At 43.1% G+C, this 72,089-nt stretch overlaps 2 protein-coding genes across 2 annotated transcripts; both read right to left on the reverse strand.

Moving 5' to 3' along the window:
• Positions 1-12,881: 12,881 nt before the first annotated feature.
• LOC113009435 (GATA zinc finger domain-containing protein 14-like) lies at positions 12,882-16,693 on the reverse strand. Its single transcript, XM_026147713.1, has 9 exons — positions 15,591-16,693; positions 15,100-15,432; positions 14,884-15,018; positions 14,320-14,499; positions 14,131-14,277; positions 13,879-14,046; positions 13,663-13,797; positions 13,042-13,278; positions 12,882-12,999 (listed from the first exon to the last, which is right to left on the reverse strand). Exons 1-9 carry the CDS (start codon positions 16,595-16,597, stop codon positions 12,882-12,884), a joined length of 2,460 nt encoding a protein of 819 aa, XP_026003498.1. The 5' UTR covers positions 16,598-16,693.
• Positions 16,694-16,754: 61 nt separating this feature from the next.
• On the reverse strand, positions 16,755-32,376 carry LOC113009436 (mucin-2-like). Its single transcript, XM_026147714.1, is given in 9 exon segments — positions 16,755-16,942; positions 17,098-19,729; positions 19,804-19,917; positions 20,540-23,331; positions 24,041-24,151; positions 24,274-24,441; positions 24,547-24,648; positions 24,988-25,197; positions 32,226-32,376. Coding segments are annotated over 9 exon segments (6,447 nt in total). The 5' UTR covers positions 32,356-32,376.
• Positions 32,377-72,089: the final 39,713 nt, after the last annotated feature.

Raw genomic sequence — 72,089 nt, forward strand, 5'->3', positions numbered from 1 at the left:
CTAGAGATTTCAGACCTACCATTTATTAGCTCAAACATCAAAAGACATGAATGCTTTAAAAGTATCAACATCAGCTTTTCTCTGACAGCATGGTGGGAGTTTCTAAAAATAACGGAGTCTTCATTAATCCCATGCAAACGTACACCTATCTGGAATAACCCTGACATATTACAAAACAATAATATGATTAATTTCCCAGAATGGAGTTGTAAAGGAATTAAATACTTAGAACATATATTAGAGGGAACAGAATTTATTCCATTTGACAGACTAGTTGCACAATATGGGATTAACAAGACAAGATTTTTAGAATATCAACAAATTAAATCCATAGTAAAAAAGAAATTTAACCTCAGTCAAGTTGAATTACAAACACCACTAAGTGCGGCACATTTTCTTACTCTTAAATCCCCCAAATTATTATCTAAAATATACAGAACACTTTCTAAATTAGATGAATCAATATCCCTTCCTATTGCAAAGTGGGAAGCAGATTTATCAGTCAGCTTAGACCAAAACTTCTGGTCTCAGATTTGCTTAAAAACCTTTAAATTAATTAAAAATCCCAGTCTGCAATTAATACAATACAAAATACTACATAGAGTGCACTATACAGGTCATCGGATGTTCAAGATGGGCTTTACATCTTCCAACAACTGCTCACACTGTCAAGGCAATACACCAGACAATTACATCCACGCTCTTTGGTTCTGTCCACCAGTGCAAAAGTTTTGGCGCGAGATATGTGAAGACTTATCAAAGTGTCTGAAATGTAACATTCCAACTTCCCCCTTAGTGTGTTTGTTGGGCAGCTTAGATAATGTCACTTCAGAAAAGAACATAGCCCATATGATTTTCACTGCCCTATGCATAGACAAGAAAACAGTCCTCATGAACTGGAAAAATAAAAATAATCTTAATTCTAACCAATATAGAAATTATCTATTAGATTACATTAGTCTTGATACAGCCTCTGCCACCACATCAGATCAATTGCTCTGGGCTCCTTTTATCAGCTCCATCACCTAGTGGGGGTGGGGGGTCATAGTTTGGTCCCCCCTTCACTGTTGTGATTGGTGTGGGGGTAGGGAAAGGCTTAGGGCGTCGGGGGGTTCCCCGGAGGCATCTTCCTTGGGGGGCTCAACCCGGGGTAGTGGTCATGTCCGGTTGGGGGCTCTGTTGGCTCTCAGGTGACTGTTTCCTCGCGGCTGCGTGCAGCGGGGCTAGGGGAGGGTCTGTGCTGACGGACGTGGGTTACTGACCTGGTAGCCTGGCTGCCCCTGGGTGGGTCCGGGATGGGCGTGAGGTTGTGGGGGCGCTCCGTCTCCGGGCTGGGGCCCGGGCCGGGCCTCGGGGGCTTGGATCCTGGTTGGTGTGTTGCCGGGGTTGTGGGCGGGTGGGTGCATGGGGGCCCAGCCCTGGAGCAGGGTGCCGCCGGTGCGTCGAGCCGCCTGGGGGGCTCTTCAACTGGTGGGGGAGATGGTCACATCTGCAGGAGCTTTCCTCTCTTCAGGGACTCTCTCTGCAGGAGGGGGAGACACAGGAGAGGTGGAGGAAGATCTCAGCCTGGGCGTTTACTGTCTTATGTAGTCTGGAAGATGAGTGGATGGTGGGGTGGGTGCAGTTTTCTCTGTGGTGGGGTTGGGTGAACTGTCCCGGGCTCTGTGGGGCCGGGAGGCGCTGCTGCACTGGGCCCCGGTCTGGATGGGCCTGGGCCCTCTTTCCCTGGCGGGTCGCGGAGTGTGGGAGTGCCTACTGGGGTCAGCGGGGGAGCTGGCCCCAGGGAGGGGTTACCTGCCCCTCCCTTCCTTCCCTCCCCATCTCCAGCTTCCTCCCTCTTCCCGCTCCACCACAACCACCCACACATGCAGGACCTTGGAGTAGGGGTATGTCACCAGGGTGCAGAGGAGGCTACCCCCCCCTCTGTCCCCTTCCGGCTGCCTCTGCCTCAATTTTATCCCACAACTTAGACATTCACATTATTCACACTCTCATTACACATACATATAGGATCTTGGGGGTGGGCACAATCACGGAGTCCATATTACCATCAGGGTGTACACCTCACCCCTGGCGTTGTTGCCCACCTCTCAATTTTAAATACACTTAGACATTGAGGGCTATCAGGAGGGACTATGCGTTTACCTGCTGCTTCTTGGCAGGTAGCTCCATGCCCTCCTGGGTTTTAATTGCACCTTAGAACACACATGAATCAACACTACAATGAGCGGGTGGAGGGAGGTTTGGAGTCTTCTCCCACCCCCATTCTCTGCGGCCTGCTGGAGCGGGAGGGCTAGGAGGAGTTGGCCGTCCGACTGCGGTCTGGAGTGTGGGGCCTCCCTGCTGCTACGGAGTCGGGGCGGTCTGCCTCTCCCCACCGCAGGGAAAAGGGTAACACCACCTGGGTCTGGGTGCAGTTCCCCCCTCCAGGGGCAAGGGTACCTAGACCCGGTTTATAGAGTACGCTTGGGGAGTGTGATCGTGTGTACAGCGTCTCTTTATGTCTGTCTCCACGTTGGTTGAGTGTGGAGTGAGTGCATATGAGAGCATGAGGGGGGGGAATGGATGTTTGTGTCTGTGTGTGCCTGTATGTCTGTGTCTATATGTCAGGTTGGGTATCAGACACCACCTCTCTGGGGACACCTCAGGCCCTCCAAGGTTTGGAGGCCTATCTCCACCCCTCCACCACTTCCCCTGCCGGTGGCGGACTCCCTCAGGTGTCGGTGCGTTGGTGGTTCTTTGTGTCTGGGGGTGGGCGTCCAGGTACACACCGGCTCACTCCTTGGCGGCCGCTTATCGAGGCCTGGAACCTGGGGCTTGATCGGGCCACTTCGGAGGTGGGGTGCCCCCGGCCTCTCGGCCTGGGGCTCGGTCACTCAGGCTGCCGGCGGAGCTCACGGGCGCGTCACTGCAACTCCCCCTGGCTTCTGCTCCGCGGCAGCTGAGTGAGCCCTCATCTGGGACTCTCCTCAGCTCTTGCTGGGACAGTGGCGCGGCTGCCCCTCTGTTGGTCTTCTATGGTCTCTTGTGTTCTGGGGGCCTCTGGATGTCTGGAGTTTTGATCTCCTCCATACCTGCTTCATACCCTGGAGGACGGGGCTGTGGCTCCCCCCCCCCCCCACACTCCCTAGCAGATCGTTACATGGAGAAACCTTTGGAATACAAGCACGCTGATCCACACAGGTATGCACACGGGTGTTCACTGCTCATAGACTTAAATTACACCTTTCTTGGCTACTACTTCGAAGCACATCTGTCCTGCGTACTGCACAACAACATTGAATATTTAGTATTTACTGCTGTTTACACTTAGCTAGATTAATGCGATGGTGTTGTGTTTAGTATGTTGCTTTGTTTTTTTTTTGTTTTTTTGCTTGTTTTCTATTCTTCTCTCAACAGGTGATCCAGGAGATTCTTATTTTTTTTCTCCCCCCCTTTCTCACTGTCCCTCTCCCCTTCTGTTTTTCCTTTCCTTCCTCTTTCTTTCTCCCTTTCCTATCCCTCACTCATGTCTGTCCCATCTGTAACATCTGAAAATAAAATATAATAAATAATAAAAACAAAGATCGACCAAATGGACCAATACGGCAATGCCACGAAGATCCATTTGGCAAAGTAAATCCATTGGGTATCCTTGTTGGTCTTCAGACAACAATTCTGATGGCTAAAGAACCAAATGGGACAGGCAAAAAAAAACAAAAAAAAAACTTTATTGTCATCTCCGCTACATACAGTCCAGAGAGACGAGACGACGAGGCTCCAGTTACAGCAGTGCAAGTAAACAAACAATAAATATAAGAAGAGTAAGAAAATAAATATACACTTTCGGACTCGGGGTAAAGGGATCAATAACAATTTAAAATTTACAGTTTGATGATTTAAAGTCTCACACACAACCTGTCGAAAGGGGAGGGGGCCCTGCTGCTTCCAAAGAGAGCACATTTCATTTATAATGTTGTAAATCCAAGCCCATTATGTATTCATGATTTTAATTCTGGGTTGTCCGAAATCCCAGAAATAAACCCTACACAAAGTGAATCTGTGAGCTAAGGTGTAGGTTTTTTAGGTTATGTTGTGGTTTGGCGCATAGGTGTTCATACTGGAGTGCAACATTAAAATCAAATGGAAGATGGACAAGAAAAGTTTAAAGCCAGGTGCTCAGTTTAGAAAAAAGAGAAAAGAAGAGGAGGAGAAACGAGCAAAAGATACAGGTAAGCAGATGTGTCATTGGATAATGGCATGTCATGTATTCTGAAACAATCACAATCATAATCAGAATACTTTATTAATCCCTCAGGACATTATGTGGGTCACAGTTGCTCCAAGAAGAAATGGTAAAAATAGTAACAGTAACAGACTAAACTCCAAACAATACATCATGTTACAGATTTTACACATTTAAGAAATAGCACTAATATATCCAGATCACTCAATTATAAATATCAAGGATTAACAGAGGGGATTATAAATAAATATCAAGAAAATTGACAAGAATATTACAGAGTAGAAAAGAACGTGTGTAAAAAGGGTGTAACTATTGTAGTGTTTACAGTGTGTTAGATGGAGGAGTTGTACAGGGAGATGGCTGTTAGGTTTATGTTGGCACAAAGCTATTGCTGGAACAGCCGAGGCAATTTACTGCAGCTAGCAAAAGCAGGGAGAACTCTCTGTGTGATCTCGTGCATGAGGGAGACGACTGAGACAAGCGCTGTTCCTGCCACTCGAACCCCAGTCACTCTCGGTCAGCTTCCCTGTAGCACTGCCTTTTATTGTGGTTACATGAATATGCATAGGTTCATTAACATATGACATCTTACACAGGCATACATGTGAACAACGAGTATCAGTCTCTGTGTGTGTATGTATGTGTGTGTGTGTGTGTGTGAATGTGGGTCAAGATGTGACCCTGTGAACGACTCCCCAAAGCTAGTGCTAGGAGTCCAGCGGTCCACCTAAGCAAAGGGCTCTTATACTTAAACAGTGACATAATTCTTAATAGATATATCAGTTTCTTCTTCTTTGTATTATTGGGGCATATGCTCAATATATAACGTAACCATAGCGTTAGTTCACACCATGTGTTTAATCACAAATAGTGTGATACTAACACATAACATCATTATAAAATAAGATGTAATGCTGTAGATCAACTTTAAAACTTTAAAATATATAAAACATATAAAATCTACAGCAATAATACAAACACACATGCTATTAAACCAAAATACACAATGTATTGTATGTCATGAAACTGAAGAAAGAAAACGGACATTTATTTTCAGGTACATTCCGGTGTTGATCTTTCAGGTTTTACATGAATAACTTTTTACTGCCCTTTATACTTTTTATTTGAAGGAAATCTCTCAGCACAGTAGAAATACACAATATAATTGTCTGTAAATTGTGCTAAATTTGTATAGTGTAAGGTTCTTTCTTATTTTATATGAGCTAATTTGGAAAAAAGTTAGATACACCAAATATAATTTAATCATTTCAACCACTATCTGTATTCCAAAGATTGCACAGGTACTTTTTTCAACATTTTAACACTAACTTGACTTTTTCCTCCTTACATTTAAAAAACAGGCTCTTTCAGCACAACAAATAAAAGACAAACTTATTGGTGTACTCATCATCAGTGCTTACCTCACATGACTGACATGGATGAATGACAATAAATAATTCAATAAATAAAAATGAAATGGGCTTTTTTTTTCTTTTTGAAGACAAAGTCACTCAACTTTCTGAGTTTTATTAATTATTTAATAATAATAACAATCATAATGGTTAATTAGAGTAATTAATATAAATTGAAATAAGATCCCTTGTGTTAATATTAATTTAGGTTTACTTGCAAGCAAATAGAGAACATGTGCTGCTGTAAAATGTTATTGTACCACACCATTCTAATCTTACATCCATTTAAGGCTCAGTTGACCTGCCAAATGTACAAATATATACGATTTAGATTTTTTATAAAATATTTGTACATGCCTTATTGATGTAGGCACTTACAGTTCTCTATTCATCGCTTATGCAAGGAGAGCGGATGGAGAGCGGACTTTTCCAAGCAAAAAAACATCCAGCAGGTCGCTTACAAAAATCATATACCTACATTGCTTGTTCTTAGTGGGTCATTGGTCCTACACTATTATTGCCATAAGAAGATAGTATTTGTAATACTTGTATTAACTAAACGTTTTTGCTAGTTTATGATTAAAAATAACAGTTAGTGTTATGAGAATATATATTTAGATATAATAATAAAATTAGGTGGAAAGTTACAAAATATAGCAAATGTATTCATATATTTTGTGAAAGATACATGAGTAGTGCAAACAAAAATACCTTGCTTTTTCTGCATTAAGTGATATGATTATAGTTTTACTTTTTTGACATTGCGAAAGCTTCATTAAGTTGAATAATTCACGAATGTTGATAGCTGTATGTCTGCCTTTAAGAAAACCTGGTCAGGGTGGATGAGTGCTGACATAGGTGGGATGCAGCATGTTGCTTATAATTTTATTGTCTGTATTTATGAGAGAAAGCAGTCTGTAATTAGCTGTTAGTGGGATCTGTATTTTGTTTTAATAGTAGGGTGATCATTGGAGTATTCACAAGAGGAGGAAATCTGGAGCTAGTCATAAATTCTTCGACCTTTCTTATAAATAAGGGGGAAATAGTTGTTTATAAATGTTTGTAGAACTCAGCAGGGAGGCCATCTGGCCCAGGTGCTCTGTTATTTGAGATTTGATAAAGAGCGCAAAATAGATCTTCTGGAGATATCGGCTTATCAAACATCCTAGTTTGTTCTTGCAGTAAATGAGGTGGATCTATACTACTGATGAATTTGTGAATATCTTCTGTATTTGGGACATGGTCAGATTTGTATCAGCTCACATAAAACTTTCTGAAAACATTATTTATACCGTTTATGGAAACGCTTCCCTGATGAGTCCTTTATTACTATGGTTGTTCCTTTTTTCATTTTGTTGAAGTGTGTAAGTACCAGATTTATTATTGCATTCAAACGTAATGCTTTTCCTGTATTTTTGCTACTTTCTACATTGTAGATAAATACTGAAGACATCAAATATTTGACTCAAGATAGATGCAATTGTGTAGAAAAGAAGAAATGGATAAATAACTCTAAATATGTCTTATATTTTAGATTCCTCAAAGTAGCCACCCTTTGTTTGATTGACAGCACTGTAAACCTTTGGCCTTTTCTCAGTGAGCATCATGGCATAGTCACCTGAAATGGTTTTCACTTCACAGGTGTTCCTTGTCAGGGTCCATTTGTTGAATTTCTTGCCTTCTTAATGGTAAATGGTAAATGGCCTGCATTTGTATAGCGCTTTTCTAGTCCGTAAGGACCCCAAAGCGCTTCACACTACATTCAGTCATTCACCCATTCACACACACATTCACACACTGGCGATGGCAAGCTACATTGTAGCCACAGCTGCCCTGGGGCGCACTGACAGAGGCACTAATGGGGTTGGGACCATCAGTTGGGTTGTGCAAAAGTCAGGTTGGTACACAGCTGACAGCCCTATTTGACAACTGTTAGAATTCATATTATGGCAAGAACCAGTAAGCTAAGTAAAGAGAAATAACTGTCCATCATTACCTTAACAACTGGAAAATTGCTAAAACTTTAATGTGTCTCCACAGTTTGAGTAGCACACACATCTCTTTGCTGGTGTTTCTTTGGGGGATTTGTTCAACAGTGAAAGCACACAGAACCAAGAAGGAGAGTGATGGAGTGTTGCACCAGATGGTCTGGCCTCCTTGACTGCCCGCTCAAACCAGCATGCTTCTCTGTCCAGGATGTGTACATCCTCATCATTGAAAGAGTGTCCACTGGCCTGTAGGTGTGAATAGACTTCCGAGTCCTAAGCTCACGAGGTAGCTCTTCAATGTTGTGCCATCCCCTTCACCAGAGGTTGTTTGGTTTTCCCGATGTATAAATCCTGGCAATCCTCCTGACACTTAACAGCGTACGCTATAGTACTCTGTTTATGTTGGGGGACCCGATCCTTGGGGTGGACCAATTTTCGGCGCAGTGTGTTTTGGGGTTTAAAAGCCACAGAGATGCTGTGTTTAGAAAAAATATGTTTCAACTGTTCTGACAGCTGGTCTGAGCGGGGAGACAAGGAGGCCATTTTCGTGAAACGGGAAAGACCATCTTTGAATCGAGGAAGGGGCCTAAGGATACATCTTTCACCATCTTATATTGCTGTGATTGCAGCCATTCCCCAACTCTATGTGAATGGTACTCATGGCCATTGATCAGTGGTTGCTGATCAATGAGCTCTGATCAGTGGATGTTGATCAATAGTCATGATAATTTGCATACTAATGATCAAGGAACTGACCTCCCAGCCCGTTGTTCATTCAGTGGTCCTAGTTTCCTAGTTTCAGTCAGTATGCAAATGAACTAAGGTTGGGGAAACCGGCAGTCATCTGAGACTGAGGGTACATCCACACTAGCCCGGATAGATTTGAAAACGGCGTTTTCATTGGAAAACGCTCCGCGTCCACACTAGCTGTTAGATTTGTATTGTTTATTGTCATTTATGCTTAGAAATATTTACTCACATATGCTTAGAAGTAGATAATCAGTTGTAGATTGAAAGAATGTCTCATCCTAGGAGGTCTGTAACAACTCTGTGTAGCATGAAGAGGGGGGTGCTTTCACTGCTCTATAGACTGTTCTGGCATAGATCACACACCTCCTAGGAGAGGTCGTATCTTCTCTTGTTGATATATGGTATAGCAAACACACGTATATCTGTTTGAGTGTAAGAGCCTTTTGTTTAGATGGACTGACTCCTGGCACCAGCTTTGGGGAGTCTTCATGGGGTCACACTCTGCGTTCTGGGGTCGACCACTCTGGGGTCGTTTCAGCGAATAGGTTTAAGCTACAAACCTATCACTAGTGTTTTAAGTCATTTTCACAGAGTTGCGCGTCCACATTGAAACAGCCGAAAATGCTTACGTTCCAGTATTGCGCATGCGTGAAATGCAAGAAGATTCGACCTGCCTCATTTCTGACTGCTTCTTATTTACTTTCCGGCTCTTTGAAATGTCGCTGAAAAATGTTGAGGAAAGCACCGAGTTTTTTAAATGGACTAACAATGAGGTGGAGTTGTTGCTGCGAGTAACACAAAAGTACAAAGTTGAAAAAGCGAGTGAGAGTTAAAGAATTTGAAGAATAGCTATCTGGAGCATGTACAGACTGATATTAATCTTTAATAGGGCTGTCAAAATTGAGAGCAAACAAAAAACTGCTGTATAATGCCCTCTGGTATCTTAGTTAATTGGTCACATGTCTGCATCATATGACTAACATGCGTCATTGTTTTAGAAAGACTCAGTTTTCACTGTCACTGCGACGCGAAAGCACCGTTTTCAAATGTATGCGTTTTCAAAATGCTGCATTTTCCATGAGCGAAAACGTCGTCTCAGTGTGGACGGGAGGCCAAAAAGGAGTGAAAACAATGCATTTTCAAACGAAAACGCATTAGTGTGGACGTAGCCTGAAGAAGTCACTTGGATGGTAAATGGTCTGTATTTGTATAGCGCTTTACTTGGTCCTAAGGACCCCAAAGTGCTTTACACTATACACAATCATCCACCCATTCACACACACACATTCACACACTGGTGATGGCAAGCTACATTGCAGCCACAGCCACTCTGGGGCGCATTGACAGAGGTGAGGCTGCCGGACACTGGCGCCACCCTCTGACCACCACCAGTAGGCTATGGGTAAAGTGTCTTGCCCAAGGACACAACGACCGAGACTGCCGGAGCCGGGGCTCGAACCGGCAACCTTCCGATTACAAGACGAACGCCCAACTCTTGAGCCACGATCACCCCCAATGAGTGACAAAATGTTTCTCCCACTGAAAACACTACATCCAGATGAGCAGAATCAACTTTTTGTGATTTACTTACCTGGATGATTGAGCATGCATCAAGACCTCACAGCCCATTGTTTATTCAGTGGGCTGGTTTCAGTTATTGTGCAAATGTATTGTTTATAAGATTGGGGAAAGCTGCAGTCAGGTTAGACTGAAGAAGTCACTTGGATGAGTGATGAAATGTTTATCCCATTGAAAACGCTAACTTCAGATGAACAGAATCAACCTTTTGGTAAAATCCTTAGAAAGGACAATTAATTGTGTCCATCATGGAATTTAGTGAGATGAAATCAAGATTCTGGAATAATATTTAATATTCATGTTCCTCCAGTCCTCCTGTGCATCTGTGTCAGTTCTCTTTGTCTCTCTTTATTCTGGGCCTTTCTATTTCTCTCTGTCTTTCATGGTATGTGTGTGTCTGTTTGAGTAATCACCCTTACGTTACAGGGATGGGATCTGTCTGGGATCTGGGGAATTGGGTTCATTAATAGAATACTGTCAGGGTCCCTGTGCCTACCCGGTCGGCTCAGTATGGCTACATATGGTTTTATATTCTTTTTTTGTTCCTGCTCTCTCCCTTCCCTTCTTTCCCTCCTCCCTCTGCCTGGGCGGAGCTCACCTGTGGGCTCCTGCCTTTTGCCCACGCACCTGGTCGCAATCACACACTTGTGGCTCATCACGAGTGTTCCAGCTCCTTTATAAGATGGAAGCTCTGTGTTTCTCGTCGTTGGACCGTTGCCGACCCTCGTCAGTGTAACCCCAGCCCAGTTACTTCTAGAGTGTTTTCACAGTGATTTGCCTTATAATCCCTTCGTGTCTCTGTGTACAGATTCCCTGGACCAACCCCTGTGTTACCTAAGTGATTGGAGTGTGAAGAGGAGCGTGAGGAGTGGACGGAGTGTGTGTGTGACTTTTGGCATCTTTCCCGTTCGTGTGTGGACCCCCGAGCCCGGCTTTCCCCTCACCTTTGTAAATAATCACTTGGTGTATCGTAATAAAGACTCTTGTGCTTTCAAGACCTAGAGCCTGCGTGTGAGTCCGTTCAGTCCCGCTGTGACAAATACAGGGAGGGTTTGCAAGACGGTAGTGAGACCTGCTATGATGTTTGGTTTGGTGACAGTGGCACTGATTAAAAGACAGATGAAGGTGGCTGAGCTGGATACTAAGTTTTGTTGAGAGTGATCGGTAGGGGGCAGGTTGCTCAGGTTAACCAACCAAGCAGGTGCCCCAAATCAGCTGACAGGAGAGTAGAGGGCTATGGGGCACCAGACACTTTGTCAGAGCTTGAAATGAATTTTCCTTCTCCACCTCCAGAAGAGCTCCATCTCCTTTGCCGCCTGCTCTAAAGAATTTCCATCTCTGCTGCAAAATACCTTTCCTATGTCGAAGCTAGCTGTCTGCGTCATTCCAACTCAGCTGCCGATCTACACCTGAATCTACTTTTTGGCTCTGTACTTGATTTAAAAAAAAGGGAAAGCCATTAAAATTATTTATGAGAAAAAAAAGCTGAATGAATATTCTCTAATTTGATTTCATAATTATTATCAGGGATGTTGGATGACTTTTCTGCTTGGTCACAAAACAAAATTCATATCAGTTATTACTTCCATTACATTCATTCATTTTGGTTCTTATGACATGATATATTGTGTACTACTATGTAATGTACGAGCATTAATGAAACTTTTGTATCAAAAAAGTTTCAATAATGCTCTCTGGTCTTATGAACCACTCAAAGCCCTTTAGGCTTTTTAGAACCACTAAAGACCAAAGAACTTCATTATTATTATTATTATTATTATTATTATTATTATTATTATTGAAATCTGAGTAATAGAAATAGAGATGTATTAGTTTGAAAAGAACAAATACTTCAAAAGATCCACGTACCTTTTCAATTATCCAAATTTGTATTTCCATTAGGAAAATAGAAAAGCCCAAAAAAGACCTGACATTTCTTAACAAAAAAATCTGTTGATTATTATAAAACATTTTATTGAAGAAACGTATTATAATATTTCCAAGGTAGTGCAAAGTAGTGTAGTGTAGAAAAACAATTGATTGCATTATTTGGTCTTATAAAGTGTGAAGAGAGTACAAGTCTACATTCTGGGGAGATCAGAGTATCTCTTCTTAAATAAGATATGGATAATTTGGTAATTTGCTCTGTAATTTTAGATATGCTAAAAGTGCAGCCTCGTGTAATAATCAATATGACAGAGAATAATCAAGCGAATAATTGACATATGAGAGTAATCATAACATTTTACAAAACAAACATATTGTCATAGCTCATTTTTTGTCCACCATACTTCCCATCAATGGGATATCTCCAATGCAAAAAAAAAAAAGAAGTTCCCACCGTAATGTCTGTTGAAAACTTTATCATGGTCACAGTTGTTATCCTTTGGCTTTTTTGGTGTAATTACTGAACTAGTGTTAAAAATGCTGTCACTGAATGGGTAATTCATTTGAATGAATGATGCATTCAGTGGATAATTGAATAATTGTTGTAATATAAAACTGACAATATATATGCATAACAAAAATCCCCAAATAACTAGTTATGGATATATGGATATATATTTCTGTTCATATTATTGCACACTATTACATTTATTCAAGACATTTGCATGATAAGTTTAATGAATAGATAAATACGTTTCGAAGTAAATGTATATTACACTTTATAACTCACTTGGAAAAAGGTAATTGTGTGTTAAATAGTTATCTATTACCCAAGCTGTTTTAATCACATCTGAATTTTATGAAATTTAAATCCCAACTAAACAAGAAGAACAGAAGTAAACATTGACAATAAAAATGTGCCTTCACAGTTTTATGGGTTATTATGCAATTTCCATCTGTGATTTTCCTGTTTAATAATAGATGATGAAGACAAAGAGTCCCAGTACAAGAGGGAAAACATTCAAATTGGCAGAAGATGCGTTACTTGTTGTCGTTGTGGATTTTGTTGTTGAAGACATAGTGGTTGGGATTGAAGCTGTTGTTGTGGTTGGAGATTTTGTTATTGGGTTTGGAGGAACAGTTGATGTGATTGATCCCACTGTGGTTGTAGCGGGAGACTTAGATGTCAGAGTTGTAACACCTGTTGTTGCTATTGGTGACACAGTTGTGGTTTGTGCTGTTGCAGTTGTGCTTGGTGATGTAAGTAGTGCAGCTGTTGTCATTGTTGGAGTAACTGTTGTTGTGGTTGGTGCTGCTGCGGTTGTAGTAGGTGCCGCTGCGGTCGTGGTTGCAGCACCTGTTGTTGTTGAAGGTGACACAGTTGTTGTGGTGTGTGCTGTCGTTGTAGTTGAAGCAGCTATTGTTGTGGTTGATGCAGCTGTGGTTGTAGTTGGTGTCTTAGATGTTGTAGTTGCAGCAACTGTTGTTGTAGCTGTTGACACACTTGTTGTGGTTTGTGCTACAACAGTTGTAGTTGGTGTTGTTTTGGTTGTGGTAGGAGCAGCTGTTGTTGTTGTTTGAGCAGTTGTTATAGTGGTTGGAGCACCTGTTGTTGTGGTTGATGTTACAGCAGTTGTACTTGGTGCCTTAAATGTTGTAGTTGCAGGACCTGTTGTTGTTGGTGACACAGTTGTTGTGGTTTGTGCCACTGCAGTTGTGGTAGGAGTAGCTGTTGTTGTTTGAGCAGTTGTTATTGTGGTTGGAGCAATGTTTGTTGTGGTTGATGCGACCAACGTTGTTGCTGGTGTCTTAGATGTCGTACTTGCAGCACCTGTTGTTGTGGTTGGTAACACAGTTGTTGTGGTTGGTGGTGCTGCGGTCGTGGTTGGTGGTGCTGCGGTCGTGGTTGGTGCTGCTGCGGTCGTGGTTGGTGCTGCTGCGGTCGTGGTTGCAGTACCTGTTGTTGTTGGAGCAGCTGCTGTTGTGATTGATGCCACCGCGGTTGTAGTTGGTGCCTTAGATGTCATAGTTGCAGCACCTGTATTTGTTGTTGGGGACACAGTTGTTGTGGTTTGTGCTGTTGCAATTGTGCTTGGTAGTGTAATAGTTGTAAGTAGTGCAGCTGTTGTCGTTGTCGGAGTAACTGTTGTAGTGGTCAGTGCTGCTGTGGTTGTTGTTGGTGCCACTGCGGTCGTGGTTGCAGCACCTGTTTTCGTTGTTGGTGACACAGTTGTTGTGGTTGGTGCTGTTGCAGTTGTAGTTGGTGCCTTAGATGTCATAGTTGCAGCACCTGTTGTCGTTGTTGGTGAGACAGTTGTTGTGGTTTGTACTGTTGCAGTTGTGGTTGGTGCCAGTGCGGTTGTGGTTGAAACAGCCTTTGTTGTTGTTTGAGCAGTTGTTATAGTCGTTGGTGCAGCTGTTGTTGTGGTTGATGCCACTGCGGTTGTAGTTGGTACCTTAGATGTCGTACTTGCAGCACCTGTTGTCGTTGTTGCTGATGACACAGTTGTTGTGGTTTGTCCTGTTGCAGTTGTGGTTGGTGCTGCTGCGGTCGTGGTTGCAGTACCTGTTGTTGTTGCAGTTATTGTTGGTGGTGACACAGTTGTTGTGGTGTGTGCTGGGGTTGTAGTTGAAGCAGCTGTTGTTGTGGTTGATGCAGCTGTGGTTGTAGTTGGTGCCTTAGATGTTGTAGTTACAGCAACTGTTGTCGTCGCAGTTGACACACTTGTTGTGGTTTGTGCTACAACAGTTGTAGTTGGTGTCACTACGGTTGTGGTTGAAGCAACTGTTGTTGTTGTTTGAGCAGTTGTTATAGTGGTTGGAGCACCTGTTGTTGTGGTTGATGTTACGGCAGTTGTACTTGGTGCCTTAGATGTTGTAGTTGCAGGACCTGTTGTTGTTAGTGACACAGTTGTTGTGGTTTGTGCCACTGCAGTTGTAGTAGGAGCAGCTGTTGTTGTTTGAGCAGTTGTTATTGTGGTTGGAGCAACGTTTGATGTGGTTGATGCGACCAACGTTGTTGCTGGTGTCTTAGATATCGTACTTGCAGCACCTGTTGTTGTGGTTGGTGACACAGTTGTTGTGGTTGGTGGTGCTGCGGTTGTGGTTGGTGGTGCTGCGGTCGTGGTTGGTGCTGCTGCGGTCGTGGTTGGTGCTGCTGTGGTCGTGGTTGCAGTACCTGTTGTTGTTGGAGCAGCTGCTGTTGTGATTGATGCCACCGCGGTTGTAGTTGGTGCCTTAGATGTCATAGTTGCAGCACCTGTATTTGTTGTTGGGGACACAGTTGTTGTGGTTTGTGTTGTTGCAGTTGTGCTTGGTGGTGTAATAGTTGTAAGTAGTGCAGCTGTTGTCGTTGTCGGAGTAACTGTTGTAGTGGTCAGTGCTGCTGTGGTTGTTGTTGGTGCCACTGTGGTCGTGGTTGCAGCACTTGTTTTCGTTGTTGGTGACACAGTTGTTGTGGTTTGTGCTGCTGCAGTTGTGGCTGGTTCCACTGCGGTTGTGGTTGAAACAGCCTTTGTTGTTGGTTGAGCAGTTGTTATAGTGGTTGGCGCAGCTGTTGTTGTGGTTGATGCCACAGCGGTTGTAGTTGGTGCTTTAGATGTCAGAGTTGTAACACCTGTTGTTGCTATTGGTGACACAGTTGTGGTTTGTGCTGTTGCAGTTGTGCTTGGTGATGTAAGTAGTGCAGGTGTTGTCATTGTTGGAGTAACTGTTGTTGTGGTTGGTGCTGCTGCGGTTGTAGTAGGTGACGCTGCAGTCGTGGTTGCAGCACCTGTTGTTGTTGGAGGTGACACAGTTGTTGTGGTGTGTGCTGTCGTTGTAGTTGGTGCCTTAGATGTTGTAGTTGCAGCAACTGTTGTCGTTGTTGATGACACAGTTGTTGTGGTTTGTGCTGTTGCAGTTGTGCTTGGTGGTGTAATAGTTGTAAGTAGTGCAGCTGTTGTCATTGTCGGAGTAACTGTTGTAGTGGTTAGTGCTGCTGTGGTTGTTGTTGGTGCCACTGTGGTCGTGGTTGCAGCACCTGTTTTTGTTGTTGGTGACACAGTTGTTGTGGTTGGTGCCTTAGATGTCATAGTTGCAGCACCTGTTGTCGTTGTTGGTGAGACAGTTGTTGTGGTTTGTACTGCTACAGTTGTGGTTGGTTCCACTGCGTTTGTGGTTGCAACAGCCTTTGTTGTTGTTTGAGCAGTTGTTACAGTGGTTGGCGCAGCTGTTGTTGTTGTTTGAGCAGTAGTTTGAGTGGTTGGAGCACCTGTCGTTGTGGTTGATGTCACGGCAGTTGTACTTGGTGCCTTAGATGTTGTAGTTGCAGGACCTGTTGTTGTTGGTGACACAGTTGTTGTGGCTTGTGCAACTGCAGTTGTGGTAGGAGTAGCTGTTGTTGTTTGAGCAGTTGTTATTGTGGTTGGAGCAACGTTTGATGTGGTTGATGCGACCAACGTTGTTGCTGGTGTCTTAGATGTCGTACTTGCAGCACTTGTTGTTGTTGTTGGTGACACAGTTGTTGTGGTTTGTGCTGCTGCAGTTGTGGTTGGTGCCACTACGGTTGTGGTTGAAACAGCTGTTGTTGTTGTTTGAGCAGTTGTTATAGTGGTTGGAGCACCTGTCGTTGTGGCTGATGTTACGGCAGTTGTAGTTGGTGACTTAGATGTCGTAGTTGCAGCAGTTGTTGTTGTTGGTGACACAGTTTTTGTGGTTTGTGCTGTTGTAGTTGTGCTTGGTGTTGTAATAGTTGTAAGTGGTGCAGCTGTTGTCATTGTCGGACTAACTTTTGTTGTGTTTGGTGCCGCTGAGGACGTGGTTGCAGGACCTGTTGTTGTTGTTGGTGACACAGTTGTTGTGGTTTGTGCTGTTGCAATTGTAGCTGGAGCAGCTGCAGTTGTGGTTGGTGCCACTGCGGTTGTAGTTTGTGCCTTAGATGTTGTAGTTGCAGCACCTGTTGTCGTTGTTAGTGACACAGTTGTTGTGGTTTGTGCTGCTGCAGTTGTGGTTGGTGCCACTGCGGTTGTGGTTGAAACAGCCTTTGTCGTTGTTTGAGCAGTTGTTATAGTGGTTGGAGCACCTGTTGTTGTGGTTGATGTCACGGCAGTTGTACTTGGTGCCTTAGATGTTGTAGTTGCAGGACCTGTTGTTGTTGATGACACAGTTGTTGTGGTTTGTGCCACTGCAGTTGTGGTAGGAGCAGCTGTTGTTGTTTGAGCAGTTGTTATAGTGGTTGGAGCACCTGTCGTTGTGGTTGATGTCCCGGCAGTTGTACTTGGTGCCTTAGATGTTGTAGTTGCAGGACCTGTTGTTGTTGATGGTGACACAATTGTTGTTGTTTGTGCCACTGCAGTTGTGGTAGGAGTAGCTGTTGTTGTTTGAGCAGTTGTTATTGTGGTTGGAGCAACGTTTGATGTGGTTGATGCGACCAACGTTGTTGCTGGTACCTTAGATGTCGTACTTGCAGCACCTGTTGTCGTTGTTGTTGGTGACACAGTTGTTGTGGTTTGTCCTGTTGCAGTTGTGGTTGGTGCTGCTGCGGTCGTGGTTGGTGCCGCTGCGGTCGTGGTTGGAGTACCTGTTGTTGTTGGAGCAGTTGTTGTTGTGGTTGGAGCAGCTGCTGTTGTGATTGATGCCATCACGGTTGTAGTTGGTGCCTTAGATGTCATAGTTGCAGCACCTGTTGTCGTTGTTGATGACACAGTTGTTGTGGTTTGTGCTGCTGCAGTTGTGCTTGGTGGTGTAATAGTTGTAAGTAGTGCAGCTGTTGTCGTTGTCGGAGTAACTGTTGTAGTGGTTAGTGCTGCTGTGGTTGTTGTTGGTGCCACTGTGGTCGTGGTTGCAGCACCTGTTTTTGTTGTTGGTGACACAGTTGTTGTGGTTGGTGCCTTAGATGTCATAGTTGCAGCACCTGTTGTCGTTGTTGGTGAGACAGTTGTTGTGGTTTGTACTGCTACAGTTGTGGTTGGTTCCACTGCGTTTGTGGTTGCAACAGCCTTTGTTGTTGTTTGAGCAGTTGTTACAGTGGTTGGCGCAGCTGTTGTTGTGGTTGATGCCACTGCGGTTGTAGTTGGTGCCTTAGATGTCGTAGCTGCAGCACCTGTTGTTGTTGGTGTCACAGTTGTTGTGTTTTGTGCTGTTGCAGTTGTACTTGGTGGCGTAATAGTTGTAAGTGGTGCAGCTGTTGTCGCTGTTGGAGTAACTGTTGTAGTGGTTGGTGCTGCTGCAGTCGTGGTTTGTGCTGCTGTGGTCATGGTTGCAGCACCTGTTATTGTTGGTGGTGACACAGTTGTTGTGGTGTGTGCTGGGGTTGTAGTTGAAGCAACTATTGTTGTGGTTGATGCAGCTGTGGTTGTAGTTGGTGTCTTAGATGTTGTAGTTGCAGCAACTGTTGTCGTCCCTGTTGACACACTTGTTGTGGTTTGTGCTACAACAGTTGTAGTTTGTGTCGTTTTGGTTGTGGTTGGAACAGCTGTTGTTGTTGTTTGAGCAGTAGTTTGAGTGGTTGGAGCACCTGTCGTTGTGGTTGATGTCACGGCAGTTGTACTTGGTGCCTTAGATGTTGTAGTTGCAGGACCTGTTGTTGTTGGTGACACAGTTGTTGTGGCTTGTGCAACTGCAGTTGTGGTAGGAGTAGCTGTTGTTGTTTGAGCAGTTGTTATTGTGGTTGGAGCAACGTTTGATGTGGTTGATGCGACCAACGTTGTTGCTGGTGTCTTAGATGTCGTACTTGCAGCACTTGTTGTCGTTGTTGGTGACACAGTTGTTGTGGTTTGTGCTGCTGCAGTTGTGGTTGGTGCCACTACGGTTGTGGTTGAAACAGCTGTTGTTGTTGTTTGAGCAGTTGTTATAGTGGTTGGAGCACCTGTCGTTGTGGCTGATGTTACGGCAGTTGTAGTTGGTGCCTTAGATGTCGTAGTTGCAGCACCTGTTGTTGTTGGTGACACAGTTTTTGTGGTTTGTGCTGTTGTAGTTGTGCTTGGTGTTGTAATAGTTGTAAGTGGTGCAGCTGTTGTCATTGTCGGACTAACTTTTGTTGTGTTTGGTGCCGCTGAGGACGTGGTTGCAGGACCTGTTGTTGTTGTTGGTGACACAGTTGTTGTGGTTTGTGCTGTTGCAATTGTAGCTGGAGCAGCTGCTGTTGTGATCGATTCCACTGTGGTTGTAGTTTGTGCCTTAGATGTTGTAGTTGCAGCACCTGTTGTCGTTGATAGTGACACAGTTGTTGTGGTTTGTGCTGCTGCAGTTGTGGTTGGTGCCACTGCGGTTGTGGTTGAAACAGCCTTTGTCGTTGTTTGAGCAGTTGTTATAGTGGTTGGAGCACCTGTCGTTGTGGTTGATGTCACGGCAGTTGTACTTGGTGCCTTAGATGTTGTAGTTGCAGGACCTGTTGTTGTTGATGACACAGTTGTTGTGGTTTGTGCCACTGCAGTTGTGGTAGGAGCAGCTGTTGTTGTGATTGATGCCATCACGGTTGTAGTTGGTGCCTTAGATGTCATAGTTGCAGCACCTGTTGTCGTTGTTGATGACACAGTTGTTGTGGTTTGTGCTGTTGCAGTTGTGCTTGGTGGTGTAATAGTTGTAAGTAGTGCAGCTGTTGTCGTTGTCGGAGTAACTGTTGTAGTGGTTAGTGCTGCTGTGGTTGTTGTTGGTGCCACTGTGGTCGTGGTTGCAGCACCTGTTTTTGTTGTTGGTGACACAGTTGTTGTGGTTGGTGCCTTAGATGTCATAGTTGCAGCACCTGTTGTCGTTGTTGGTGAGACAGTTGTTGTGGTTTGTACTGCTACAGTTGTGGTTGGTTCCACTGCGGTTGTGGTTGCAGCAGCCTTTGTTGTTGTTTGAGCAGTTGTTACAGTGTTTGGCGCAGCTGTTGTTGTGGTTGATGCCACTGCGGTTGTAGTTGGTGCCTTAGATGTCGTAGCTGCAGCACCTGTTGTTGTTGGTGTCACAGTTGTTGTGTTTTGTGCTGTTGCAGTTGTACTTGGTGGTGTAATAGTTGTAAGTGGTGCAGCTGTTGTCGCTGTTGGAGTAACTGTTGTAGTGGTTGGTGCTGCTGCAGTCGTGGTTTGTGCTGCTGTGGTCATGGTTGCAGCACCTGTTATTGTTGGTGGTGACACAGTTGTTGTGGTGTGTGCTGGGGTTGTAGTTGAAGCAACTATTGTTGTGGTTGATGCAGCTGTGGTTGTAGTTGGTGTCTTAGATGTTGTAGTTGCAGCAACTGTTGTCGTCCCTGTTGACACACTTGTTGTGGTTTGTGCTACAACAGTTGTAGTTTGTGTCGTTTTGGTTGTGGTTGGAACAGCTGTTGTTGTTGTTTGAGCAGTAGTTTGAGTGGTTGGAGCACCTGTCGTTGTGGTTGATGTCACGGCAGTTGTACTTGGTGCCTTAGATGTTGTAGTTGCAGGACCTGTTGTTGTTGGTGACACAGTTGTTGTGGCTTGTGCAACTGCAGTTGTGGTAGGAGTAGCTGTTGTTGTTTGAGCAGTTGTTATTGTGGTTGGAGCAACGTTTGATGTGGTTGATGCGACCAACGTTGTTGCTGGTGTCTTAGATGTCGTACTTGCAGCACTTGTTGTCGTTGTTGGTGACACAGTTGTTGTGGTTTGTGCTGCTGCAGTTGTGGTTGGTGCCACTACGGTTGTGGTTGAAACAGCTGTTGTTGTTGTTTGAGCAGTTGTTATAGTGGTTGGAGCACCTGTCGTTGTGGCTGATGTTACGGCAGTTGTAGTTGGTGACTTAGATGTCGTAGTTGCAGCACCTGTTGTTGTTGGTGACACAGTTTTTGTGGTTTGTGCTGTTGTAGTTGTGCTTGGTGTTGTAATAGTTGTAAGTGGTGCAGCTGTTGTCATTGTCGGACTAACTTTTGTTGTGTTTGGTGCCGCTGAGGACGTGGTTGCAGGACCTGTTGTTGTTGTTGGTGACACAGTTGTTGTGGTTTGTGCTGTTGCAATTGTAGCTGGAGCAGCTGCTGTTGTGATCGATGCCACTGTGGTTGTAGTTTGTGCCTTAGATGTTGTAGTTGCAGCACCTGTTGTCGTTGTTAGTGACACAGTTGTTGTGGTTTGTGCTGCTGCAGTTGTGGTTGGTGCCACTGCGGTTGTGGTTGAAACAGCCTTTGTCGTTGTTTGAGCAGTTGTTATAGTGGTTGGAGCACCTGTTGTTGTGGTTGATGTCACGGCAGTTGTACTTGGTGCCTTAGATGTTGTAGTTGCAGGACCTGTTGTTGTTGGTGACACAGTTGTTGTGGCTTGTGCAACTGCAGTTGTGGTAGGAGTAGCTGTTGTTGTTTGAGCAGTTGTTATTGTGGTTGGAGCAACGTTTGATGTGGTTGATGCGACCAACGTTGTTGCTGGTGTCTTAGATGTCGTACTTGCAGCACTTGTTGTCGTTGTTGGTGACACAGTTGTTGTGGTTTGTGCTGCTGCAGTTGTGGTTGGTGCCACTACGGTTGTGGTTGAAACAGCTGTTGTTGTTGTTTGAGCAGTTGTTATAGTGGTTGGAGCACCTGTCGTTGTGGCTGATGTTACGGCAGTTGTAGTTGGTGCCTTAGATGTCGTAGTTGCAGCACCTGTTGTTGTTGGTGACACAGTTTTTGTGGTTTGTGCTGTTGTAGTTGTGCTTGGTGTTGTAATAGTTGTAAGTGGTGCAGCTGTTGTCATTGTCGGACTAACTTTTGTTGTGTTTGGTGCCGCTGAGGACGTGGTTGCAGGACCTGTTGTTGTTGTTGGTGACACAGTTGTTGTGGTTTGTGCTGTTGCAATTGTAGCTGGAGCAGCTGCTGTTGTGATCGATTCCACTGCGGTTGTAGTTTGTGCCTTAGATGTTGTAGTTGCAGCACCTGTTGTCGTTGTTAGTGACACAGTTGTTGTGGTTTGTGCTGCTGCAGTTGTGGTTGGTGCCACTGCGGTTGTGGTTGAAACAGCCTTTGTCGTTGTTTGAGCAGTTGTTATAGTGGTTGGAGCACCTGTCGTTGTGGTTGATGTCACGGCAGTTGTACTTGGTGCCTTAGATGTTGTAGTTGCAGGACCTGTTGTTGTTGATGACACAGTTGTTGTGGTTTGTGCCACTGCAGTTGTGGTAGGAGCAGCTGTTGTTGTTTGAGCAGTTGTTATTGTGGTTGGAGCAACGTTTGATGTGGTTGATGCGACCAACGTTGTTGCTGGTGTCTTAGATGTCGTACTTGCAGCACCTGTTGTTGTTGGTGACACAGTTGTTGTTGTTTGTGCTGTTGCAGTTGTGCTTGGTGTTGTAATAGTTGTAAGTGGTGCAGCTGTTGTCATTGTCGGAGTAAGTGTTGTTGTGGTTGGAGCTGCTGCTGTCGTGGTTGGTGCCGCTGTGGATGTGGTTGCATCAGCTGTTGTTGTTGTTGGTGACACAGTTGTTGTGGTGTGTGCTGGGGTTGTAGTTGGAGCAGGTGTTGTTGTGGTTGATGCAGCTGTGGTTGTAGTTGGTGCCTTAGATGTTGTAGTTGCAGGAACTGTTGTCGTCGCTGTTGACACACTTGTTGTGATTTGTGCTACAACAGTTGTAGTTGGTGTTGTTATGGTTGTGGTTGAAGCAGCTGTTGTTGTTGTTTGAGCAGTAGTTATAGTGGTTGGAGCACCTGTCGTTGTGGTTGATGTCCCGGCAGTTGTACTTGGTGCCTTAGATGTTGTAGTTGCAGGACCTGTTGTTGTTGTTGGTGACACAATTGTTGTGGTTTGTGCCACTGCAGTTGTGGTAGGAGCAGCTGTTGTTGTTTGAGCAGTTGTTATTGTGGTTGGAGCAACGTTTGATGTGGTTGATGCGACCAACATTGTTGCTGGTGTCTTAGATGTCGTTGTGGTTTGTGCTGTTGCAGTTGTGCTTGGTGGTGTAATAGTTGTAAGTAGTGCAGCTGTGTTCGTTGTCGGAGTAACTGTTGTAGTGGTTAGTGCTGCTGTGGTTGTTGTTGGTGCCACTGCGGTCGTGGTTGCAGCACTTGTTGTTGTTGTTGGTGACACAGTTGTTGTGGTTTGTGCTGTTGCAGTTGTGGTTGGTGCCACTGCGGTTGTGGTTGAAACAGCTGTTGTTGTTGTTTGAGTAGTTGTTATAGTGGTTGGCACAATTGTTGTTGTGGTTGATGCCACTGCGGTTGTACTGGGTGCCTTAAATGTCGTAGTTGCATCACCTGTTGTTGTTTTTGTTGGGTACACAGTTGTTGTGGTTGGTGCTGCTGTGATTGTGGTTGATGCCGCTGCGGTCGTGGTTGGATTAGTTGTTTTTGTTATTTGAGCAGTTGTAATTGTGGTTGGAGCAGCTGTTATTGTGGTTGGAGACGTTGTTGTCATGCTTGGAGCAGATGTTGTTGTTGGTGCCTCAGTTCTTGCTGTGGTCGGTGCTGCAGTTGTTGTGGGTGAAGTACAGGTTGGTCCACTTGTTATGGTACCAACATTCTGCATGAAAGGTAGAAAATGTAGGCCTGAAGCAGCTGCACACAAGTTTGTAGATGCACAGCCATAAGCTGGAAAAGTCTTGGTGCCGTCGTTCACTGCAGGTGAAACAGTTTGAAAAATTACAGATATTTTTATGTTATGATGTCATGATATAGCTTTATTTTTAAAGCATTACTCAAAACATCTTAAAAACCTGTTTGCTGATATACCGTTTCAGTTTTATTTGTAGTTAAATGCCACTTGGCAAGTGATAAGACATGTCAAATGGTAAAAAGAACGTATAATTGATAAGAGCAGTTAACTGATTTTTCCATCAACAAGAAATCAAAGTGCTACTCTTGATATTTTCGTGTGTATTTTCTTTCCTTGGCTCTTGTTTTGATGGACATTTATTTAGTTCTTCAGCTGCTGTGTTAAACAAATAATTAGTCATGACAATAACTGTCAGATTAATCCATACTTCCATACTAGAAATATTACAATATTTTTTAAAACAGTTTGGGGATTATTTGCTAACTAATATATCTGTGTTGCAGTTAAATCTGTAAAATCTGTAAAAAGTGATTAAAGATCAAATGTTGATAGTCATCTTTAAAGATTTAAACTTCAAAATAATCTTTTTTAGAAATACTGATAAAATGCTTTTTATCTTATAAAATGCTTTTTATCAGTATTTCTTCCATTGGCTGTTAAAATAAATTCAACCAACATTCCTTTTATAAAAAGAATGTTCGCTGAAGTTATTTTAGGCAGAAAAAATAATTTTAAGATTATCTTTTTTGAAATAAAATGATGAAGACTCACTGATTGATTGAAAGCATTGGTCCTCCACTCCTTGACATTGTATTGGAGTGTTGCACAAAGGGTTGGAACAAATGTTACATAGCTGGCCGTTACTTGACTGAGGAGTAGGAGCTGAAACAGAAAAGAACATAATTTCAATTCACAACAGAGAACATTTCAGCAGATATCAGAATATTGTTTCTTATCTCTTTCTGTTATTGTGTCTTTAATAAAACAAATTGATTTGTGCTTACCAGCCAGAGTTTGTGAGTTGCAGTTATCTGTGTTGCAGCACGTGGCAGATGCAAGAGCACTTTGAACACCCAGGTCGACTGAAAATGTCTGAGAGCCCGTAGCTGGACACAGGGAGGAAGATGCACATGCCTTGTAGATTTCTGTTGTTGTATTTCCAGATGAGGTAGCTGCAAATTCACAGTGTGGTTCATTAATGTTGATGAAAAGTACATATAACCTCACAGTATTTGCAATTTACTGAAGTGTATCACATAATATGAAGAGAAGATTACCTAAAATAGTAGCTGTAACACACATCTTCCCTGAAGAACATGTAATCGGTACTGTGCTTGAACACGTCTGATCTGTGCATGTTTGACACTGAAGGGCTCCAGCTGCAATCAGGAGCGAAACATTGAAAGGACTGAAGTTAAAATGAAACATTACAGGTTTTTGAATACCCCAGTATACTGGCATTATTAAAGTCTTCATCTCTTCTATTTTTTTACACTGTTACAAAGATTGATGAAATGCTGTTAATCTCTGTATCTCTGTATAAATAAATAAAAAATGGATAGGAAACACTAAATTAGAGTTAATTTAAGGTTAATGTATTAAGGATAATTAAACCATGGAGGCCTACTCTAAAAACTGTCACGCATATAACAGACTATGAATCTATATTTAAAATGTTATAATTTTTAGGGCATGTATATCACCACCATGTGGAGCACCTGTTGTCGTGGTTGGTGTAGCTGTGGTTGTGGTTGGAGCAGCTGTTTTTGTGGTTGGTGCTGCAGTTGTTGTGGGCAAAGTACAGACTGGTCCACTTATTATGGTACTGACATTCTGCATGAAAGGTAGGGAACCCAGGCTTGAGGCAGCTGCACACAGGCTTGTAGACGCACAGCCGTGAGCTGGGAAAGTGTTGACACCGTCGTTCACTGCAGATCAAAAATCAGAGTTTGAACAATTTCAGTTATTTTTATGTTATGATGTTATGATATAGCTTCATATTTAAAGCATTACTCAGAACATCTTAAAAATCACTTGATGCATGTTCAGTCATTCAAGTAAGTAAGTGGGAGTGGGGGAAATGTTTTGTCACTGATCCAAGTTACTTCTTCAGTCCCAGCTGACTGCAGGTTTCCCCAACCTTATAAACAGTACATTTGCACAACACTGAAAAAAATATGTTGTTGGATTTACTTAATTCAATGGTGGACATTTGTTGCACACAGATGTTTTGCTTTGGCAGCAACTTAAACAATTGAGTTAAATTAACACAATTTATTCATGTTCAATAAACTTGTGCAATTTGTGTTGATAAAATGTGACTTAAACATGTTTTGATGAAGTAATTTGAGCTCTTGGAATATTTTAATCCTTCACAATTTTCTCACGTTATCCCAACACGATTCAATAACTTTTACCCAATACTACTTGGTCACTTAAATACTACATGTTATCTTCAAATTACATTTTGCTATTATATTCTAGTATCAAATACACAATTTTCAAATGGAGGCCTTATAACAGATTGTATTGTTCTCTTCCAAGATGGTTGCTGGCATCCACCAGTAACCTTTCAAAACAAAATGTCTAATTTCACTGCATTGACAGTAGGTAAAGAATTAAACTGACATTACTCCTCTACTGAATCTATATAAATCAACAGTTAAATAATGTCAGTTCTTCCGTGTTCTCTGGAATCAATCACAGCAAAGAAATTGGACTGTTTCTTTTGAAAAATGTTGGGAAAGAACAATACAAAACATTCTATTTAAGGCCTCTAACGTCAAGATTCAGTTAAACAACAATTATGACTAAACAATTTGAGGTAATGTTAGTTTCCATTAACATTAAATTAGGTTACTGAATTGGCAAACACCTTCCTATTAACACTACCCATTTTACCCCAATAACTAAAGAAATTAGCACTTGCAGGTCAAAACCTTTATTCAAGAGACGCAAAAATAACATTGATACAGTGACTGTCAAAAATTACAGCACTGATCATACTGTGACATCTTGGTTCAAAACAGCACACTTAGAAATATTCAACGTTCTTTACTTCAACTGAATGAAACTGAAAATACCATTTCACACGACCCATATGGGATATTTAGACTGTATAACTGTTCACGCTACATCTCTTCACTAGTAAAAGAAAGAAAAAATACAAAGAGAAATTTAAAAATGCTGCCAAACAGACAAACAGAACTTGTACAGAGCAAAAGGAAAAACAAACAACAACAAAAAACGGCTCGTCCTCATGGCAGTTGCAGAGTATATAAAAATGAACCCTGCGATCCGTTCCTGGAATTGAGCTTCAAAAATGCAGCAGAACAAGTGTGAGATTTAAATGTCCTCTCACCTAGAGCTGGTCACCTCACATGCATAACAGTGAGCTTCGTTGCAGGAGCAGTTTTGTCTTAGTTGTGAGCTTTTCTTGAGAGCTGAGTTGCATCCAACTCCATTACCACCCATTGAATCACCTCAAAAGTGTAGCAGAGTTGTGATGGGTAACTCATGTTGAAGGAATAAAAAAGGTCCAAACAGCATGGCTACTGCAAAGGTCACGTTATCCAGATCTTGAAGAACAACATCAGAAAAGTCATTGCCTGGTGCATCCTCTGGAGACAGATGTTCATTGTGGTTTTCTCAATCTGTGCAGTGGCCTCAGTCAAGTCCTGGTTAAACACAAAACATTTCTTTAAGATTCCTTTTTAAACTCATCTCTTTTGAATCTACCAGTTCTAATGTTAGAGTAATTTAAACCAATGCAAGCAACATAGTAAATAGCTATAGCCAAAGAGTGGCCTGCCATGCTGCCATTCATGGTCTAACAGAGTTTCTAAGAGAGGGTGAAAAACATAATAATTTCAAATGCTTTACATTAGTTTTTGTTAGAAAGACACCGGCCCATCAGAAATCCAGGTTATGTCACTCAGAAGATGTTAGAATTTAGACTTTCAGCCCCACAATTTGGTTAGCTGTTGGTCAGTTGGTCATTTTTTCAAACAAAAGCTAATATAAATATTGGTGGGATTTTCCTTTGTTCATTAGAATGACAAATTTAAAGTTTTTTCACACTGATGTGACCCCTAATACAGGGGTGGGGATGGGGCCTCAAGGGCCGGCGGCCGAGTTCACTACCAGGCCTCATGTGAACTTCAAATTATTAAAGAGGACTACTGGTCCTAACCAGTCCAATGAGGATCAAGTGGATAACTAAATGCATTTTTAAATGTTGCAAAGCCACAATCTACTCATAAAACACTCACCATGAACTCCTGCACCAAGATGTTGCAATTGTCTTTCACACAGATGCGGAGCACTTTGATGAGGGACTCCGAGCATTAATGTCATCCTTGACTATTATAACAAAGAAAACAGAGATTTGTGAACTTTTCAGTAGCACAGAAGAAAATGATCCCAGACAAAAACTCTTGACTTTTTAAACCAGTCAACATGCAACACCAGCATCTACAAAGCAATATCAAAAGTTCCTGTTTGACATCAACTTTATGGATATATAGTTTCCAGAACATTTATTTTTAAAAAAAGATAATTTTTTCTCAGTGGGCCAGTAAATGCATGACGAAAATTATGGCATCCTTTTAGTGGAATCATTACTCACAGGTAATAGTTGACTGTTTCAATGGATGTAGCATAAAAATCTTTTACTGACCTAATGCAATACATATACACTTTGTAGTTAAAGAATTTTAAAGTTCTTACTGTCATTATGGCCGCTACATCCTTTAGCTTTGTGCCCTGTTCCCCCGATCACTTTGCAAACACTTTCAGCAGACTGTCAGAGAAAAACTCAGCTCCGTCAGAAACCTTGACTGTAAAGGCATGGTTGGGATGCACTGGAATGCTGCATTTTATCTGAAATGACATAAAATTATTTTGAAATAACAGCAGGCACTGTGCTTGGTTAATCAGTAATGTTTTGTTGAATAAAAACTGTGTTTCCAGATCTTATGGGATTAAAAAAAATCCAAAGATGTTTGTTTCTGATTTGCAACCCAACAACCCACAAGTTACAACCTCATTTCAGTTCAAGTGTGCATTAATGCGAGTCCAGTAATCACCTTTCTGGCAATACATACAGGTATAAGTTAAACCTATGGCAGATTTTGGATCTCTCAGTTGTATTAATAGGGTGAGTATGCATGCACCTAATAATTATAAAAAACCTATTATAATTAAGTTACAGAAACGAAAATAGAATATACTTTCTTACCATAACACCTTGAACCCACAATCCATCAGCTGACTCCTGGTGAAATGCAGAATAGAGGTCATCTCTCAATGTGCAGCAAAAAAACAAAAACAAAAGGACAGCAGGTGAGGGCAGGAGGGGTAGGGATGTAAGCTAGCATAATGCCGCTGATGATATTAGCTAAAGCTGTTCAATGTCCAAAATCTCACTAACACCACGGTGCAGTAAATACACAATGTAACTGAAGAGTCAGTTGACAAATCTATTCACACAGAAAACCAAATTATGTTATGAGTGCCTCGTAATTAGGTTTAATGTGATATTACGGCTCTTGTGCCAAAGACAAATTCAAATGAAAAAGCGCCAATTCTTTGACAACAGATAAAACAGCAAATAAGCTAACGGCTCTTTTTTAGCATGTTACATGGCGACACTCTAGACGTTTAACTACATTTGGCTGAATTATGGTAAAAATGAATTCAAAAAATCAAGACATACCAAAAACGTAGAGTTGGCTGCTCGACTTGACTGAGATGGATGCCTTTTTTAAACCACGATCCAAAGCCCGCGAGATGAAATCACGCGTGGTTTCACGAGATTTAACGTTGCTATCTTATTGACTTACGTCACCTGAACATGATATGAACAATTTAATACACCCTTTCTGCATATCATGTAGTTTTTACACTATATAGTTACATTTAACTTTAAAACATGAGGCAATTGTGTTAAATGCATGCAAGATGCTTACATAAATCCAAGAGATGGCCAGTCCCTTTTTTTCAGTGAATGACAGTAACTAGCCTACTGAATGAACAATGGGCTGTGAGGTCAGTTCCTTGATCATTAAGGATGACTGACAAAATGTTTCTTCCACTGAAAATGTTATGTCCTGATGAACAGAATCAACCTTTTGCGATCTTAAAAATCAATTTGCTGAGATTCAGTTTAATTTATTATATTATGTGGTTCAGTGCCACTGGACAAGTTAAAAGAGATGTCAAATGGTAAAAGAACTGATAAATTTATTGCTGTTCTCTGCTTTAACAAAGCCCTCGAGGCAATATTGACTACAACTCTTTTACCAGTTCACACACACATTCATACAGCAGTTTTATAGTTGGCCTTTTTCGTGCTCTAACTGTTGCGTGTAACACTATTGATGCATCAGGGTAATTTGAGGTTCAGAATCTTTCATTTTCACATGCGAACTGTAACCATAAAACATATCATAAGACAAACATGACTGTGTAGTAGCCAGTGACCATCAAAAAAAGTACTCAGAGCATTATAATTGAAAATGTTTTTCTTTTTTATGCCCTAACACACCTGTCACAGTAATTTATTATCAAATATATTGTATTACTTTTTTTATTTAGAGCTTATAATCTATTTCTCAGTCAAAAGAAAATCATTAAGCTACACTGTAGATCATCTGTAGAGTTGTGAGCATTGACCATTGTTATTGGTTTGTAAATGGTCAGAGAAGCTGATCTAATGTACTCCATAGTACTCCATGGAGTCCTGGCATTCCATACTCCAGTGGGTAGCATTTTCTGAGAACACCTTTAATGTTAAATAATGAAGAAACATTTAGATTTATAGATGCAAGGCCATAAGCTGGAAACATTTTGGTGGCATCATTAACTGTGATTTACTAAAGAACTAATTCAGCAGATTTTTTTTTCCTGATTCTATATTTCAAACATAAATATCTTTCACATAAAGAGTAATTTAACATCTTTTAATGTGCTCTGTTTGCTGACTGTCTGAAACTTCAAATCTCACTGCAGAGACTTTTGGGTGTACTCTAAAACCTGAGAACACCACTAAAGGGTGTAGTTGTTTGTTCAGCATTTCTGATGTCATAATACCACATCCACCGGTAAACATTTTTCAATTGAAGAGAAGAACAGAGCCTGATTTTCCCTCATTGTTTTGGTGACTTTCACAATAATGCTATTGAAAACATGTACTCACAATGTCAGAAGCCAAAGTGATTTCCTATGAACGAACAGTGTTCCTACACTGTTAAAAAAAACATCTTAAAAAAACGGTAATATTCCGGCAGCTGGGGCGCCAAAATACTACCGTAAAATAACAGAAAATAACTTTCTCATGAAAATACAGTTAATTTCAGTGATGAAAATAGAGCTTGTTGTGCTAATCTTACATGGGGTTCTGCCTTTTCCAAGTGCGTTTAGACATTAAATTAGGAACATTTTAACGTGATCAAACAATGAAATTACCTATAAACAAGGTCAATGAATGTGGCAATATGAATCATAATACGTAAATGTACAGAAATATACAGTTAACAGTTGGTTTAAATAATAATTGATTGCATGCCCTAGGACAGAGGCAAGGCTGCCATATCGCACCATCGGCCCCTCTGGCCAGCACCAGTAGGTGAAGAGTCTTGACCACGGACACAATACTGAGAGTGTTCGAGCCGGGGCGCGAACTGGCAACTTTCTAATCACAAGGCAAACTGCCAACTCTTGAGCCACGATCGCCCTAAATAGCAATGATAATAATACTGTGATGTAACTCAAGCTTATAGGAATCATGTTATATACTTTTCCATAGCATTACATTTGAATTCAACAGTTCAATCTTTCAAATAACGGACAGATATTTGTGAAATCGTGATACATTTGTGAATGTATTTTAACAATCTAAATATGCATATGTACAGACAGATAGATTTAATAATCATGACAATTATGTTTTATTACATTACAGTGATTTAACGTTAATTTACATTTGAAATGTGAAATCACAGTCTATTTACGTGACTTTAATGATATTCTAGAAGAACAGAACATTACTGTAAAATACACAGTAAAATACTTTTATATTAGGATTTTTTCCTACAATGCTGCCATACCCGCAACCTTGTGGTTGTTAGTTCACATTCATTGGCCGATGCTTAGCGTCATGTTATTATGTGTCCCAACGTCCAATGGCATGTCACATTGTTTTCATGGCCACACCCTCACCCCAGGTGCAGAGGCCTATTTCTGTTCAGGAATGTTGTGAATACTTTGAGATTTATATTAATTGCAATTCCTACCTCTACATTTATTTTTTAAAAGTTATTTTACCTTTGACATGTAAAATCACTGTCTACTTATGTAAATTTAATGATATTCTAGAAATACAGTACAAAACTGTAAACTATACAGTAAGATACTTTGACATTACTATTTTTTGGAACAGTGTACACTGGGTGTTCTATCATCATGTAAACTGCGTTTTCATTTAAAGTAGGTAACTGATTTTTCCAAGAAATGAAAGTGCTACTCTTGATATTTTCATGTGTATTTTCTTTACTTTGCTGTAGTTTTGATGGACATTTGTCTGTTTGTCTTCAGCGGTTGTTTTAAACAAATGATTGGTCACGACAAAAAGTGGCAAATTAATCAATACCTCCATGCTTCAAATATTGAAATATTTTTAAAAACAGTTTGGGGAATATTTGTTAACTAATATATTTATGCGTTGTGGACAAATCTGTAATCTTTCAAAAGCTGATTAATGAGCACATCTTAATTGTCATCTTTAATGATTCAAAGTACAAAATAACATCTATTACAAATATTGATAAAATGCTTGATAATGTTTCCAGTGACTGGTTAAAAAAAAACAAAAAAAACAAACTTTGTTAATGTTATTCTAGGCAGAAAAAAGAATTTAAAGCTGATCTTTGTTAAAGTATACATCAAGAAGACTCACTGATTGATTGAAAGCATTGGTCCTCCACTCCTTGACATTGTATTGGAGTGTTGCACAAAGGGTTGGAACAAATGTTACATAGCTGGCCGTTACTTGACTGAGGAGTAGGAGCTGAAACAGAAAAGAACATAATTTCAATTCACAACAGAGAACATTTCAGCAGATATCAGAATATTGTTTCTTATCTCTTTCTGTTATTGTGTCTTTAATAAAACACATTGATTTGTGCTTACCAGCCAGAGTTTGTGAGTTGCAGTTATCTGTGTTGCAGCACGTGGCAGATGCAAGAGCACTTTGAACACCCAGGTCGACTGAAAATGTCTGAGAGCCCGTAGCTGGACACAGGGAGGAAGATGCACATGCCTTGTAGATTTCTGTTGTTGTATTTCCAGATGAGGTAGCTGCAAATTCACAGTGTGGTTCATTAATGTTGATGAAAAGTACATATAACCTCACAGTATTTGCAATTTACTGAAGTGTATCACATAATATGAAGAGAAGATTACCTAAAATAGTAGCTGTAACACACATCTTCCCTGAAGAACATGTAATCGGTACTGTGCTTGAACACGTCTGATCTGTGCATGTTTGACACTGAAGGGCTCCAGCTGCAATCAGGAGAGAAACATTGAAAGGACTGAAGTTAAAATGAAACATTACAGGTTTTTGAATACCCCAGTATACTGGCATTATTAAAGTCTTCATCTCTTCTATTTTTTTACACTGTTACAACGATTGATGAAATGCTGTTAATCTCTGTATCTCTGTATAAATAAAAAAATGGATAGCGGTGTAACACCACCTAGTGCGAGAAAAGAATCTGACCACAAGATTAGATCAGCTCTTATGGAACATTAAGGTTAAACTTTAACACCAAGCTATCTCTGGGTTAAGTCTGTTTTTTCAAAGCGCACCCAAACAATTTACAAGATAACAGGTTACAACAATCACATGACACCACACAGTGAATATGAGTTTCTATTGAATGATGAATCTTAATATCCATTAGCATGCTCATTTCAAATTCACTTTCTGTAGATTTGTTAATTGCTCTTCCTCATTTCTAACATGAAGTAGACCTAATCCGCTCAGTGAAATAATTTGGCCAAACTAAACGATTTTCACATCAGTTTTGCAAACAGAATCAGCAACAGAAGTTGCAAACTAAAAGAAGGAAATACGATTTCCGAAAATCATGGCATTTCTTTCTGTGAGGCTCCTGGTTTTTTTTGCGTGTGTGTATCTTTTTGTAGTTTTATTGTTTTTTTGTTGTTGTTTTTTGTTTTTTGTTTTTTTTTTTTTGGGGGGGGGGGGGGGGGGGTCATCACATGCATTAATCGATTTTCCTACTGATAGATCCTAAATAATAAGAAAAGTCCAGTTACCTGTGCTGGAGTGTGCCCAGAGGAGAATCAGAGTAGTCAACTTCATTGTGATGAACATTTCAGTTTTGCAGATTAGTTTCCCTGGACTGTGATACTAAATCTCAGGAGCACTCCTACACTTTATATACTGAACAGGTGAGCTTAGGATTGGGTGTGTTTATATTTTTACAGCATGAACATCAGACGCTCATCTCCTCTTTTGTCAAATCATTCTGCTAGTGCACGTTACCACACCCTTGTTCAATTGCACATTTAAACAAAAAAGGGTATGCAACCGCTTTTTATACAAATTATAAATGAAAAACTATGATGCGTCACTGACCCTTTTCTATTTTTGCTAAACATACATCTTTAGCTTTTCTTTATTCGCTAAATTAAGATGAGTCCATGAATACCTGTTGATAAAAGCTGGCAGAGAGCATGGAATGAATAGTCATGGTGAGATATTTCCTACCTCACACTACATGAATTACCCCTCAAAACCTTTTGACAATTTAAGCTAGAGTTTGGAAACACTGTCAGTTTAGGGAGATATTGCTGCATCTATCTTTTAAATGATGCATTTATTCCCCATTGCTCTTTTCTAAAGGCTTAGCACAGCAAACAAAGTTTTGGCTATAAGAAGCACTAACCATTGAAGCTTTTCTGTCTACATGTAGTTAAAGCCATAATCAATGCAAATCTGTGACTGAGATACAAACAGCCAAACCTTATATTTAAAGGCTGGCCGGCTTAAAAAAATGAAGGACTGATATACCCACACTTTTTTATTGCAAAAGTTTGGCTCACTTGTACTTTTGTTGTTCCTGCTAATCTGCAATGTTGATAAACCAGGTAACCGGTGTGTTCAGGGAAGTTAATCGACAGATGCTTTAAACTGCTGCAGGAGCAGGTGTGGCAGCAGTCTTACCTTGAGTATCACATTAACATTTGTACAGTGAAGGAACTGCGCTTTTACTTGATTGCTCTAGTTAAGTATATTTTAGCTCAAACATTTGTTTTATTTTTCATAAATTGAAAAGTATATTTTGCAATTTGTTCAGTCTGCTAATAATGTGTTACTTTGACACATCACCAAGTACAGATGAAACTGTGACTCTAATAAAAGCTTAACATTTTTGACAGTATTTAGTGTAATAGGTTAAACAATAGGAAACACAGGACTGTTTCCCAAACAGCACAGTTCTGCTTTTTGATGACTTTGCCGCACCCTCTCTTATTGTGGGAAAACCCATTTATATCTTAATAATAGCATGTTGAAAATCAAACATAAGATATTCTTTGTATCGGGTCTGCGTGTGTGTCACAGGCACACACACCCCTGACCTAGGCACGTCATGTTTTTTTGTTTTTTTTATGTTGGCTCTTGTTGTGTGTGTTTTGTGCATCTATAAAGGGACAACAAAGAGGGTTGATTTTCATGCAGAATGTTTTTATTTGAGATTATGGTTATTCTTGTTATTCAATAGCTATTGTGGAGATCAGGGAAATATTTTACTGCTACTATCCATAACCATTATCATTACCATCACATTAATTATCATTTCATCAAAGCATTTATTCAATAGATTACACATGTTCTTAGTTAAGATGATTACACCTATCACAGAGAGCTTCTGTCTGGGAAAAGGTCAGAAGCGTCAACGGGCGAGGTGAGGCCAAGTGCATTTTGAGGTCGAGACACACACACACACACACACACACACACACACACACACACACACACACACACACAAAAACAGTAGTTAGACTCATGTTTAGGTAAGAGTTCAAATAATAGTTTGCAAAACCGTGTAACTGTAAGATTATGTTTGCATAAGGGACAGTTTGTTCCAGGAGATAAGCGAGAGTTAGAAGATTAATAGGAAGCACCTGGCCTCGAGACGAAGAAGATGCCCTATTAAATGTGTCAAAAGTCGTCAACAGAACATTTGTGGTTTTGAAACTTATGCATGTATTGTATCTGCTTTGACACATGAGGGGGCGTCATAAATAATACCCTGATGTTATAAAAAACACTGCTTGTGTATTATTGGGCGGAGATCGATGCTGTCTGTGTGCAGTGTTCATCTCCCCACGTGTGTGTTCATTAAAATCATTGTTTGACCGACTCTCCTGGACCAATTGTTGTTTTTTGTGCTCACCCTCAATATTTGAACCCGTAGCACTATTTTCATCAGACTTCCTCTGTACTCTATGAATCTAAGCTACTTGAGTCTTAGCTGTATCCAAAAGGTGTTCCAAAAGGTACCTTAGTTTGTGATATTGCACATTACCCAGACCTAAATTTACTGATCTTGTATTGAAAGTTTTGTCCCAGTGGCAGGTGGGTAGCACATTGGCCTTAACACTTGCATATGACTGGGTAGCTTTAGCCTGTGTGGTTCATGTTTTTGAAAACAGTTTTCAAGGAAATGCATCACTTTGTCTTGTATTTAAAGAAAAATATATAAGATTGGGATCCCCAGAAAATTGATTTTGTTCATCTGGACGTAGCGTTTTTAGTGGGAAAAACGTTTCCCATCCAAGTGACTTCTTAAGTCTCAGCTGACAGTAGGTTTCCCCAGCTTTATAAATAGTACGCCGGCAAAATGACCAAAACTAGCACTACTGAGAACAATGGGCTGTGAGGTTTTTGATCATTATTATGCAAATTGTCATGACCATTGATCAACAGCCACTGATCAAAGTCAGTTGAGCACTGAACACAGAAAGGCCCCAGCCAGGTGATGGAATTAAAGTCAGGACCTTCTTTCACATTGCTGCCCTTTTTGTAGGCTGTATGTTTTAATCATTTTATATTTTGGTTCTGTATTGTTATTTAGCCTTCTGGCTATCAGGCTAAGTTCACTTTCCTGGTCTTCTGCCTGTGTCAAGCTTGTGTGTGTGTGTGTGTGTGTGTGGGGGGGGGGGGGGGGGGGGGGGAGTATTTTGAGCATTAAGAACAAGTCTCAGATGTGTTTCTTATGTGTTCGTGCCCATAGTGACAATAGTTTGCATCATAACACAGAGTGAAAAGCTCATTTGCTCCCACCTGATGTTATGTTAGGGCGATATTTAGTTTCGCCAGTAGGTGGCAGTGGCGGCTCAGCCAAACGGGTAACTGGCAAAATAATCCTACACAAAAGTAACGCAGGCCAGTTATTACAATGGAAGCCACCAGTAACACTGAATTGTTTTGCTGTGTTTCAGGTGAGAGCAATATACGAGCATTACATACATTTATGTAAAGTTGATGCTTAATTAACATGTTTGGAGTGTAATTCTTGTTTATATGGTGTTTAATGTGAGCAAATAAGGGAGTTTTTTCACGTTATCTGTGGGTAATGCTAGTAACGTTTGTGCGCTAGCTAAGTCATGTTAGCCTCCTGCATTAATCTCTGTAACCGTGTTGTTCCATCAGTACTGTGAAAGGAAACTGTTAGCTGGTTTCAGTTAAAGTTATAGGAAATAGACCAGCCAGTACATGTTATGTTGTCTATTGTTTACTGGTCATTTTCTGATTAATACAGGGCCATTACACGTAATGCTACAAAAGTCACACAGGCCAGTTATTACAATGGAAGCCGCCAGTAACACTGAATTGTTTTGCTGTGTTTCAGCGCAATAAACCTTCATGTGCACCTCACATAGATAGGGTCGTTATTCGTTACTTTGTGTGTTGCGTTTGACTTACCTCGGAAATCGGAACACGAACCTGGGAATAATGTCACACTCGAGTGAACGGCGTTCTGGTTAGCCTCGTTGGAGAAGTCTGGATTCCAATATGGCGACACCCTCAAAAATGCTTGTTTTGCTAGCCCTCTACAAAAACAAATTACTACTAAACACATATGCAGCTCATCTGCAGTCCCGAATTTCCGAGTCCCAAGTACAAAGGAAAGCACCACGACTGCAGTTTCCGTGTTGGACGTAAAAAGGGCACGTGACACTGTGACGTAAGCTACAATCATGGCGGCAGTCGAAGATGGTCCAGGCATGGGTTTTCTGTCCTGGAAATATTCACATTATTTCTCCTTTCTGGTGGTAAAAGACAGGAATATTGTCGTAAACTGTACTCTCTGTGGAGGTTCTAAAACTCTTTCGACATCAAAGACTAGCAATTCTAATCTGATGAAACATCTTCAGAAACAACATGCATCTACCAACTTAGTTGGAAAAGAACCCGAAGGCAACGTCGGTGACTCTAGCTCTGTTGACGCTATTCCAGCAAAACAACGAAAGCTTGATTTTGGACAGCCTGCTGCACAGTCCATCACCCAGCCCCAGCTACACAGGCTGATTGTCAGGTATGTTGTGGAAGACATGAAACCCATCTCAACGGTTGAGTCCCATGCTTTCAGACAACTGATTAGTCATATACCTGTGCGAGGGAGAGCTGGGAAGGCACCATCCAGAAAGACATTTTCCAGTTTCCTAGACCAAGAATATGCCAACATGGAGTCAGAGCTCAAAAATACACTTGACATGGTAGAATACATCTCCACAACAGCAGACATTTGGACTGTGCATAATAAAAGTTTTCTTGGTGTGACCGCGCATTGGATAAATGCACAAAACATGAAATGTGAGAAAGCAGCGCTGGCATGCAGGCGATTTCTGGGTCGACATACGTATGACAGTATTGCATCTGAGCTGGACAACATTAACTCGTCTCATGGCCTATCGTTTAAAATCACATCAACTGTAACGGATAATGGCTCCAATTTTGTCAAGGCTTTTAAAGTGTACCAGCCACCACCTGAGTCAGATGACTCTGAATATGAGGAGGATGAGGTGACTTTTGTTTCGATTGGGGATGTGCTGCAGAATGGTGCTGATGATGCTGATGATGCAATTTCTTTACCGCCACATCAGAGATGTGCATCGCACACAATGAATCTTATCTCTTGCACTGATGTGGAGAAGTGGCTATTGTCTGAAGGTGCAACAAAAACCATCTACAGAAGTGCCACCACAAAATGTGCAGGGCTGTGGAACATGGCCAGTCGTTCCACAGTGGCTGCTGAGATTGTGGAAGGCATTATTGCAAAGAAGCTACTAGTACCTTGCACAACAAGGTGGAACTCGTTCTATTATGCTCTGGAGAGAATTTCAAAGATACCTGTGGTGGAGCTGAACACAATCTCATCCACATTACAGTTGAAATGTTTCAATGAGAGGGAGCATCAGTGTATCAGAGAGTACTGTGCAGTCATGAAACCACTTACTGTGGCACTGGACATTCTTCAAGGAGAAGACCATTGTTTTTATGCCACACTCCTACCCACACTGAAATCGCTGATGACCAAGACTCTGGCTATAAAAAATGGTCTGCAAATTCTTGTTGGGCTACCAGATACAGTTGTCCAGGTAAGAGATGATATTTTCATTTGTGTTTATCTTTAATGAAATGTTTTACTCAATTGCTTTTTATATTGTGCTGTGCTGTTCACATGCAAGTGAATGCTGTTACAGTTACAGATACTTAACCCCAATAAATAAATAAAATAAATACAGCGTAGTAAAATACACACTATTTACAAATTAAAATACATTCTATATAAAACTACAGCATGCTGTTAATGTTTAATTAATTTAATGTTGAAACAATGCATACTTTCTCATGCAAAAATGTTTTTTGCACTTTTACTGTGTCGTTATTACTGGCAGTCAAAACAAGGTTTGCACATGTCCTTGGAAGTGAAGATGCTTTGCTGGCTGCTGTGACGCTACCAAAATTTAAGCTTCGTTGGCTACATGACCAGGCGCGGAAGGACCTCGCAAAGGCACGTCTGCTGGTAGAGTGTCGAAAACCTCTCCCTGAAAGCTCATCAATGTGGCTGAAGTAAAAGAAAGAAGAGTGGGCCAAAATTCCTCCACGCCAATATGAAAGACTCAGAAGATTGCTGTTCTTGCTCCCAAGGGTGGCACAACCAGTTATTACATTTAGGGCTCAATTGCTTTTTCACACAGGGCCAGGTAGGTTTGGATAACTTTGTTCCCTTACTAAAAGAAATCATTATTTAAAACTGTATTTTGTATTTACTTTATTTTTGCAGGAAAGAGGGAAATACATATTGGTAAGGTTCTCTTAGGGAGCCTCTGATGGCGCTAGACCAGCTGTTTCTAGTTCTTGTTTCAAGAAACATTTTTTAAGAAACATTTTTGCTGAGAAAAAACAGTCCATTTTAAGTCTAAGAAGAAAGAAAACAGCATTACTTTCCAAAATACCAGTATATTTTCCTTAATTATTACGCAGCACAGCTGTGTTAGCTCACCTTCAAGCAATTCATAATGTCAGGTGGTTTAAAGTTCACATACACATAGAACAGAACACATACATGCCTACAAGCAATGTGAAGGAGAGGGGTTCATACTGTGAATTACTTTACTGCTCAGCAAACATAACAAAACTCGTAAACTTCAATATGCACACACACTCATGAAGTCTAAACACTGTAAATTAACCTTTAAAAGGCCAATTCTAGCCCCATAGCTATTAGACCTTTAAACACTGCTACCCAAGCAATACACACACGCACACCCACCCACGCACACACTCACACGCACACAAACATGAATAAACATAAACACAGAAAAGCCATGATTGCGAGTGAAATTCTATTTATGTAACACACACACACATGCACAACCACACTATGTTGTGTAATGGAAATATTCTTTCTGCAAAATTGGGTAATTAACTGTAAAATGAACTGATGTGGATAAAGAAGGTTACTGACTACTTCACTCTGAAACTTACCTTCAATATGGCACACTCCTGCTCCGGGCCATCTCTAAGTGAATGTGTGTGCATGTGTGCATTATTGTATTTATAATGAAATTCAGTGTTGGGGAGTAACGGAATACATGTACCGCCGTTACGTATTTAAAATACAAAATATGAGTAACTGTATTCCGTTACAGTTACCGTTTAAAAAGGTGGTATTCAGAATACAGTTACTTTGTTGAAATAAATGGATTACACTACAGTACTTTCCTGTTTCATTTTGTCGCGGGTCAGGACTGTTTGGGTTTTGTTTGACAGCTACGTTCTGTTGTTCCAGGCGGCAGCGCTACGGTTGCCAGGGTTACAGGGCGACGCTCTCTCTCTCTCTGCGACTGTGTGTTTCCTAGGTGAGAGAGCGCCTTTTCGTTGTTGTTGTTGTTGTTGTTGTTGTTGTGCTAAGCTAACAGGCAGAATGCTACAAGCATAGCTCTAAAGAATGTAGCATCATGGGCAGTGTAGTCCGTGTTGCAGAGAGAATGGACTGCCATACACGTTATGGGTCTGTGAGCGTGAGGAGGGAGAGAGAAAAAGGGGAGTGGAAAGGTAGGAGTTGTCATCGAGGAAAAACGGGAGCTGGAAGCAGGTAAATATAATAATAACCACTTCAGCCAAGCTATCAAGACTCGACTGTACGTTCGTGTTTTCCTCCGAAAACAATAAGTTCCGTTGGAGCAGTCTTTCAACGCCTCTCTCTGTCTCTCGCAAGAAAAGTTGACCCACACAACAAAGTAAAGCTAGTTTTCGGCTACGAGCCGACAGGGACCCCGCTGTATTAGTCAGAGGTCCCTTTACTACAGTTCGGAGTCGCGGACCTTCAGTAATAGTAATAAATCACACGGCAATAGTACATTCACGTTGTTGTAAAAAGCATGATAATATATTAAGTAATCCAAAGTATTCAGAATACGTTACTGTCATTGAGTAATGTAACGGAATACGTTACAGAATACATTTTGGGGCATGTATTCTGTATTCTGTAATGGAATACATTTTAAAAGTAACCTTCCCAACACTGATGAAATTAAAAAACACTGTGGTAGGAGTAAGAAAAAGGTAAAAAAAAAAAAAAAAAAAAAAGGAAGCCTAGAGTAATTTGGGAATAGTTTTAACCTGTACTCATTTATATACTGTAATGCCAAGTATTCACAAGTCTGCCTTTACACACATATGAACATGAGTGAAATCCCATTCTTAATGCATTTGGTTCAGTATGATGCTGGCCCACCCTTTGTAGCTCTAACAGCTTCAACTCGACCATTCTTCCAGAAGTGCATTTGTGGGGTTGAACACTGATGTTGGACGAGAAGGTTTGGCTCACAAATTCCACTGTAACTCATCCCAAAGGTGTTCTGTTGGGCTGAGGTCAGGACTCTGTGCAGGCCAGTCAAGTTTTTCCACAGCAAACTCGCTCATCCATGTCTTTATGGACCTTACTTTGCGCACTTGTGCACAGTTCTGTTTCAACAGAAAGGGACCATCCTCAAACTGTTCCCACAAAGTCAGAAGCATGAAATTGTCCAAAATGTCTTGCTATGATCAAGCATTAAGTGTCACGGTCTCGCTGGCAGACCGTGGGGATGTGGGGAAAGGAGGACCCAAAATGCAGGACTCTACAGTGCAACAGTGTTTATTTACAGTGGTGACAATCCGAACAACAATAAATCCCCCCGTGCGATCCCAACTCCCATTCCGTGTCTTCTCCTTTATCCCGTGCTCTGTGCTCTGTCTCCGTTCCCTGTGTACTCTCCGTGTGCTGCCTCCTGGTCGCCACAATTCTTCCTGAGGAAACACGCATACCAAAGGCAGCCGTGAGTACAAAACCTAACAGTAGACTTGCACTAACCTTGCACAATACACTTAAGACTGACGGGAAGTCACTCAACGATCCAGCGTCGAGGAGCTCTCAGCCACACTGTTTTGAAGCTCCTCTGACGAGGCTTGATCGGCGCCAGGTGTGTGTGGATTCCTGGGTGGGACCGGTCAGCTGGCAGGGCCACACCCACCAGGCCTAAAAGTGCCTGCCACGACCGCACCCTCACATACACAAGCACACACCCCTAAACACCTGACAGTACACCAACACGGAAAAACAGGACAGCAGACACAACCATAATAACAACAACAACCACAATAATGATAATAATAATAATAATAATAATAATAATAACTACAATAGTAGTCCACACTGCTCACGGACCCCGAATCCCTGGAACTGGGTCCGTGACATTAAGAGTTCTTTTCACTGGTACTAAGGGGCTGAGCCCAGCTCCTGAAAAACAACCCCACACAATAATCTCCCCTCCTTTACACATGACACAGTGCAGTCTGAAAAGTACCGTTCTCCTGGCAACTGCCAAACCCAGACTCGTCCACCGGATTGCAAGCCACAGAAGTGTTATTCGTCAAAAAAAAAAAAAAAAAAAAAAAAAGAAAACCTCTCCCTGAGCAAGATCAGCTACAACCAGGTACCAGCGCCACCAACACAACACAGCACGCGGATTCTAGCAAAGAGGATGAGTTCTTCTCCTTTGAAGAAAATGAGGACATATATGCCACTGCTGAAGGTGAGGTAGCCGAGTACCTCAAATCAGGAGCAACAGGGTTAGACTCTCTGAATCATTGATAAAGAAACTCTCTCTTAAACTTAATGCAGCTACTCCTTCAAGTGCCCCAGTTGAAAGGCTTGTCAGCCTGGGAAACCTGATTCTCACTCCAAAGAGGAACAAGTTGTCTGATCAGAAGTTTGAGAAGCTTCTCCTCTTGAGGTACAATCGTTGGTTTGATGGAACCAAAGTTGAGTAGTGCTCATATGATGATGATGTGTTGCCTTCAGTGGTGCTCTACAAGGTAAAGCAGGGTTATTTCCAAGTGAAACTTGGGCTTCTGAAGCACTTAAAATACCATTATATTTAATTTATCTACATGGCCTGTATGGAGGCAATATTATTTTGGTTTGACTGTTTATGAAGCTGAAAATACTTATTATTTATTTTATTTCTGTTTGTGGGGCTGAACATACTTGTAATTAATTTTATTTCTCTTCTCTTTCTCTGAAAATACTTTTATTACTGAACATGAGGTCTCCAGTTGGTGCAATTCAGCAGTTAAGTTTACAAAGAATGGACAAACCTCACCGTGTTTATGTTAAATCATTTTTTGCACTACATGTTTTTGCACTTTGATACCTACTTTGATACCTACAGGTCCTAAATTGTCTGAGGTACAGTTTAATGTTGGCACTGCTAAAAGCATACTTTCTGTCCATTTAACACACTGTATGTTGTGTTTTGTGATCCACTGCTTCTTCCTAGTGATACTACGTACAATGATTAGACACTGCTGTAACAACCCCAGAATGATAAGTTTGCATTTGTAGAGGGTTGAAACAATTGAAATAGATTAAAACAAACAGATACAAAAATGACACATAAAACAAACTTTGTTAATTTCTAATTTAGTTTCATTCATTTCATCATTAACTTGCACTCGCACTACTACACTGCCATTTTAACCATTTTAGGTTCAGGCCATTAGGTGGCACAGTGTACTTGTGGCAGGATAGTGCTAACATGTAAGCAAGCTAGAAGACTGGCATCCTTGCTGGGTATCCAGTTAGGGAAGCAACACATTAATAAGAGAATTCTGGGTAAAACCAAAGTTACTTTCCCTAGTAACTAGTTACTTTGAAAGTAATGAGTAACTTGAAGTAACTGAGTTACTTTTGATAGGAGTAACTAGTAATGTAACTAAGTTACTAATTTAAAGTAACTTACCCAACACTGGTGATATCGGACTACTATTAGGGTGCTTTGAACAGCAATCAGTCAATCAATCAATCAATTTATAAGCACATTTATAAACTACACAAGTTGACCAAATTGCTGTACAGAGTAAAAAGTAAAACAAACACAAACAAAGAGAACAAAACAAAACTCAGTCACAATTAAAAGCTAGGGAGTGAAGATGTTTTCAGACAGGATTTAAAAATGTCAAGTGTTGGAGAGGTCCTAATTTGAAGAGGCAGACTGTTCCAAAGTCATTTTTAAAAGTAAAAAGACCACTTTTGAGCCGTGTCTTTCTTGGCCCTAAAGAATCCAAAGAACCGGAACTTAATAGGACATAAGGCTTACCCATCTTTACCAGCAAAATGAGGTGGTCTATGTGCACTAGTGAATTTGTCTGATCATGTTTTCTTCATGGAGAGAATTAAACACCATCCAGGATCAAAGACAAAGAGAGACATACAGAGTGCAAGCACAGGGCTCACGGATTTGAGCAAGGTCTATGGGCAGAAATCTGTGCCATCAGAAACTGAATTTGAATAAGTTAAATTTGAATTTGAATTGCTCAGATTGAATCTGAATTGTAACTTGAATAAATGCTTTTGAAAACCAAATTTGAATTAGTCTAATTTGAAATTGAATTTATGGTTTGAAAATGATCATCACTAAATTGAAATTGAATTTTATATTTTGAAAATGAATTGATTTGCTTTGAAACTGCATTTTATCCTTTAAAAATTCAGCTCTCGAATAATTTCAGTTTCACTTCTCACCATTCAGTTTCAGTTCTACAATTCAATTTCAGTTCCAAAATTCAGTTTTTTGGAACTTACATCCGGTTCCGGTTCAAGCGCAGATTAATAGAACTACATTTTACTAGCGGACCGAAAGTGTTACCGACGGGAATCTACAGCGTCTTGAGCTGAATTAAGACTTCAGAAGTCATTCGTCATGTCGAATGACCAGCGGATGAACTCTCAGGTTGGTAATAAATGTACTACATGTATAAGAACAAGCGTCATGTTAACAAATGATAGCCATACGGTAACTTTTATGCTTATTGTAGCTCCTAGCTAAAAACGCTAATTTAGCGTAGTTTGCCCTGAATTCAGCTTTGACAACAAATATGATCGACTGTTTCTAGTAGAATTCCAAAGTTGTCATCTTGGACCCTCTCAGAGTACCCCCTCTGTATGCTTGCAGAGACCCCTACAGTAGGGAAATATGCAAAACGGTGTCCAAACCTTTGTATTTTAGCTTTATTTATGTCTTACACAGCATCCCAACTCTTTAGCTAACTTAATAACTTTAGCTAAAGTGAATAGTTAGTCTAATTCATTAGTGCAGCATTACTGGATCACCTCTGTTTGAAGTGATATAATATGATATACAACTATCACTGTGTTTAACTACCATAATAATTCTACTTAATTCGATTATTATTATTATTTTTAACATACTGCTCCATTAATATGTTTGACAGGCTGAAGTTGTCGGGTCACCTCCTAAATCGACCATCTTTTAACTCTCCTGGTTTTAATGGCACTTTGGATTTCCTTACTTTCTGTTCCACTCCCAACCCCAAATAGATGCTGACAAGCTGCCACAGTAACATGGAAGAGGGAAAGAAGTTGGAAAGGACTACTACAAATAAACCTAATGCCTAACAATGTAAAATAAGAACAATAATAAAGATAAGATGAAGTAACAAGTTTTTAGTATTTTGTTTATTCCAAATGATCATCCAGATGTCTGTGACATGTGATGACAAACACCATAATGGAAGGCCTTAGTCATCACATGCTTAAACTCATATATTTTTGCATATGCTGAACAGGCAGTCAGACATGCTGTAACTGTGGGGTAGAAAACAGCATAAATACCATACGGCAGGGGTCTCAAACTCCAGTCCTCGAGGGCATGGAAAAGTTGCATGACACTGGCCCTTGAGGACTGGAGTTTGAGACCCCTGTCATATGGAATATGACAGGTGTGGTTGAACTGCATGAAGACTCTGAAGCTTCTCTTCTCTTCTGGCAGGACAGGAATGTAGCCTTGTCCTGTGAGCCACTGTAAGGCTGTACTTAGAGTAGAACTGGACTGTCACCGGCCTCAGGCTCTTCACCCTTTTCAAAGACAAAGCAGTCAGATAAAATATTAGATATTGTTTACCTGTAAATGCACAAAGTAAATTTAGAAATGTAATTATTGTTAAGAGTGAACAAGCACTGATAGTGTAATCTACAGCTGTGGCCAAACGTTTAGAGAATGAGAAGTGTTGTTTGCTTATTTACAAAGTTTGCTGTTTCAGTGATAGTTGTATATCATATTATATCACTTCAAACAGAGGTGATCCAGTAATGCTGCACTAATGAATTAGACTAACTATTCACTTTAGCTAAAGTTATTAAGTTAGCTAAAGAGTTGGGATGCTGTGTAAGACATAAATAAAGCTAAAATACAAAGGTTTGGACACCGTTTTGCATGTTTCCCTACTGTAGGGGTCTCTGCAAGCATACAGAGGGGGTACTCTGAGAGGGTCCAAGATGACAACTTTGGAATTCTACTAGAAACAGTCGATCATATTTGTTGTCAAAGCTGAATTCAGGGCAAACTACGCTAAATTATCGTTTTTAGCTAGGAGCTACAATAAGCATAAAAGTTACCGTACGGCTATCATTTGTTAACATGACGCTTGTTCTTATACATGTAGTACATTTATTACCAACCTGAGAGTTCATCCGCTGGTCATTCGACATGACGAATGACTTCTGAAGTCTTAATTCAGCTCAAGACGCTGTAGATTCCCGTCGGTAACACTTTCGGTCCACTAGTAAAACGTAGTTCTATTAATCTGCGCTTGAACCGGAACCGGATGTAAGTTCCAAAAAATTGAATTTTGGAACTGAAATTGAATTGTAGAACTGAAACTGAATGGTGAGAAGTGAAACTGAAATTATTCGAGAGCTGAATTTTTAAAGGATAAAATGCAGTTTCAAAGCAAATCAATTCATTTTCAAAATATAAAATTCAATTTCAATTTAGTGATGATCATTTTCAAACCATAAATTCAATTTCAAATTAGACTAATTCAAATTTGGTTTTCAAAAGCATTTATTCAAGTTACAATTCAGATTCAGTCTGAGCAATTCAAATTCAAATTTAACTTATTCAAATTCAGTTTTTGATGGCACAGATTTCTGCCCATAGAGGTCCCCTGGGAGTTTCGAATCTGGGGACCCAGAGCCAAGTTCCTACAAGGATTGTTCCCATGGATTGGGGTCGGGAAAGTTGGAACTCATGTAGAAATCAACAGATATGCACTACTGAGACATAAATTGGACCCAGACCCTTGGGACAGCCTTAGCAGAGGAGCAAAGGGCCATAAGGACAATGGTATTGCAAAACAGACTGACTTTGGACTTGATAACTGCATCGCACGGAGGAGTATGCAAATTGATAGGAGAAACATGTTGTATGTTCATACCAGATAGATATACAAGTGAAGGAGACATTTATGAAGCACTGCAGAATTTAACCACATTGCAGAAATACATGATGAATCGCACACCAGGAGGAGATACACCACAAAGCTGGATAGCTTGGTTAATGTCTGGTCCTTGGTGGCATCTTCTTTTGAAAATATTAACTCCTGTTTTTGGACTGTTGACATTGATTTGTTTATGTATATGATGCATTTTACCTTGTATAAGATCAATGCTAACTAAAATGATTTCTAATACATTTGTTAATTATGTACTTTTGCAACAATTTGAAATTAATGAAATTAATGACATGACAGAAGCCTGTGTATAAATGACGCCTGCGCTGAAAATGTCAAGCAAGTGGTGCATGGCTGAGAACATACTACACGGGAATAATTTGGAGCATAAAAATAACAAAACAGGAGGGAAATGTTAAAGTGAATTGTTAAATGTCATTTTTATGCTTACCATCTCTACATTGTTTCAAACTCTGTGATCAAAGGCATTCCTTTGGCCCCCTCCCCAGCGCGTCGAGGTTGCGGGGGAGGCTGTAGTGTTTTATCACAAGCACATCCTGTCATGGTCCTGGGCCATGTGGGCCCAGTATTCTTAGTTTTCATGTATTTTTGTATTTTGTTCTTTATTTAGGCCATGCTTCCTGGGTTGATCTGTTACGTTGTTCCTTATGTGTTTTCCCCTCGTGACTCATACCCCCTGTGTGCCCCTCTGTGTATTTATGAGCCCTCGTCTCTCTTTGTGCTTTATTCTATGTTTTCCCCAGCCCGTTATGTCTGCGTTCTCCCCGTGCTCTCTCTCCTCCTGTTTGAACCTCTGTGTACTTCCTGCTTTACTTTGCCCATCTCCCATCAGTGTTACGTTCACTCCTGCCGTGTCTTGTTATGATTATCAGTGTCACCTGTGTTCCCCGTGTGCATCCACTTCCCCTGATCATCCCTCATGTGTATTTAGTCTCTGTGTTTTGTACAGTCTGTGTCGCGTCGTCTGTGTTCCCACCCTCCGTGTTTCCATGCCTGGTCTGTTGTCTTCCAAGCCATAGCCTCACCATAGTTTGTTCCCAGTTTAGGTTTTTGTTTAGCCACGCCATCCCTGCTGTATTTGCACACCTTGTTTTCAGCCATATTAAAGGCTCGCCTTTTGTTAAAACTCACTCCCGTCTGCTCACTTGTGTACGCACCTGGGTCCATTACACGCATTCTCCACTCGGTCCGTCACAGCGGACTGTGACAGTACGACGCGACCATGCCGGACCCAGCGTCACAAGACCAGGAGATCGTTCGGACAGTGGAGTCGCTATGCGGCGGTTGGCTGCAGTGTTCCGGGGAGGAGGAACGGGTTGAGCTAGCCCGCCAAGCCGGAGTATGCGTGTCCGCATTCCCCTGGTTATGGGAGGCGCTGCATCCCCTCATCATAGACTTTCTCGCCTCCACTCTCCAACTCCGCCCGCGACAGCAGCTGCCCGGTAAGCGTGAGCCGTCGCCTGAGCCATGCTGTAGCTCTGTTTCCCCGCTGCCTCGTGAGCCTGAAGCGGTCAGAATCGGTACGGTGTGGCTCACCGCCGACACACCCTCGGCTCACGCTCCATCGGCTTCCGCTTCCTCGCCATCGCCTGACTGCACTACGCGGCTCAAGGAGATGCCAGCTGCTATTGACTTTGGTGAGGAGGAGCGGCAGCAGGTATTACGGGCGTATCGCGAGGACGAGCTCCGCTGGAAGCCCTGGCTCATCCCCGAGGAGGAGTTCTCGCCAACTGCCCCGCCTCGCACCTGCCGCCCGCCCTCGCCGCCCCGATCGGACTACTCGTCCCCTGCTGTCTTTCTAGCACGGATGTGGTTGGAGGACGAGGAGCCGGTCGCCAGGGACAGTCAGGTTTTGTCCACAGCCGCTTCACGGGGAAAGCGGCGTTCTCGCCGCCGTCGCGCACTGCTACGTCCTGTCTCGCCCTCCACGAAGCGTCCCGCGGACGCTGTGGGGGTCCTGGACGTCGATCACGAGGGGCACCGGCACGCCGCAGGCGCACAGCTAGTGGAAGAGTTCGGGCACATTAAATAATTTTTTGTGTGTGTTTACACTCACTCTTTCAAATAGATGCAAGTAAAACACAGCAGAAAATAAATCAAGTCAAAGAGTAGCGGTCCTTTTGCTCTATTTTCACCTGTAAAGCAGGAGCGGGGTAGGCGGAGGTTTATCCTGGTGCAGGTGTGCCGCAGCAGTCAGTTGAAGAATCCGCGAGTTTCTCTGTGAGTTTCCCATTACGTGGTAGCGCACTCGGTGCTTGCTTGGACGTTTAGGGGGGATTTTTTTGCAGTAAAAATAAGTTTTCTTCCCACGCACAATGCTAATGGACGCTAATGTTTTTGTCACTTTTTATGGAATCAAACTCAAAATAAGGTCAGTACTTCCACACTTTAAACGCTGCACGCTCATACTCTCTCCCGCACTCGATATATGATCCATTGTTGCTCTGCACACAGCTGTTGTCACGAACGTCGCACTTGCTTACGTCACTGTCATGAGACATTCTTGCAAAAAAAATCACGGTTTTAGTAACGCAGTAACGCAGCGTTCCTACGGCAAAGTAACTGTAATCTAATTACCGTTTTTGCAATAGTGATCCCTTACTTTACTCGTTACTTGAAAAAAGTAATTGGATTACAGGTAACGCGTTACTGCCCATCTCTGTTTACAACTCTATACAACACAGGGGAATGGTACAGGGCGACGAAGGGTCTCAGGAAAGGGGTCACTGGGGAAAACTTGGGAGCTGGTGGTTTCCCAGGGCAGGATGACACAGAGCCTCTAGAGCACAGGGAAAGTGGGGTTAGTTATTGAGCATGAGCTGTTTGACAGAGGAAAATGGCAAACTTATAACTGGGGAGCAGAGAGAAACTATATTCTGAAAACAATATCCTGAATCTTTCCTTGAGTGTATTAGGGTACCTGGGTCATTGACCCAGTGTTTTCAGTTTGGTACCTTTATGTGTTCTCATTTTTGATTTATGTTGGGTAGATAGCTTGTACTGGGAGGACTGTAAGGTGCTAGTTCAGGTTTGCAGCTACCACTCCCTGGAGTGTCGGCCAGAACACTGCTCAAGGCCCGGATGAATATTCAGAAGGGAGACAATGAAGACACCGAGGATAGTGCAGACTCTTGTATTGACTTCACACAGTTGAAGGTAACAGGGATTGTCAGAGGAGCAGGTATTGCATACAGGTTTAGGTGCGTGGGCATGGGTGTGTGTGTGTGTGTGTGGTCTGTTGCTCATTAACGCACACTTCTCACGGAATAACCAATTCTCTGCCGGTAATCTGGAGCAGAAAAGCTCAGGTGCTTTGCCCACGTTTCTCCCTGGACATAGTCTCTCTCATACAAAGCGGCGGGGTAACCTCTACTGGCCACTCTAAAAACTACAGGTGAACTAACAACTGAACAGAATAAAACCATAACTACGGGGCCTTTTGTACAGCCGCCCCCAAATGTATGAAGTACATTTGCTCACAACAAAAGGCAATTTTACAAACAAAGTCACGGTGATTGTCCTTTGTCTTCGTCCGGGAGGGCAGGCAGTACCACCAGCCTCGCCACAGGTCAGGTGAAGGTCTGGTCCTTCACCTTGATGTCAGCAGACCTGATGTGCCCGTCGGGACTGGGGTGGACTTTGGAGATGCGGCCCACGAGCCAGGAAGCGCAAGGCAGCTGAGGATCTACGATCATCACCACCAAACCTTGTGTGATATCTGCGAATAAAAGGCAGGTTTGTAAAGGCGGAGGCGCGCAACTGGCAGGTCCGCCATCTTGGGAAAAGTTGGTCGGGCTCTCCATCTGCGGCACTCAAGACAGGTCCTTTGAAAACGCCTAACTGCTTCCCGGCCTCTCAGGATCCAATGAGTGCGCCGAATCTCCGGGAAGACCCTCTCTGGCCCTGGATGATGCAGGCGACTGTCGACGTCCTGGATGAACAGGCGGGTGACTGGATGTGTCGGATCCAAAACTACAGGGAGTGCAGAATTATTAGGCAAATGAGTATTTTGTCCACATCATCCTCTTCATGCATGTTGTCTTACCCCAAGCTGTATAGGCTCGAAAGCCTACTACCAATTAAGCATATTAGGTGATGTGCATCTCTGTAATGAGAAGGGGTGTGGTCTAATGACATTAACACCCTATATCAGGTGTGCATAATTATTAGGCAACGTCCTTTCCTTTGGCAAAATGGGTCAAAAGAAGGACTTGACAGGCTCAGACAAGTCAAAAATAGTGAGATATCTTGCAGAGGGATGCAGCAGTCTCAAAATTGCAAAGCTTCTGAAGCGTGATCATCGAACAATCAAGCGTTTCATTCAAAATAGTCAACAGGGTCGCAAGAAGCGTGTGGAAAAACCAAGGCGCAAAATAACTGCCCATGAACTGAGAAAAGTCAAGCGTGCAGCTGCCAAGATGCCACTTGCCACCAGTTTGGCCATATTTCAGAGCTGCAACATCACTGGAGTGCCCAAAAGCACAAGGTGTGCAATACTCAGAGACATGGCCAAGGTAAGAAAGGCTGAAAGACGACCACCACTGAACAAGACACACAAGCTGAAATGTCAAGACTGGGCCAAGAAATATCTCAAGAACGATTTTTCTAAGGTTTTATGGACTGATGAAATTAGAGTGAGTCTTGATGGGCCAGATGGATGGGCCCGTGGCTGGATTGGTAAAGGGCAGAGAGCTCCAGTCCGACTCAGACGCCAGCAAGGTGGAGGTGGAATACTGGTTTGGGCTGGTATCATCAAAGATGAGATTGTGGGGCCTTTTCAGGTTGAGGATGGAGTCAAGCCCAACTCCCAGTTCTACTGCCAGTTTCTGGAAGACACCTTCTTCAAGCAGTGGTACAGGAAGAAGTCTGCATCCTTCAAGAAAAACATGATTTTCATGCAGGACAATGCTCCATCACACGCGTCTAAGTACTCCACAGTGTGGCTGGCAAGAAAGGGTATAAAAGAAGAAAAACTAATGACATGGCCACCTTGTTTACCTGATCTGAACCCCATTGAGAACCTGTGGTCCATCATCAAATGTGAGATTTACAAGGAGGGAAAACAGTACACCTCTCTGAACAGTGTCTGGGAGGCTGTGGTTGCTGCTGCACGCAATGTTGATGGTGAACAGATCAAAACACTGACAGAATCCATGGATGGCAGGCTTTTGAGTGTCCTTGCAAAGAAAGGTGGCTATATTGGTCGCTGATTTGTTTTTGTTTTGTTTTTGAATGTCAGAAATGTATATTTGTGAATGTGGAGATGTTATATTGGTTTCACTGGTAAAAATAAATAATTGAAATGGGTATATATTTGTTTTTTGTTAAGTTGCCTAATAATTATGCACAGTAATAGTCACCTGCACACACAGATATCCCCCTAAAATAGCTAAAACTAAAAACAAACTAAAAACTACTTCCACAAACATTCAGCTTTGATATTAATGCAGGATTGCTCTCCCCCCGCTTCAGGACACCTACACCAGGAGATGCCGGACTAGAGCAGCGCAGATACTGAAGGACCTGTCCCATCCTGGCAACAAACTGTTCCAACTTCTGCAATCTGGTAGAAGGTTCCGCATCTTCCGGGCAAGGACAGAGAGACTCAAGAGGAGCTTCTATCCCCAAGCCATCCGTGCCCTAAACACACACACCCGCCCTCTCACATCATCTATAATTGACTGAGACAGGACTCTTCCAGACACTAAACCAAGGCACAATGTACATTTCAATTCCTTTAATTTTAAATATGTTTATATTGTCTATCCTGTAAAATAGTCAGATGTCTATTCATATTAATGTACAGAATTCACCTGCTTGCTGCTACTACTGCACATTCACCCAATGTATATACTACACACACACACATATATATATATAATGTCCTTCCTCTACACCCCCCCCCCCCCCCCCCAATTTTTTTGCACATGTCGAGGAGCGTGTCAGGCTACATTTCACTGTGTGTTATACTTGTATAACTATGCATGTGACAAATAAAGAACCTTGAACCTTGAACCTTAATGAGTTTTTTGGGTTCATTGAGAACATGGTTGTTGTTCAATAATAAAATTATTCCTCACAAATACAACTTGCCTAATAATTCTGCACTCCCTGTAAAGGATGGGAGCTGGTAAAGGCGAGATCTTCAGAGCAGCGAAGACGTCCACCTACACGGATGACCTCATTCTCGTGGTCGAACTCAGGGGATAGTGCAAGGAGACGACTGCTGCGACTGATAGATTTCCCCTGCTTAAGGAGTCGATACTCCTCAGGGAATCTCTCCTGTTGAGCTTCTCTCAGGATGTGCATCTCTGCTTGAACATAGTCATAAGCCGATGAAGTTCCACCGCCTTTGGCCGCCCCATGCAACTGCGTAATAGCAGCTTCCAGCAGCTGTGTCCAGGTGTCATATTTGCTGAAGTTCGAGGTGGCGGGGTCAAAGGTGGTAGAAAATCCACAAAAGGACTCTTTATGGAGCTCAGATGGGCCTGGAGGCTCAGCCAGGGTGCCGCTTGGCTCTGGAGGCCACTGTTCTGGACCTAGGAGCAGGAAAGGAGGCCCTTGACTCCATCTATTCGGTCTGGTCATCTCGGGAAGGGACTTCCCACGGGTTATATCATCTGCGGGGTTCTGGGCTGAATCCACGTAGCGCCAGGTGTGCGAGTAAGTTACTTCCTGGATCTCAGCCACGCGGGTGCCGACAAAGACCTTGAAGTGGCATGACTGGGACCTCAACCAGGTGAGTACAGTTGTGGAGTCAGACCACAGCACTATTCTCTTTATGTCCAGAGTGAGCTCATTTCTAAGGAGACGGGAGAGATGAGCTCCGGAGAGGGCACCACACAGCTCGAGTCTAGGCTTGGAGAGAATGCGTTTAGGGGCAACATGGGAGCGAGCCATCAGGAAGGCCAGATGTGAGCTGCCATCACCTCTCACTGTTCTCATGTAGGCCACTGCGCCATAAGCCTGCTCTGATGCATCAAAGAATATGTGAATCTCTCTCTCACTAACTGACTCCGTGATGTGCTTTGGGAGATATGGGCGAGGAAGCAGGACTTGTGCAAGGAACGGCAATTCCTCTTCCCAGGTTTTCCACTGCTGGAGTAGTTCTGGCGGAAGCTGTGGGTCATCCCATCCCCTCTGTTGATCCCAAAGGCGCCTCACCAGCATCTTGGCTCGGGTGGTGTACGGTAGGATAAAGCCAAGTGGGTCGTATTGGCTTGCGAGAACCTTATAAATATTCCGCATAGTGGGGGCGCCATAACTGATTTTGCGGTGTCTGTAACCCAAGGTGTGCGTGGGGAAGTGCCAGCTAAGGCCCAGAGTTGGCTCAGAGGTGTCTGATTTGTCTTGAGTGAGCCAAAGTTCTGCACTTGTGGATCTGAGGTCTTCAGGTAGATGGCCAATGGTGCTGGGTTCATTACTGGCCCACTGACGAAGGACAAATCCAGCAGAAGACAGGAGGGTTCTTAGCCTGTCCACTAGGTCCCGGGCTTCTTCAGGGGTCGGCACACTCTGGAGAAGGTTATCAACATAGAAACACTGTCCCACAGAGTGACGTAGTGGATCAACTCCTTCCGTGTGGTCCCTGCCGTGGCGCTGCAGAGCGAAGGTTGCACAGCATGGGCTACAGGTTGTACCGAAGGGGAGGACCTGCCATTCATAAACAGCCACCGGTTCCTCGGGGTGCAGATCCCGCCACACAAACCGCAGGAGGGAACGATCCTCGGGAAGAAGGCAAATCTGGTGGAACATACCTTTAATGTCACCACTAATGGCTACGGCATGCTCTCGAAAGCGAAGGAGGACACCAAGGAGCGATGCGCTCAGGGTAGGCCCAGGTAGAGGATGTTCGTTGAGGGCTTGGCCTTGGAACTGGAACGAACAGTTAAACACAAGGCGATCTTTGCCGTTGTGGCTAACAAGGTGGTGAGGGATGTACCATGACTCATCTGCTTGAGCAACCTCAGAGGGGGACACCTTAACCACCGAACCGGCCTGGACCAACTTCTCTATCTCCGCCCAGTAGATCTTAGCTCATTCTGGATCTTTCTGGAGCCTTCTCTACAGACTTCTCAAACTGGGAACGACAGCGTTAGGGCTAGCTTTAAGGTGTGGCATGTTCTCGCGGCGAAGGAGGGGGGTGGCATAGCGTTGGATGCCCTCGACATCTACATGAACTGTCTTCTGCTCTAGCAGGCTAACTGCATAGTTATCTTCTCTTGAACGGGTAACCACCTTGCCTTCTGGCACCGGGACAACATCTACCTGCCATAACTTTTCTACATGTTTGAGTAGCTCACTCACCTGGGGAGGAATGGCGGTCGTGAAGAGGCACTGTTGTGGCAGCGAAGAGGAACCTATAAGGCTGGAGGGACCCTGTAGTGTCCACCCTAACCTGGTGCGCATAGCAGCGGGACCACACGGTGGACCAAGACGGACAGCTTCAGTTGGAGTGATGAGCTGTGGGTGGTCACTGCCAATAAGAAGGAGAGGTTTGACCTTCTTGAAGGACTGGAGAGGCAGGCCTCGGAGGTGTCTGTACTTCCGCTGCAAGGACTCCACCGGGTAGCTGTGCTCGGCTAGGTCGATACGGGTGGCGGTGAAGGTGTTGCGGACTTTGTACTTCAGCTTAGGTTTGCCACCAGGGGAGATCTCGAATGAGACACATGATCCATAAAGAGTTTGCACATCTTGCCTGATAGTGTGCAATGGAAGTGTCTCTGGGATGCCTTGAAGGTCAAGCTTCTGGGCAGCGGTGGGTAGCAGCATAGTCCTCTCTGACCCATCATCCAAAACTGCGTGAGTGCTCAAAGTCTTGCCATTATGGCGAAGGATGACTGGGACAACCTTTAACAGGACTTGGCCGCTCTCTGTAGGACGATCGAGGTACAGGACGCCCGTAGGATTCTCACCTTCTCGTAGGGGAGCAGACACTGGGCCATGTGTCTTTAAGGGCTTAGAATTCACGTCATGAAGGACCTGCAGATGACGACCCTGACACAGGCTGCAGGGTTTCTTGAGGGTACACTGTGCTGCCTGATGGGAGCAAGCGCAACGCCAGCACCTCTTGTTGGTCTTTATCCAGTCTGTGAGCTGTTCGCGACTCAGCTTGATGACCTCCTGACACTGACTCAGGTGATGGGCACGGTTATCGCAAAAGGCGCAGTAGGGTTGCTGCCTAGCTTTGTTTGGAGTGGTACCTGGTGACCTGGGTGAGCTCTCTGCACTGTGAAGAACTGCAACAGAGCGTCTGCTTGGTCTGACATCAGGCTTCTCTCTGGTGATCGCTGGAGTGGGCAAGCCGCCATAGTCCTGACACCAGGATTTGTACTTTAACCAGGTAGCCAGGTCGTCCAGGGTGTAAGCCTGACCAGAATGGTTGTACATGCACCGACGGAAATCAGCTCTTTGCTCTGAAGGAAGCTTACTAAGGAGTCGAGCCACATGGGAGCCACACTGGAGTTCGACCTCCCCATCAGGGCCTAAAGTCTTCAGCATGCCCACGAGCGACTGAATGTGGAGAGAGAATCGCTCAAATGCGGCTGCATCCCCTCGGCGGATGTCAGGTGAGTCCATGACAGCAGCAATTCTTCTCAGGGAAAGCTGGTGGGGCTGCCCAAGCCTGTCGTTAAGAGCGTTCGTAGTGTCACTGAAGGGCGTGGCAGAATGGAGGTAAGCGTCCGCTATCAACTTTGCTTCCTCCAGGTGTAGGTGATCTAACAAGACTTGGTACCTGAAGAGCTCTGAACTCTCCGGGGGCAATAAGTTCTCTAGCGCCATCTTTAGACGAGTAAAATTCCCCAGGATCACAGCGTGTGAGCTTGGGAATGCTTGGACGAGGCCCCCTGTAGGTCAAGAAAGGAGTAGATGAGGACGGAGGTGGAGCTGGCAGTGGTTGGAATGGAGGGGGGTGTGCTCTCGGAGGCGGCGCTGGAGGGTAGGTGGTCCTTGGCTGAGGAGAAGTGAACCCTGGCTTAGATTCATGTGGGGGGATGATCTGACTCTCCTGTGCAGCCATAGACTCCCTCTTCAGATCCCGGAGCTCTTTCATCATCGTATCGATACGGTCTGCAACTGGACACTGGCTGGAGACAGACTCCTCCTTGAACACAACAGGAGGAGGTGGTGGAGGCCAGTCCTCTTGCTCTTCAGCAGGGGGTGGCTGGAGATGAACAGCAGGGGCTCTGGGCGGTGGACTGAGCTGCAGACTCTCTGCACGGTCCAGCAACTGCAGCAAACTAGCATGAAGGGCCTGGAAATTAGCCAGCCCGGCTCTCATCTGGTCATGCGACTGCTGGAACAGGAACCTTTCACATTGTATATCTTCTAACTCTGCTCTCAATGATGTGACATGGCCGTGTGAGCGGTCATCAGAGGGGTCAGACGGAGGATGGTGGGAAGAACGGGTGTCGCCTCCTGTCTCACCTTCCTCCTGGTAACCTGCACCAAGCCCGGAGAAGTCAGTCTCATAAGCTTAATAGCAGAGGGGACGACGTACATTACGCCATGGGCGCGCACCAAGAGCTGAGAAGTTCTGACTATCATCCATCTTGTTAGGGTAGAAGCAGCTTACATCCGGCTCGAAGGACCATTAATGTTGGGTAGATAGCTTGTACTGGGAGGACTGTAAGGTGCTAGTTCAGGTTTGCAGCTACCACTCCCCGGAGTGTCGGCCAGAACACTGCTCAAGGCCCGGATGAATGTTCAGAAGGGAGACAATGAAGACACCGAGGATAGTGCAGACTCTTGTATTGACTTCACACAGTTGAAGGTAACAGGGATTGTCAGAGGAGCAGGTATTGCATACAGGTTTAGGTGCGTGGGCATGGGTGTGTGTGTGTGTGTGTGGTCTGTTGCTCATTAACGCACACTTCTCACGGAATAACCAATTCTCTGCCAGTAATCTGGAGCAGAAAAGCTCAGGTGCTTTGCCCAGGTTTCTCCCTGGACATAGTCTCTCTCATACAAAGCGGCGGGGTAACCTCTACTGGCCACTCTAAAAACTACAGGTGAACTAACAACTGAACAGAATAAAACCATAACTACGGGGCCTTTTGTACAGTTTATTACTGTGAAGGTTTTGGTTTCTGTTTTGCATTTCTCTTTCCCCGAGTTCTTCTTGGTGTGTGATTTTGTAGTTCTTAAGTTTGGTTCCATACTTCCCTCTGTTCTGTGTCCAGTCGGTGTCTGTGTCTGCCCTGGTCTCTCGTCTCTGTTCCTTCTGTTGCAGTGTCTGCTTGTGAGTCTGTCTCTGTAACAGTGTTGGGGAGTAACGGAATACATGTACCGCCGTTACGTATTTAAAATACAAAATATGAGTAACTGTATTCCGTTACAGTTACCATTTAAAAAGGTGGTATTCAGAATACAGTTACTTTGTTGAAATAAATGGATTACACTGCGGTACTTTCCTGTTTCATTTTGTCGCGGGTCAGGACTGTTTGGGTTTTGTTTGACAGCTATGTTCTGTTGTTCCAGGCGGCAGCGCTACGGTTGCCATGGTTACAGGCAACCGTAACCATGGGCGACGCTCTCTCTCTCTCTCTGCGACTGTGTGTTTCCTAGGTGAGAGAGCGCCTTTTCGTTGTTGTTGTTGTTGTTGTTGTTGTGCTAAGCTAACAGGCAGAATGCTACAAGCATAGCTCTAAAGAATGTAGCATCATGGGCAGTGTAGTCCGTGTTGCAGAGAGAATGGACTGCCATACACGTTATGGGTCTGTGAGCGCGAGGAGGGAGAGAGAAAAAGGGGAGTGGAAAGGTAGGAGTTGTCATCGAGGAAAAACGGGAGCTGGAAGCATGTAAATATAATAATAACCACTTCAGCCAAGAAGAGTGCCTGATGAGCCCAGTTGTAAGTAAGCTATTAAGACTGTACACTGTGTTCGTGTTTTCCTCCGAAAACAATAAGTTCCGTTGGAGCAGTCTTTCAACGCCTCTCTCTGTCTCTCTGTCAAGAAAAGTTGACCCACACAACAAAGTAAAGCTAGTTTTCGGCTACGAGCCGACAGGGACCCCGCCGTATTAGTCAGAGGTCCCTTTACTACAGTTCGGAGTCGCGGACCTTCAGTAATAGTAATAAATCACACGGCAATAGTACATTCACGTTGTTGTAAAAAGCATGATAATATATTAAGTAATCCAAAGTATTCAGAATACGTTACTGTCATTGAGTAACGTAACGGAATACGTTACAGAATACATTTTGGGGCATGTATTCTGTATTCTGTAATGGAATACATTTTAAAAGTAACCTTCCCAACACTGCTCTGTAAGTTCATTCTGTGTTTTCTGTTTTACTTTGAAAGTCCATGTCTCATGTTAATGTGTCTGGTTTTGCTTTCTTTGTCTCGTCAGCCGTGATTTGCCCCAGCTGTGTTCCTCTCCTGTTTCTCATTCCCTAATTGCTCCTTTCAGCCTGTTTGATTTTGTAGTTTTCAGTGTAGTTTTTGTTTTTTTTACAATAAATCCAAGTTTGAGTTTACCTTCTAGAGAGACCGGTGATCAGCATCGTGGAGCACGACGTCCGAGCGGCATTGAGGAGAGTGAACACAAGGAAAGCGGTGGGGCCAGACGGCATCACCGGCCGTCTGCTGCGCTGCTGTGCTGACCAGCTAGCAGGTGTGTTCACTTCCATCTTAACGAGTCCCTGGCGAAGTCTGTGGTCCCCACATGCTTCAAAAGATCCACCGTCATCCCTGTGCCCAAGAACAGCTGTTGCGGCTTCTCCAACCTATGGCCGCGGCAGGCTAAACATGAGGACACAGATGACGCGCAACAATAAACGCATAAAATACACTTCTGTACCATTTGCTCCTTTATTTCCACATGCAACTGTCCAATATATAAATCAGCACATGGGATTAACTATTAAACAAATGCACAGACTGCACAAACAAATAACTACAACTCACCAATAACTGCACTAACTACTATGCCAACTTACAATCTGGTCTATGGCATCAATTAGTGCACAAATATACAAAAACCATTAAGCTCTAGTTAAAATACATCAAAATCATTCAAGCTGCGCTCAAGCTGCGGTCAACAGAAAGTTTTGCCTCATGCTCACCCTACCTTTCTGCTCATCAACATCAGGTGCCGTGAACAGGTGAGTGCAACCATATTTATCATCTACCACAATCATGAGACACACCCCACACCCGTGCACCAATACAGTGAGTCTATTTAAACCAACCCACTTAATCAAAAATGAACAACTCATATGGCTCCTACATACCAGCCCCTAATTATTTTAGAGCAATAATTACATCATACTTACCATGTAGGAGACATTGAGAAACATGATCTATCCTTTATCAAACATTCAAAGATACAATTTTAATTCAAAATAAACAAATACACATTAATACAAATAGATATTTGAAAAAGTCTATCTTCATGACTCTTCTGCTTCCTGTAGAAGACACACTTTAGTGATCGGCCTGTCCAAACAACCAGTCTTTGTTTTAACACGAACCTGACATACAAGTCCTTTACTGTCAGAAATTGCTTCCACAATCCTTCCAGTCACCCAAGAGTTACGAGGCGCAGAATAATCGACAACGATAACCACATCCCCAGGAATGAAGTTCCGTCCAATTTTCTGCCACTTCTGATGCTCTTGAAGCTGGGGCAGGTACTCCTTAACCCAGCGCTTCCAGAACAGGTCAGACATGTACTGTACTTGCCTCCATCGACGTCGTCCATACACGTCCCCCTTCTGAAACACTCCTGGTAGCATCAATGGCTTGGTCTTAAGCAGCAACAGATGGTTAGGAGTCAAGGCCTCCAAATCATTAGGATCAGTAGAGGCTTTGGTTATTGGTCTACTGTTCACAATAGCCTCTGCCTCACAAAGAACTGTACAAAGGCCTTCTTCGTCCAAATTCTGCACTTTCAAAATGGAATTTAACACCTTCCTGACAGACCTTATGAGACATTCCCAAACACTGCCATGATGGGAACCAGCAGGGGGATGAAAAATCCACTTTTTGCCCTTTTGCAGCAGCATCTCATGAATCTGTGCCTGATTCCATCCTTCCACTGCCTCTTTCAACTCACATTCACCACCCACAAAGTTCACAGAGCACACTTCTTCCAGTGTAACATCCTGGTCCAGTATTATGTCATTTCCTCTGGGAATATTCCTGTCCTGTTGCTGTCGGTTGCCACCAAACATGAACCCAAAGTCACCAAAGAAACTGGAGAAGATATCACTGTGAGAGCTGTGGTGACCCTCTTTGAGCCTGTACTCTCCATACATGTCATACTGTTTCCTTTTCTCCTTATCGGAGAGGACCTCATAGGCTGCCCCCAAGTCTGCGAACTTGTCCAGGGCTTGCGGGTCGTCTTGGTTTCTGTCGGGGTGTAACTGCAAAGCCAGCTTTCTGTAGGCCTTCTTGATGTCCCTGATTAATGCACTCTTGTATTCATCTGCATCAACAGCATCAACTAAATTGGCCATTTTAATCTCTGGATCATTCGAAGAGATCTTCCCAAAATCAAGGTTCACTGGCCAATTAATTTCTGGTTCAGCAAGAAACTTTGGCCCTGACAACCAGGAATCATCCTTTATAAACATCCGTTTAAGGCTCATAGCTCGCTGTTCTACAGCCTTCCTATTATTTGGCATTTTTACCTGATTGCACCTAAAAGGTAAATCAATGGTATAATGACCATCAACCAACTTAACAGAGTCTACCACTGACTTCATAAACTGCTGATCTTCTCTAGACAAAGCAAACTGCTCATCCTGAATACATTCTGGAAAATCAGCCTTCATTTGACGTTCCCACAGCTCATCCAATCTTGCCACGGAAATCCTATTGACACTCACATCAAAAATGTCAGTCTTACGATCCTCTCTGAGAGGACCAGTCACCGTCCAACCCAGCATAGTTTTTACTGCATAGGGACCTCCATCCTGACTTCTAACAACCTCCCATGGCTCTAAAGCCTTGGGCACATTGGTCCCGATCAACAGGTCTACCCCGGAATGTATCTTAATAGAGCGCAAATGTGGCCATTTATCAAGATCTTCCTGTCGGGGAATATTACGTTGATGAACAGGCATGCTTTTCTGAGTAAATAAGTCAGGCAAGTCACAGTAGTGATCTAAATCCAAACCAGCTACTTCCAAATCTGAAACAACATAACTACTGACCATTTTCTCCTGACCCATTGTCCGCAAAAATCTGCCAGTTTTCCTTCCTGAAAGATTCAGTCTATTCATGAGCCCTTCAGTACAAAATGAAGCTGAGCTCCCAGGATCTAGAAAAGCATAGGTTATCAGTGACTGATTACCTTTCTTGGCCTTCACTCTAACTGGTATTACGGATAGAGCACTATTTTGCTCACCGGCCCCAGTAACACCACTGCTTTGCACCGCACATGAAGGACCTTCATCTGGTGGTTCTCCCCCTCCTATAGTTTGCACTGCAACACCTTCCCTCTGCTTGGAGTGGCTATGTAAGAGTGTGGGGTGTTTCTGATTACAGACTTTACACAAGAGACGTTTCCTACAGTCCTTGCTTCTGTGCCCAATGCGCAGACAACCAAAACACACACCAATAAGATGGATGAGCTCATGTCGCTAACCTGGTCACAGAGGGAGTACCAGCAATGTAGCATCATGATGCTAACGGAGTCGTGGCTAACATCGCTAACTCCGGACACAAGCGTGACACTACCGGGATTCCAGCTGCTGCGAGCGGACAGGACCAGAGACAGCGGTAAGAGGAAAGGAGGGGGACTGGCAGTTTTTGTGAACGACAGATGGTGTAACCCTGGGCACATCACTGTAAAAGAGCAACTCTGCAGCAGAGACATTGAGCTGTTAGCCGTTAGCATGCGTCCGTACTACCTGCCCCGGGAGTTCTCGCATGTTATCGCGATAACAGCGTATGTCCCCCCCTCAGCCAACGCGGATGCAGCCTGTGACTCTCTCCACTCTGTGGTCAGCAGACTGCAAACACAATCACCGAGAGCCCTTCTCATAATATCAGGGGACTTCAATCATGCCTCACTGGACTCCACACTGCACACCTTCACCCAGTATGTGACCTGCCCAACCAGAGTCAATAAAACACTGGACTTACTGTATGCCAATGCAGAAGAGGCATACAGTTCATCACCTCTCCCTCCCCTGGGCAGATCTGATCACAACCTGGTGCACCTTGTCCCTGTGTATGAGCCCTTAGTGCGCAGGGAGCCACCAGCCACCCGCACAGTACAGAGATGGTCAGAGGAGAGCGAGGAGGCTCTTAAGGATTGTTTTGAGTCGACTGTGTGGGAGGTGATTTGTGATGACCACGGAGAGGACATCGACAGCCTTACTACATGCATTACTGACTATATAAACTTCTGTGTGGATAACACTGTACCTACCAGGACTGTACGGTGTTTCTCCAACAACAAACCTTGGATTACCCCAGAAATTAAAACCGTCCTCAAGCAGAAGAGGAGGGCCTTCAAATCCAGAGACAAAGAGGAGTTGAAAAGGGTGCAGAGAGAGCTGAGGGGACTGATAAGGAATGGGAAGGAGAGCTACAGGCAGAAGATGGAGAACCAGCTTCAACAAAACAACGTTGGTGAAGTCTGGAGAGGCCTCAGAACCATCTCGGGCCACAAACAGCAGAACTCTCTGCCTGGGAGGGATGTGAGATGGGCAAATGAACTGAATCATTTCTTCAACAGATTTGATTCAGCCATGAGGCAGTCTGCAACATCGGCTGCAGACTCACCCACCCCCACTGCTGCTGTTCCAGCTCAGACACTTCACACCTCCTCTATTCACCCTGCTCACTCCCCCCACCCCCAACTGCAGCATCCAATACACACTCAACACAAGGCTCCAGCCTGTCTCTCTCAACCACCCAGGTTAGGAGGGAACTGAGGAGGATTAATGGCAAGAAGGCAGCGGGTCCAGATGGCATCAGCTCGAGGGTCGTCAGGTCCTGCGCGGACCAACTGTGTGGGGTGATGGAGCACCTCTTCAACCTGAGCCTGAGGTTGGGAAGAGTCCCACAGCTCTGGAAAACCTCCTGTGTTGTACCAGTGCCAAAGACTTCACGCCCCAAGGACCTCAACAGCTACAGGCCGGTGGCTCTGACATCCCACCTGATGAAGACCCTGGAGCGGTTGGTCCTGGCTCAGCTTCGGCGCCTAATAAGCTCATCACTGGACCCACTTCAGTTTGCCTACCAGCCTGGCATTGGAGCGGATGATGCCGTCATTCACCTCCTACATCGTTCCCTCGCTCACCTGGAGACCGCTGGAAGCACTGTGAGAATCATGTTCTTTGATTTCTCCAGTGCCTTCAACACCATTCTTCCCTCGGTTCTAAAGGACAAGCTGGTGAACTCTGGAGTGGACCATCACCTCACTACCTGGATCCTGGACTACCTCACCAACCGACCACAGTATGTGAGGACTCAGGGCTGTGTGTCGGACAGGGTCGTCTGCAGTACGGGGGCCCCACAGGGAACGGTTCTGGCTCCGTTCCTCTTCACCATCTACACTGCAGACTTCTCCCACAATTCCACCCAGTGCTTCCTGCAGAAGTTCTCTGATGACTCTGCAATAGTCGGCCTCATCACTGATGGGGACGACAAGGAGTACAGAGGTCTGACCCAAGACTTTGTGGGCTGGTGCCAGCTGAACTACCTCCAGATCAACGCCAGTAAAACCAAGGAACTGGTGGTAGACTTCCGCAGGCACAAGCATTCTCCACTGCAACCACTGAACATCCAAGGTATGGACATTGAGGCTGTGGACAGCTACAGGTACCTTGGTGTTCATCTGAACAATAGACTGGACTGGACTCATAACTCAGACGCCCTCTACAGGAAAGGGCAGAGCAGGCTGTACCTGCTGCGGAGACTCAGGTCGTTTGGAGTGGAGGGCCCACTCCTGAAGACCTTCTATGACTCTGTTGTGGCTTCTGCTATCTTTTATGGCGTGGTCTGCTGGGGCGGCAGCATCTCTGCTGGGGACAGGAAGAGACTGAACAGGGTGATCCAAAGGGCCAGCTCTGTTCTAGGATGCCCTCTGGACCCAGTGGAGGTGGTGAGTGACAGGAGAACGGCGGCTAAGCTGTCATCCCTGATGGACAACATCTCCCACCCCATGCAGCAGACTGTGACAGCACTGAGCAGCTCCTTCAGTGGGAGACTGCGGCACCCACGGTGTGGGACGGAGAGATTTCGCAGGTCTTTCCTCCCCACTGCTGTCAGACTCCATAATAAAGACTTTAACTGATCAAGCACACACATCCATACATATGCAATAATACTAAGTGCAATAATCCTTTCTGTCATCGTTGTATTTTTACTCAGTTGTATATAGTATTTGTATTTGTATTCTATTTTTATCTTATTGTATATTTATTTTATTTTATTCTACTGTATATAGTATTTTATTTTATTCTATTCTGTACAGTTGTGTACTGTATTTATTCTTATTGTATTCTAATTTTTGCCTCATAACTTTTGCACTGTCCACTCCTGCTGTGACAAAACAAATTTCCCACGTGTGGGACTAATAAAGGTTATCTTATCTTATTCTCTTTCAAAAAAGATAATCTTTCACAGTGCAACTTTCTTTCAAACAAAGGACACAAATCCAACATATGCCCTGCTCCACAAAACAAGAAAACCTTGGTCACAACTGAACCACTCTCTTGCCTCAACACTGGCCCAATCTTCCCTTCCACCTTGGCCACTGCAGCAAAACTACTCTGCTTAGCCTTAGGGTAAAACTGAGACTTACCATTCCTAGCCTCCTTTCTGATGGCTGTCGGAGGATCCTGTATATCTCCAAACAATGGGTCACTTGCGATCTTAACTTGCCTTTCGACAAACTCAACAACATCGCAAAAAACCACTTTACGTTGAAACCTCTCCTGCAGATCGCAGACAACATTCCTCCACTTATCCCTGAGCTTATAAGGCAACTTTTTTATAACTGCTTGCATATTAGCAGAGACATCCAACTCATGCAAGGACTCAACGTCTCCCATTGCATTACAACATTGCCTTAATAAAAACCCATATTCCTGCAAAGCCTTCACATCATCAGATTTTATAGGTGGCCATTTACTGACCCTTTCAATGTAGGCAGCAGCAATTTTCAGCGAATTGCCAAAGTTCTCCTGGAGCAAAGATTTAGCTTTAGCATATCCATACTCAGCAGGCATATACTGACAGCTTCTGACCATTTCTCTTGGATGGCCTCTAGTGTATTGCTCGAGAAAATATAAACAATCCTTAGCACTGTGAGCTTGACTCTCCACCATGTGCTCAAAAGCTCTCATAAATGTTTGATATTGTAAAGGATCACCATCAAAGAACTGAATGTCACGCCTTGGTAACAAAAGCAGAGACTGCTGCTCAGCCAATAAAGTTGTAATTTCATTCTGTTTCTTCAAAACTGTGACTAGATGATCATGACCCTCACCACCTTGCACTGTATGTGTAAGAGATTTGATTGTGCGTGAGACTGCGACATCATCTGAGTAGTTGAAACTGCACCTGGAAATACTTGTGGCTTCGTCTCTGACTGTTCCAATGAAACGACCTTAGGCTGAGAAATATTTTTAACCTTGGGCCTTACATCCAATACATGCGCTTGATGATCACTTGCATCAACACCCTGATATGGTTGCTCTGGCAACACAGGTTTGAACGTCGGAGCATTAGGATTTAAGACACCTAAACGCCCCTGCTCTCGTTCTAAATACGAATTCATTCCATCAGATTCACCATTAACAGCACTTGAGACTCGGGACATTTCAGAAGCTTTTAAAACATTCACCTTTGCTGCTGAGGCTGCTATTTCAGTTTCTAAGTCAAGCAGCTCTTTTCTTTTCTTAAGCTGTATTTCTTGTTCTTCCAAAGCATGCTTTTCTTTCAACAACCTCTGTCGAACAAGAAGGGCAGCCATGTCAGCTTCTGCCATTATGCGTGCTGACAAGGCAGATGAAACCATTGAGCCACTGAGTGATGATTTGCTTTTCCTACAACTTTTGTTTGCAACATTAGAGATGCTATCACTTGGATTAACATCATCTATCGCAGTACCTTTACCAACATTCCCTGCGTGCCTAGAAGCACCAGAACCATTTCCAGCAGGTAATACATCAGAGGAATCAACACCAGGTGGATTTAACTGTGGCAAATCAAGCTCAGACACCTGGTTTTTGCTCTGAGGGTTTCCCTTTGCATCTTGAAGCCATTTCTTTATCTCTTCCATAAACTCGGTATTATGTGCTCGCACACTTATGAACCAAGCAATTTACTTTTTCTTGCTCTTCTTGAGGAAGCAAAGGAAGCAAGGTTTCATGCAGATGAGTTGCCTCATTAAGCAACACAGACAAATTCTCTAACTGAGCCTGAACAGTGGAAACATTATATTCAGATTGCTTTAACTCTTTAATAACCTTTATGACCTTTTTAATTTTATTAATCTTAGTGTGATGTTCTGTTTGAAGCCTTTCAATCTGATTCTCCAAAGCATTAGCAGTTGGTTTTGGCTGTCTTTTCTTTCCATCCACATCACCACATTGTATTAATTGGTGTGTCTCCATTTTTTTCAAAACATTACAAAATCCAAACGCTGAACTGCACCTATGCCACGCAGCCTCATTCCAACACATCAACTTGATGACATTCCCTTCAATAAACCTTGGACACACACAATTAACAGGAGCAATATCCCCTCTATCTGCCTATTAAACCTAACTAACTCAACCTAGTCTTCCGTACATACTAGCGGTGGGTATTTATGTACCTCCATACCGTCAGCTGTGAGGAAGACAAACTGGATGCGTCTAACAGCATCACCATCAACACAGGAGCACCACAGGGATGTGTCCTCTCGCCACTGACCTAAGTTGAAGAGCCCCCGAGTTGGCTTGATTTCTATATTGCTTAGAATTAAGATTATTTTTATTTTTCCAATTAATGAGGACTTTTTTTTTTTTTTGGCAATGCATAGTGCAGTGAAAACCATGTGGGCTATATTCTTTTCTAATCTAAGTTGCCCAACAAACACACTAAAGGGGAAGTTGGAATGTTACATTTCAGACACTTTGATAAGTCTTCACATATCTCACTCCAACAATTCTGAGCTGGTGGACAGAATCAAAGAGTGTGGATGTAATTGTCCGGTGTATGACAGTGTGAGCAGTTGTTGGAGGACAAAAAGACCATTTTGAACATCTGATAACCTGTATAGTGTACTCTATGTAATATTTTGTATTGAATTAACTGAAGACCGGGCTTTGTAATTAAATGAAAGGTTTTTATGCATACCTAAGTGTAACCATGATTTACATCAGCCATTGGAATGTGCTTGGTGCATTGGTAATCCTCTGTGGCATCCAATTAAACTCCCAGAATGCTAATGGGCAGACAAAGGCAGTCTTCGCTTTATCCTTCTCCTCCATTTCAATTTGGTAGTATCCTGACTTGAGGTCTAGCACTGAGAACCACTTTGATCCTGCAAGTGCGGAGAAGGTGTCTTCCAGTTTAGGCAGAGCATAAGCATCTTTGATTGTTTGCAGATTGAGTTTGCGGTAGTCAATACAAAGACGTACACTGCGGTTCTTTTTGTGCGCAACCACAATTAGAGAGGCAAATGGTGAGTCGGATTCTCTGATAACTCCGGAGTCAAGAAGTTCTTGCAGGTGTTTCCTTACAGCATCAAGATCTTGAGGATGAATTGGTCGTGGTCTTTGCTTGAAAGTGGTTGGATCAGACAATTTGATTTGGTGTTTAACTTTGTCGGTCCTGCCAAAATCCAGATTGTGTTTGGCAAATACTTCAGGAATACTGTTGAGCTTTTAAACAATGTGTTTTCTCCAGTCTGAAGTTAAAGGGGAATCTCCAAAGTTGTATTGTGGTTGAGATGGAGGTAACGACTCTGTAGACTGGTCTGAATAATGGATGTGACTTCCTGGAAGGCACTGATTTCTGCAAAGATAGCTCGAGCTGGAATGTGGATTTCATGGTCAGACTCATTACTCACTACAACAGTCAGAAAACATGGCCAACGTTGAGGTAAGTCCACAAGGCAGGTTTTTACCATGAGTCCACCAGGCAGAGAACTGGAGGTGGGGTGTTCCAGAATAACTGCTATCTCACCTTGGAATAGCCTTGTGACAAGGCATCCCTCAAGGACAGTGGTTTGGCCGGGAGTAATGGTATGTGGTTGGTCTGACTTTAAGATTACAGGAGCATACTGGTCATTTAAATTCTGGACATGGCGGAGAATTTTATAAACTGCAATGTAACCGGAACCAGTTGGCAGGAATGACTGCTCAGGGTGGGTATCACAGTGTTTGCTGTAAGCAACATCAAGAGTGTTGGTGCCAACAAGTATCATTGGGTATGATTGCTGGACATCAGGCACGACAAGGACAAGTGTATCTACATCAATGGATGAACCAAGAAAATCAGCTGGGAACGTCATGTTAATCTCAATGTATCCCAGGTAAGGTACGGCTTGTCCATTTGCTCCTTCTACTTCCAACAGATCATTTAGTGGTTTCATTGGGTGGTCTGAAAGATAAGTATTATAGAAGGCATAAGGAATGGTAGTAACCTGAGAGCCAGTATCAAGAAGACAGTTGAAATGGTTGCCCTTGATTTGAATTTGTCCTGTGCTTTTGGTCCCCACAAGCCCTTTTGGCAGCAATGGAAATTTGTTGTTCATTATGGTATCCCAGAACGGTTGCACAGTGACCAAGGCCCTGACTTTGAATCCAGAATCATCCGAGAGCTTTGTGAAATGGCTGGGATCCACAAAATAAGAACCAGTCCATACCATCCAAGAAGCAATCCTGTTGAACGGTTTAACCAAACATTACTGGATATGCTAAGAACACTGACAGCTCAACAGAAATGTCATTAGAAAGATTTTGTAAAGCCCCTGGTGCATGCATACAATTGCACAAGAAATTATGTTACAGGTTTCTCACCATATGAGCTCATGTTTGGTCGCCAACCTCGCTTACCGGTGGACTTAGCCTTTGGACTACCCCTTGCCAAAGAAGGATCAACATCCCACACACAATATGTGGAAAAACTAAAGTCCCACCTGGAAGAAAGTTACAAGCTGGCCATTGAAAACTCAGAAAAAGTGATGAAACGTAACAAAAACAGATTTGATAAGAATATCACTGCATCACAGCTGAATGTTGGAGACAGAGTTCTTGTGAGGAACGTGCGGGTAAGAGGCAAACACAAGCTTGCAGATAAATGGGAGTCATCTGTGTACATTGTAGTGAAGAAAGCCGGCAATCTTCCTGTGTATACAGTTCGACCCGAAGGCCAAGACAAGCCCCTGAGGACTTTACATCGAGACCTCCTACTGCCCTGTGGGTATTTACCACCTTCTGAAAATGAAATGCTTACTAAGCAAAAGGGGAAAATGCCTGTGTTACCTGTGTCTCCTGTACATGCTGCTGCTGCTGCTGCTGATGATGACAATGACAAAGGGGAACTCATCTCATACCTACCCGTTCCTTTCTTTGCTGAACCTGTCACATTCACAACAACCATTGACTTACCCAATACTCCGCAATCTGTTCAAGTTATCGACCAGCCAGATGACCCTGTAGTATTGGCTACAGAGGAAGCGAACACAGAGGAACCTATACCTGTACCTGTTGAAGAGGAACAAGTTATTGATAACGAAACCTTGGAAGCTGGCTTTGAGCCAGTTGAGCTTGCAGAAACCTCTCATGATGAAGAAAGTCTATCTTCTGATCCAGTTATTCCAGAACCATCCAGTAATAACTTGTCACAACACTCACCTACTGAATCAGAGCCTCTGAGTCCTGAGGCAGAACCGCCCTTAAGGCACTCAACCTGCACCAGGAATCCTCCTGATCGGCTGCAGTACATCAAGCCTGGTAAGCCTCTGTTAAAGAGCGTTCAGACCTTTCTGCATGAGTTAAGTTCTGTCTTCTCCTTCGCTCTTCAAGACGATGAAGAAGAGGATACGATGCCTTCACACCTCAGCCAACCAGTCATTCACTGCCAGCCTAGTCCATGTACAAGGACGTCCATGGGATTGAGGGGGGGGAGTGTAACCATGGTACCATCTGACCCCACAAGACAGAAACCTGTCTTTGAGTGAAGATTTAAGGTGACAGGAAATATAAATAATATAAATAAATGCAGCTTGAATCTTTACTGAAGCTCAGTATTTGAAACAGAGTTCATTCACTGTTGTAATAATGATTGAAATTATAACTTTAATATTGGCCATATTATATGTACATTACCAAAGGGAGATGACTTTAGTCTCATGAACAACATTAGCTAATTGTTATTTACTAGCTAATCTTAAATGACTGTTCAGTACAGAAGTGAAGCCCAATAATCATGATTTCAC

Source organism: Astatotilapia calliptera, chromosome 17 (assembly GCF_900246225.1).
Source record: "Astatotilapia calliptera chromosome 17, fAstCal1.2, whole genome shotgun sequence".
In the NCBI taxonomy this organism is placed as follows: Eukaryota; Metazoa; Chordata; class Actinopteri; order Cichliformes; family Cichlidae; genus Astatotilapia; species Astatotilapia calliptera.

Bases quoted from the DNA above. Each gene is read 5' to 3' on its own strand.
- LOC113009435 (XM_026147713.1), bottom strand. From the start codon at position 16,597: ATGACAACAGCTGCACCACTTACAACTATTACAACACCAAGCACAACT. The intron at 14,500-14,883 runs GTACGATATCTA...CTACAACCACAG, and splicing joins CACAACAACAGGTGCTGCAA to CTGCATCAACCACAACAACA. The intron at 13,279-13,662 runs GTACGACATCTA...CTACAACCACAG, and splicing joins CACAACAACAGGTGCTGCAA to CTGCATCAACCACAACAATA.